The 55576-nt window shown below is 34.3% G+C and overlaps 5 protein-coding genes across 6 annotated transcripts; 1 reads left to right on the top strand and 4 right to left on the bottom strand.

The window, feature by feature from the left end:
- Positions 1–18514: 18514 nt before the first annotated feature.
- On the bottom strand, positions 18515–20904 carry LOC11410922 (F-box/kelch-repeat protein At3g06240). The gene is made up of 2 exons (XM_039827952.1): positions 20013–20904; positions 18515–18561 (listed from the first exon to the last, which is right to left on the bottom strand). The coding sequence occupies exons 1-2, from the start codon at positions 20902–20904 to the stop codon at positions 18515–18517; spliced, it is 939 nt and encodes a 312-aa protein (XP_039683886.1).
- Positions 20905–29867: 8963 nt separating this feature from the next.
- LOC11409894 (F-box/kelch-repeat protein At3g06240) lies at positions 29868–31598 on the bottom strand. The gene is made up of 2 exons (XM_024770922.1): positions 30670–31598; positions 29868–29952 (listed from the first exon to the last, which is right to left on the bottom strand). The coding sequence occupies exons 1-2, from the start codon at positions 31596–31598 to the stop codon at positions 29868–29870; spliced, it is 1014 nt and encodes a 337-aa protein (XP_024626690.1).
- A 4240-nt stretch (positions 31599–35838) lies between these two features.
- Positions 35839–38057, bottom strand: LOC11413461 (F-box/kelch-repeat protein At3g23880). Its single transcript, XM_003623042.2, has 3 exons — positions 37263–38057; positions 36465–36478; positions 35839–35911 (listed from the first exon to the last, which is right to left on the bottom strand). Exons 1-3 carry the CDS (start codon positions 38055–38057, stop codon positions 35839–35841), a joined length of 882 nt encoding a protein of 293 aa, XP_003623090.2.
- Positions 38058–45984: 7927 nt separating this feature from the next.
- Positions 45985–51290, top strand: LOC11408577 (kinesin-like protein KIN-10B). 2 transcript variants are annotated; one of them, XM_003623040.4, is made up of 13 exons: positions 45987–46390; positions 46491–46659; positions 47623–48016; positions 48098–48303; positions 48761–49080; positions 49174–49237; positions 49435–49525; positions 49839–50047; positions 50131–50177; positions 50276–50297; positions 50714–50776; positions 50868–50906; positions 51009–51290. In XM_003623040.4, exons 1-13 carry the CDS (start codon positions 46170–46172, stop codon positions 51078–51080), a joined length of 1917 nt encoding a protein of 638 aa, XP_003623088.2. In that variant the 5' UTR covers positions 45987–46169; the 3' UTR covers positions 51081–51290. The 2 variants fall into 2 exon arrangements, with proteins under 2 accessions (XP_024625340.1, XP_003623088.2); XM_024769572.2 differs by having other exon boundaries at positions 45985–46390; positions 47623–48303.
- Positions 51291–53546: 2256 nt separating this feature from the next.
- On the bottom strand, positions 53547–54917 carry LOC25498471 (metallothionein-like protein type 2). The gene is made up of 2 exons (XM_013593392.3): positions 54758–54917; positions 53547–53912 (listed from the first exon to the last, which is right to left on the bottom strand). Exons 1-2 carry the CDS (start codon positions 54820–54822, stop codon positions 53741–53743), a joined length of 237 nt encoding a protein of 78 aa, XP_013448846.1. The 5' UTR covers positions 54823–54917; the 3' UTR covers positions 53547–53740.
- Between the last annotated feature and the right edge of the window lie 659 nt (positions 54918–55576).

Genomic DNA, 55576 nt, shown 5'->3' with positions numbered 1-55576 from the left:
CATATATTAGCACAAAATCAAACAAGTAAATCATTGTAAAGGAACTTACTTTCAACAATAAGAAATCAAGCTTTCAACATAATTCTGACCATTGGACCACCAAGGTATATTGATCATTTGTCCTCTATTATCTCTCAAATTATAGAGAATTGGTCGTCTTTGAAGCAAATCATTTATGGTCAATAATAGTTTATCGTTCTTCTCCAAAAGGCATAATGGCAACAAACAACGGCACAAGTCATCAAAGTGATAATCACTTTGGATATTCTGATAACTAATTTTGAATAACTGAGTCCAAGACTCTTGAACTCCAAATTTCTTCATTTGCCATATAATAAAATGAGTTTTTTTGAAATCATGAGAAAAACAAAGATAATCATTTAAGACACTTAGATTAGGTATAACAATTGGCACTTCATTGAAACCATGAGGAGGCTGTTGGAACAAAATGTGTTTCACAATGAACCTTATTAAGTTTTGATGATAACAAGGTATTAAAAATTGTCAATTGGTTATTACTAATAATTGTTCAAGTGTACAGGACCAAAGGCTACTCAAGTTATTTCAATAGGTCTTGGAAGAACAATGGAAAGGAAAAGAAATTCTGAGCATCTGAAGAAAACTGCTCCTGAAGCTGAAGTGCTTCTGAAGAGATGACGTCATCAGAAGCAGAAGGTCATCAGAAGCAAAAGTTTTCATCAGAAGCAATATCTTCACCAGAAGCTACGTTTGATCCTTTAATCAAACTGAAGATTCAAAGTAGCTGATTCTCAATTCAGTCTTATCAAAGAAGAACGAAGAATTGAAAGGGAGGTATCAACGAATATATGGATAGCACTGAGCACTTGTCTCTCATTAATAGAGTTGACAAAGTACAAGTGTACAACCACTACCTCCACTACTCTGTTTTCTGTCTACGCTACAAGACAAAACGACAACCATGCCTGCAGAATTTGTACACTCAAGATGGGAATGAATTTGAAGCTTATTCTTCAAAGGACTACACCCAAATCAGGCAAAGGATCACTGGTGGATAATCAAAGGATTTCAAACGACTCTTTAGACGTGCTGATTATCTCAACGTCTCTTTCACGCCTCTATATAAAGGAGTGAAGACTTGAAGATTATAGATAGAGATACATAAGTTCAAAAGCGCCAAAACTCTGTCAATTTGATTCTACAAAGCACACTGAATTTCTGCACTGATTTGATACATCTTAGAAATTCAAAGTCTAGAGTCTTTTCTGTATTGTATTGTGAACACCACTGATTGTATATCAAGTGTTCAATTCAAACTCAATTCTCTGTATTTTTGTTTGATTAGAAGTCTCTTGCCTGCGTGCTTGAGCATTAGAAGTCTCTTGCTTAGTGCTTGAGCATTGGAAGACTCTTGCATGCGTGCTTGAGCATTTTTGTGAAGTCTCATACTTAGAAAGTATTGAGCAGTTGTAATCTTTGTGATTATAGTGAAATCTCCTTGGAAGTGCAAGGGGGACTGGACTACTTCCGTGTTGTGGAAGGAACCAGGATAACTGCTTGTGTCTTTGTCTTTCTTTTCTCTGCTCTGTTCTTTTCCGCTGCAATCTGACTCTGATCATTTCATCAGAAGCAATCAAACTGCTTCTGAAGTTTTATCAGAAGAAGTATTTTTTAAGAGAAAAAGAAAACACAATTCAACCCCCCCTTCTTGTGTTTTTCACCTTCAATTGGTATCAGAGCCTGCTCTGTTATCACAGCACTTAACCGTGTTACAGTTCAAGATCTATTAGAAAAACATGTCTGGAGATGAGGAATCAGTTACTACAAAATACACAAGTGTCAAGCATGACTATGATACTGCTGACAAGAAAACAGACTCTGGAAAAACTCCAAAGTTTAATGGAGATCCAGAAGAGTTTTCATGGTGGAAAACTAATATGTACAGCTTTATCATGGGATTGGATGAAGAGTTATGGGACATACTGGAAGATGGAGTTGATGATCTGGATTTGGATGAAGAAGGAGCTGCTATAGACAGAAGAATACATACTCCTGCTCAGAAGAAGCTTTATAAGAAACACCACAAGATAAGAGGAATCATTGTGGCTTCTATACCTCGCACCGAATACATGAAAATGAGTGACAAATCTACTGCGAAGGCTATGTTTGCTTCTCTATGTGCAAACTTTGAAGGCAGCAAGAAAGTAAAAGAGGCTAAAGCTTTGATGCTAGTTCATCAGTATGAACTTTTCAGAATGAAGGATGATGAGAGTATAGAAGAAATGTACTCAAGATTTCAAACTTTAGTTTCTGGATTGCAAATACTGAAGAAAAGCTATGTTGCTTCTGATCATGTTAGTAAGATTTTGAGAAGCTTACCTTCAAGATGGAGACCCAAAGTAACTGCTATTGAGGAAGCTAAGGATCTAAATACTTTAAGTGTTGAAGATCTTGTTAGCTCACTCAAAGTGCATGAAATGAGTTTAAATGAGCATGAAACCTCTAAGAAGAGTAAATCCATTGCTTTACCATCTAAAGGAAAGACCTCAAAATCTTCCAAAGCCTACAAAGCCAGTGAATCTGAAGAAGAATCACCTGATGGAGATTCTGATGAAGATCAATCTGTAAAAATGGCTATGCTGTCCAACAAGCTTGAGTATCTGGCAAGGAAGCAGAAGAAATTTTTGAGCAAGAGAGGTAGCTACAAGAACTCCAAGAAAGAAGATCAGAAGGGATGCTTCAATTGTAAGAAGCCTGGTCATTTCATTGCTGATTGCCCTGATCTTCAGAAGGAGAAGTTTAAAGGCAAATCCAAGAAATCAAGCTTCAACTCCAGTAAATTCAGAAAGCAAATCAAAAAGAGCTTGATGGCGACCTGGGAAGATTTGGATAGTGAATCTGGTTCTGATAAAGAAGAAGCTGATGATGATGCTAAGGCAGCCGTGGGGTTAGTGGCAACAGTATCATCAGAAGCAGTATCAGAAGCTGAATCAGATTCAGAAGATGAAAATGAGGTATATTCCAAAATCCCTAGACAAGAACTTGTTGATTCTCTAAAAGAACTTTTATCACTGTTTGAACACAGAACCAATGAGTTGACAGATTTAAAAGAAAAATATGTTGATTTGATGAAACAACAAAAGTCAACTCTATTGGAACTGAAAGCTTCTGAAGAAGAACCCAAAGGGTTTAACCTCATATCAACAACATATGAAGATAGACTCAAGAGTCTTTGTCAGAAGCTACAAGAAAAATGTGATAAAGGTTCAGGCAATAAACATGAGATTGCCTTGGATGATTTTATTATGACTGGAATAGACAGAAGCAAAGTTGCTTCTATGATCTACAGCACATACAAGAACAAAGGCAAAGGGATTGGATATTCTGAGGAGAAATCCAAAGAATACAGTCTCAAGAGCTACTGTGATTGTATCAAGGATGGATTGAAATCCACCTTTGTGCCTGAAGGTACAAATGCTATAACTGCTGTTCAGTCAAAACCTGAAGCTTCTGGTTCACAGGCTAAGATCACATCAAAGTCAGAAAACCTTAAGATCAAGGTAATGACAAAATCTGATCCTAAGAGTCAAAAGATTAAAATTCTGAAAAGATCAGAACCTGTTCATAAGAATCTGATCAAACCAGAATCTAAAATCCCAAAACAAAAGGATCAGAAGAACAAAGCAGCTACTGCTTCTGAGAAAACAATACCAAAAGGTGTCAAACCTAAAGTATTGAATGATCAGAAGCCACTCAGCATTCACCCTAAGGTACAAGGGAGGAAAAGTAAAACCTCCAAAACTAACCCAAAAGGACCCATGAAGATATGGGTACCTAAATCTGAATTGGCCAAAAATGCAGGTGTGCTTAAGGGCAAGAGAGAAACAAAGGTCATGGTACCTAGACAGCGGATGTTCAAGGCACATGACTGGAGAGAAAGCTTTGTTCCTTACCCTTACAATGAAAGATGGAGGAGAAGTGAAGTTTGGTGGCAACCAAACTGGAAAGATCATTGGTACAGGTACTATTGGTAATTCCTCCATCTCAATTAATAATGTGTGGCTAGTAGATGGTCTGAAGCATAACCTATTGAGCATTAGTCAATTTTGTGACAATGGGTATGATGTAACGTTCAGTAAGACCAACTGCACACTAGTCAACAAGGATGACAAATCCATTACATTCAAGGGAAAGAGAGTTGAGAATGTCTATAAAATAAATTTCTCTGATCTGGCTGATCAGAAGGTAGTTTGCCTTCTGTCAATGAATGATAAAAAATGGGCATGGCATAAAAGGTTGGGACATGCTAATTGGAGATTAATTTCTAAAATTAGTAAGTTACAACTGGTCAAAGGATTGCCTAACATTGATTATCATTCAGATGCACTTTGTGGTGCATGTCAGAAAGGGAAAATTATGAAAAGTTCTTTCAAATCTAAAGACATTGTATCAACCTCCAGACCCTTAGAATTACTCCATATTGATCTTTTTGGTCCAGTTAACACTGCATCTTTATATGGAAGTAAATATGGATTAGTCATTGTTGATGATTACAGCAGATGGACTTGGGTAAAATTCATTAAAAGTAAAGACTATGCATGTGAAGTGTTTAGCAGCTTCTGCACTCAAATACAATCTGAAAAAGAATTGAAAATTTTGAAAGTCAGAAGTGATCATGGTGGAGAATTTGAAAATGAGCCATTTGAACTTTTTTGTGAAAAACATGGGATTCTCCATGAGTTTTCCTCTCCTAGAACTCCACAACAAAATGGGGTTGTAGAAAGAAAGAACAGAACCTTACAAGAAATGGCCAGAACCATGATCCATGAAAACAACTTAGCTAAACATTTTTGGGCAGAAGCAGTCAATACTTCATGTTATATTCAAAATAGGATCTATATCAGACCTATGTTGGAGAAAACAGCATATGAACTCTTTAAAGGAAGAAGACCCAATATCTCTTACTTTCATCAGTTTGGATGTACTTGTTACATCTTAAACACTAAAGACTATCTGAAGAAATTTGATGCCAAGGCTCAAAGAGGAATCTTTTTAGGTTACTCTGAAAGGTCAAAGGCATACAGAGTGTATAATTCAGAAACACAATGTGTTGAAGAATCTATGCATGTAAAATTTGATGATAGAGAGCCTGGAAGTAAAACTTCAGAGCAAAGTGAAAGTAATGCAGGTACAACTGATTCTGAAGATGCATCAGAATCTGATCAACCTTCTGATTCTGAAAAGTATACAGAAGTTGAATCTAGTCCAGAAGCTGAAATCACTCCAGAAGCTGAGTCTAATTCAGAAGCAGAACCTAGCCCAAAAGTACAGAATGAAAGTGCTTCTGAGGACTTTCAAGATAACACTCAGCAGGTTATTCAACCTAAATTCAAGCACAAATCTTTACATCCTGAGGAGCTAATCATTGGAAGCAAAGATAGTCCTAGAAGAACAAGATCACATTTTAGACAAGAAGAGTCATTAATAGGACTGCTTTCAATAATTGAGCCTAAAACTGTTGAAGAAGCTCTCTCAGATGATGGATGGATATTAGCTATGCAAGAAGAGCTAAATCAATTTCAAAGGAATGATGTGTGGGATCTGGTACCCAAACCCTTTCAGAAGAACATTATTGGAACAAAATGGGTATTCAGAAACAAGCTGAATGAACAAGGAGAAGTAACCAGAAACAAAGCCAGACTTGTTGCTCAAGGCTACAGTCAACAAGAAGGCATTGATTACACTGAAACATTTGCTATAGTTGCAAGATTGGAAGCAATCAGGTTACTTCTATCCTACGCAATTAATCATGGCATAATATTATATCAAATGGATGTCAAAAGTGCCTTTCTTAATGGTGTCATTGAAGAAGAAGTGTATGTTAAACAACCTCCTGGGTTTGAGGATCTTAAGCATCCTAACCATGTTTATAAACTTAAGAAATCACTATATGGCTTGAAACAAGCTCCCAGAGCTTGGTATGATAGACTAAGTAATTTCTTAATTAAAAATGATTTTGAAAGAGGACAAGTTGACACAACACTCTTCAGAAGGACTCTTAAGAAAGATATTTTGATTGTGCAAATATATGTTGATGATATAATATTTGGTTCTACTAATGCATCTCTTTGCAAAGAATTTTCTAAGTTAATGCAGGATGAATTTGAAATGAGTATGATGGGAGAATTGAAATTCTTTCTTGGAATTCAAATCAACCAAAGTAAAGAAGGAGTATATGTTCATCAAACAAAATATACAAAGGAGCTTCTGAAGAAGTTCAAGCTAGAAGATTGTAAAGTGATGAACACTCCAATGCATCCAACCTGCACCTTAAGCAAAGAAGATACTGGAACAGTAGTAGACCAGAAGCTATACAGAGGTATGATTGGTTCTCTGTTATACCTCACTGCATCTAGACCTGATATTTTATTCAGTGTATGCTTGTGTGCAAGATTTCAATCAGATCCTAGAGAATCTCATTTAACTGCAGTTAAGAGAATCTTCAGGTATCTGAAAGGAACAACTAATCTTGGACTCCTGTATAGGAAATCCCTAGATTATAAGTTGATTGGATTCTGTGATGCTGATTATGCTGGTGATAGGATTGAAAGAAAATCAACCAGTGGAAATTGTCAATTCCTGGGAGAGAATCTGATATCCTGGGCAAGCAAAAGACAAGCAACTATTGCTATGTCTACAGCAGAAGCAGAATACATTTCAGCTGCAAGTTGTTGCACACAACTACTTTGGATGAAACATCAGTTGGAAGACTATCAGATTAATGCTAACAGTATTCCCATTTATTGTGATAATACTGCTGCTATTTGTTTGTCAAAGAATCCAATTCTACATTCAAGAGCCAAGCATATTGAAATCAAACACCATTTTATCAGAGACTATGTTCAAAAAGGGATTTTAGATATACAATTCATTGATACTGAACATCAATGGGCTGATATATTTACAAAACCTTTATCTGTTGAAAGATTTGATTTTATTAAGAAAAATTTGAACATGCATTTTGTGTCTGATTGAAAAATTGCTTGCCTCTGAATAAGAAGTTTGGTTCTGAAGTTTATTCAGAAGCATTTGGTTCATCAGAAGCTCTTAACTGAGGTTCTGAGGAAAATGTGCTTCTGAAGATGACGTCAGCACTAAAACTTCAGAAGTGTTATTCTTTGCTTCTGAATAGCATGGTTAGTGGGAACGTTGGTAGTTACTTTATGTAACAGCTGTCCCATTACCCAAAAGGTAGTTTTCTGAAGAGTCTCTGACGTGGTCTATTTGTATTGGAGTATAACAAAAAGGGCAATGATGTTTCATTCGCTTTTTAACATACTTACACGCGCCCCCAATTTGTCATTAATGTTGTGTTTGTTTGTCCCTTCTGAATTGCAAACGTTTTATTAAAAACACTAAGTCAATTCACACACTACTCACTTCACAACAAACACTTTCTATTTTCTTCTCAACCCTCTGCGAAAGTAAGCGCATTCACTCATCCTCTCAAAACACCTTAGAACCCTAAAACTACTTCAAATCTATGGCATCTTCAAGTTCTGCTGGTGGTTCTTCATCAAATATGGATATAGATACTCTAGCATATGAGATCAAAGGAAGAACTATGTCTATTGAGGAATGGGAGTTAATCATTCAAGCGGAAAATCCAGTGGATTTCGCTTCTCTAACTCACCATGGGTGCGACTTGGTAAGATTCTACAAGAAGCAGAAGATGATGGGTTACTTCAGTCTTCTCAATGGTCCAACTTATGAAGTTCTGGTCAGACAATTCTGGGTAAGGGCTTCAGTCTTTGACATTGAAGCTGCTAGACAGGAAGAAGCTCAACTGATTCTGGTTGATCCTACTCTAAAGGGAAAAACCAGAGAAGAAATGGGTCTACTCTCCTTCACCGGCACATAGATTAGATCAAATGTCATGGGTATTCCTGTAACCATAAATGAGCAGATTATTGCTCAAGCCATGGGAAGGGATACTTCTGGCAAATACTTTGGAGAAGAAATTCCTAATCCAAGAACCAGCTCTTGGAAGGAAATTGTCAATGAGACTATCTATGGGTCTAAGGTTGCTCAACCTTACAGCACTTTGAGCATTGAGAAGAAAATGCTGCTGAAGATCCAGAATGAAAACATCTTTCCCAAAGGTGGAGGAAGTGATCAACCCTCTCTTGGTCACAAAGTCTTTCTGCATCACACCATCACTCAGGAAACAACGATGAATGTTCCAAAGTACATGTTCAAATACATGATCAAGGAACTAAAGAAGAGTCAAATGGAAAACAGAAAGTTTGTTCCTTATGGAAGACTACTCTCTGTAATCTTTCAAGAAGGAGGACTTCTAAGTGCCTTGAAGGATGTGGGCATCTATGATAACCAGAAGCTGGGAGCAGTAACTGGGAAGATAATCAATGCATCAACACTTGTGAAGATGAAATTGATTCCAGCAAATGCTCACAAGAAACTAGATTCTGATATGCATGAATCTGATGCAATATCTGATCTAGTCACTCATCACATCCCCATCTGCAAGAAGGATCCCCTGGATGTGCAGAGAGCCTACATCTTGGACTTCTACAAAACCTACAATCTGAAGATCAGCTTGAAAGATGTCCCTGAAGAAATGTATGGTGGTGATCTGCCTGTGGCCAAAGGCAGAAAATCTAAGAAGAAGCAGATCACCAAGGAAGAATACCTTGCTGAAGATGCTACTGAGAAGGGTGCTCAGAAGCATCAGAAAGCCAAGAAGGAAAAATCAACTCTATCCACCATTCTTGAGGAAGTGGAGGATTTGGATAATGTCCCTCTTATCACAAAAAGGACAAGGAATGCTCAAGAAACAGCAGAACAGCCTGCTTCTGAACAAACAGGTTCTGAGCAAGCTGCTTCTGAAGAGCCTCTAAGTCCCAAAAAGAAAAGAGAAGCTGCTCTTAAGACCATCAAAAGGAAGAGATCTTCAAGGAATCTGAAGACAGCTGAAGGACGAAGGGCAGAAATGTTGGAAGAATTGGAAGAAAACTGGGATGAAGACTCAAGCCCCAAGAAGGCAAAAAGGACAATAACTTCTGAGCCTATAGTCATGCCCAGTTTTGAAATGACTGAAGAATTAAAGCAATATGCTAGGGAGTATTCTGCATCCAAGATAGCAGAAAAGAAAAGGATGAAGGAACTGTATGAGAAGCAAAGGGATGAGCGTCTCAAGGCTGCAGGGTATGTGCCTACTCCTGACATTGCTGCTTTAGCGTCTGAGTTAGAGCAAGAAACTGTTCAGTATGGAGCAGCTCTGCTTTCTCAAGCCTTGAAGAATAAGCAAGCTTCAGGAGCAACTTCATCAGAACCAGTTTCAAAAGCTCCAGAAGCTCAATCTTCAGGTAATTCATCCAAACCTGACATCTATACTCAGATTCCATCTCTACCCTCTTCACCCTCTTCATCATCAACAGAATCAGATGACCAACCCCTTAGCCAACACATAGACAAGCTTCTAAAAACCAAACCTACCAAACTAACAGAATTTGGAACACTTGACTATGAGAGAACTCAAATAGAATTTTCCAAAAATAGGATTAAACTGTGTGAGAAATTCAATTTGCCTACTACTCATCCACTATATCCAGATATTCCAGAACCTGTTAGTGTACAACAACCTGAACCCAACCAAGAACCTAACCAAACTCCACAAAGAGCCTCTGAAGTAGTTTCAGAAGCAACTACTTCAGAAATCCCCCAACAACAAGAATCCTCAACCATTCACAATTTAGAAAAACACTTAGGTGGTGAAATGCAACCTACACCTACAAAGGCCTCTAAGACAGTCCCTGGAAAGACTGTGTTAGAAAACCAACAAACTGTTCCTGAACAAACTGTTCCTGAACAAGATGCTTCTGAACAAGTTGCTTCTGACCATCAATCAACAGAACCAGAACATCAACCAAAACCACCAATAATTGACCTAACTTCTTCTGACCAACAAACAGCCTCTGACCAATCCTCCACATCTCATACAACTCAATCTGAACCTTCAACCATCCCTGACTCTATCCTTGAATCTGAGTATATAGATGAACAGTTAATCAAGCTTAGTGATGAGATTCAGACACTGATTCTTCGCAGAACAGTTCCTGTACCTCCTATTCACTATCTTGATCAATGGATGGATCTGAAAAAGAGTTTTGATGACCTGCTGGATAAGCTAAGTTCTAAGTGTGTCTCATCTCACTCTGCCATGCTGCAAAAGATGTTGGATGATATGCATGAAGCAGCTAGAGTGAAAGAGCTGAATTACGTGCCTCTGCTGGACATCACTCCTTTCTATCCAGAAGAAGAGTACATCACAAGGGCAACCAGAATTCATGCTGGGTATAAAAGAAGAATGAGGGAAAAGGATGAGCTACTCAAAAAGAAGGATGAGCAAATCAAGTATCTATTGGAACAGATGTACAAGCAAACCCAACCTTAGTTGCACACCTTTTTTTTGCTTGTTTTAATTCTTGTTCTACGTACTTTAGTTGCACTGCATTTGTATCTCAACTTTTCTATATATATATTATCATTGTTTCTGGATCTTGTGCTTTTTCACCTTCAATATGTTTTACAAGCTATAACTCTGATGATATTTACTGTTTTTAATGCTGCTTGCTCTGAAATACTATTTTTTAAAGGTTATATGTTTATTCTTTTGTTTTGTTTTGCTCTGATACTCTTTCTTTTGTTTCTATTCTTTTTGTTGACGACAAAAGGGGGAGTAAATGTATAGTATTTTTAAGGCACTGAGCCCCACTATAACCACTTCTAAATTTCTTTTAAATACTTCTGATTTGATTTTTATGAGTATTTTATTGAAATTTAATTAATAAGAATAGAACTTAGGGGGAGCTTACAAACCTCACCTTAAAGATCTATTAGACTCAGGGGGAGCTTACAAACCTCACCTTAAAGATCTATTAGACTCAGGGGGAGCTTACAAACCTCTATCCCAGTGGTCAACTTATTAATTAGATCAACAACAATTGAACATTTTAAATACTATTGTTTGTCATCATCAAAAAGGGGGAGATTGTTGGAACAAAATGTGTTTCACAATGAACCTTATTAAGTTTTGATGATAACAAGGTATTAAAAATTGTCAATTGGTTATTACTAATAATTGTTCAAGTGTACAGGACCAAAGGCTACTCAAGTTATTTCAATAGGTCTTGGAAGAACAATGGAAAGGAAAAGAAATTCTGAGCATCTGAAGAAAACTGCTCCTGAAGCTGAAGTGCTTCTGAAGAGATGACGTCATCAGAAGCAGAAGGTCATCAGAAGCAAAAGTTTTCATCAGAAGCAATATCTTCACCAGAAGCTACGTTTGATCCTTTAATCAAACTGAAGATTCAAAGTAGCTGATTCTCAATTCAGTCTTATCAAAGAAGAACGAAGAATTGAAAGGGAGGTATCAACGAATATATGGATAGCACTGAGCACTTGTCTCTCATTAATAGAGTTGACAAAGTACAAGTGTACAACCACTACCTCCACTACTCTGTTTTCTGTCTACGCTACAAGACAAAACGACAGTCATGCCTGCAGAATTTGTACACTCAAGATGGGAATGAATTTGAAGCTTATTCTTCAAAGGACTACACCCAAATCAGGCAAAGGATCACTGGTGGATAATCAAAGGATTTCAAACGACTCTTTAGACGTGCTGATTATCTCAACGTCTCTTTCACGCCTCTATATAAAGGAGTGAAGACTTGAAGATTATAGATAGAGATACATAAGTTCAAAAGCGCCAAAACTCTGTCAATTTGATTCTACAAAGCACACTGAATTTCTGCACTGATTTGATACATCTTAGAAATTCAAAGTCTAGAGTCTTTTCTGTATTGTATTGTGAACACCACTGATTGTATATCAAGTGTTCAATTCAAACTCAATTCTCTGTATTTTTGTTTGATTAGAAGTCTCTTGCCTGCGTGCTTGAGCATTAGAAGTCTCTTGCTTAGTGCTTGAGCATTGGAAGACTCTTGCATGCATGCTTGAGCATTTTTGTGAAGTCTCATACTTAGAAAGTATTGAGCAGTTGTAATCTTTGTGATTATAGTGAAATCTCCTTGGAAGTGCAAGGGGGACTGGACTACTTCCGTGTTGTGGAAGGAACCAGGATAACTGCTTGTGTCTTTGTCTTTCTTTTCTCTGCTCTGTTCTTTTCCGCTGCAATCTGACTCTGATCATTTCATCAGAAGCAATCAAACTGCTTCTGAAGTTTTATCAGAAGAAGTATTTTTTAAGAGAAAAAGAAAACACAATTCAACCCCCCCCCCCCCCCCCCTCTTGTGTTTTTCACCTTCAGAGGCAACAACTTAGTATGTGCCTCAGTGCCCAAATCAAGTGAAATAATCACAAATTGCTCAATAGTAATACCCTTGCAATTATAATCATCACCAATGTAATTGTGAATTGCCAACCAATTAACACTACCTCTCACATACACAACCTTCCACCGGCGAAGATGATGAGTCATAGGGGAATCTTGGATATTTCTCCAAACATTAACGCCCAAACTAAAAACTCTTACATTTGTTGTCTCTGGAGTGAAATACACCACCTTATAAGTTTCTGTTGAATTATCATAACCAAACTTGAAATGCGAAGGGAAATCTAGGCCATCATCCAAATCTAATTTTTCTGATATTGTCCTTGTGGCCGGGTTCCAAACACGAATTCATTTCTCTCTATACCCTCCTTCGTCCGCTCTATACTCACTTCCGCCGAATAAGCAAAGCAATCCATTGCAGGAACCAATGATGTAGCGGCAATCCTTGTCCGTCAGTTGATAGTAAGGATCTCTTGCAGGGTTTTTGAGCAAAGGAAAGACTGTGAAGAACATGGCCTTGTAAGACGTGAAATGCGCATCTTATGATACAAATCTGCGGACTGCATTTTGTGTAGTTCTGTTAAGGTGCAATTTGGCGAAGTAGGGTTCGGACATGAGGTACTTCCATGACTTACTCAAACACTTCAGCCGCATGAGAGATTTGACAGAAAGGAAGGAAAGCACTTCTGTGATAAGTTCGTCGGGGAGGAATGCCTGCAACTGAGATGGAGGGAGGAGATTCATATTGGAGTTTTCTTATTACCAATACAGCGCCGTTTGGAGAATTGGAGCTGAAACGCTGAACCCTAATACTTTTGTTTTGTTTTATTTTTTTGACAAACGTTGTAATGCTTTTGTAGTTTGACGAAAATAAAAAAAGATTTTTATTCTATTTAATCCACCAATAAATTCTTACTTTTTTGGAACATAGTTTTTTTCCATTCCATTACAGAGTACATCAAATATAATAACATGTTGAACATTGCTAAAAATGTAAAAGGTGAATCGGTGAATAAACTCACAACATTCAAATTAATAGCATACACAACAACGTTGACACCCAAGTCATTGATTGAATTTGTAATTGACTGAAGTTGATCTTTCAATAGGTATCAAACAAACACAGCAACAAGACACGAAATCAAACATCGTACAAGACAACGGACAACACAACGTCGCACCCAGACGATGAAATCACAAACAAAAAAAACACAAAATGTAGAATTTGATATGTGTGAACACCACTTATTTAAATTGAAAGAAAGGGGAAAAAGATGCACGTGATTCTAGGTCAAAAAATGACCAAAAACCATCCCTCTTCGATAAATGAAGGAGAAAGAAAACTTAGAGAGAAGGTGAAGAAAACTAGGGTCGGCTTACGTATTACTGGAACATATTTTCTCTTTTCAATAAATTTGATCCCATATTTTTGTCCACTAACAAACAATTGATATACTTTCTCTCCAACAAACACCTTTATAAAAATCGTTTATTTTTGACACAAATGTTATTAAAAATATATGCTACCTTTAAGAAAAGTCATTTTTATTTTTTCATAATCATTTTATTCCCATTATATTTCCGCCTAAAGAGAAAAACAATTCCAATAAAGAATTTTCCAATTATTTTGTGCCTTAAAAATGGATCACTTATATTTATTAGTACAATACAATTTAAATAAATATTTTTTTAATAATTCCACAAGCCAGCCAGCCCTACCACGGCCTGCTCTTTTCAGCGGGTTAAATGAGGTGGGCCAAATATTGTGGGTGGGCTTAAAACCTCACCCTAATCCGCTTAAAATGGCGGGTTAAACACAGCGATTCGACGGATCAGACTTGTTTTGCCACCCCTTATCTCAGTTACCTCGAGAGGATTAATCTCTGCAATTCCGCACTGATGATATCGTTGGTTTACCAATAAAATATACAATAAATTAAAAATTAAAGTAGATTAATAAATTTAAAACAACAAATTTATAAAAAGGCTAATATATTACAAAAAATATATTGCATATTTACATAAAAAATAGTAATAAAAATATATTATTCATATTTACTTAAGTATGTCTGATAAGCCTAATTTCTTTATGGCTTCTGCCTTAGTCTTTTTAGCTAACTATGCTTATATAAAAAGGCAATTACTTTTCCCATTCAATTGCATTCTCACATGCCCTACTTTTTTCTTCCAAAAACACCCTTTGTTCGGATTATATAATTCGAAAGAGGGTTAGATTATATAATCTGAACAATTCCGGAACTGTTGGAAGACAACGCCTTAGAGATATTTGTGACGTCTCAGTAATAACTACGTTTCAGATTATATAGTCTGAAAAGCCTTAAATCAGTTAGGATTTTAGAATCTGAAAAGTGTTTTAACAACCCAGAAATGACAAATTTTGGAGTAATAAAAGACACGTTTCAGACTATATAATCCGAACTGTGTCAGCATAGAGACAAAAACATTGTTTTTTGGCTGATACATACATATGGTATGAAATTGATATAAACATGCACTCATGATCGTATATAATAAATACTTTAATAGAAACGAACAACACAATTTTTAAACATAAAATTTAAAGTAGAAATTATTCAATCGTTACAAACCAAATGTTATGTAACCAAAAAATACTTGTGTGATGCCTAACTACAAAATAAAAGCTTATATTTTATATCTTTATTTATATTTTCCTCTCAAGATTTATCCAACCAGATATTGTGTATTCCCCATTGTCGCGTCATTTTTCGGAGATCAAGGCTATTTGATTAGCTTTTGACTCACTAATTATTTTACGGCTGAACATTTAATTTTATTAAGAAAAGGGGGAAAAAAGTTCAAACTACCCCATTTTGAAAAGATTTAGGGTTCGGGGTTAGTTACATAAAGGGAAGGTGTTAGCGGGATCTTGGGTCAAAAATTGGGGTATGACAGATGCCCCTATTTAAGTTTCTTCGTCCAGAGATTTGAAGATGAAATCTTTGATTCGATGGGCCGAAGAGACTTAAATACAAAAGTGCACAAATTTTGACCTAAGATGTTGTGAATGCTCATTATGTAATTATGAATGCAGGATGACAAAGATGATTTGACTGTGATGAGAACTGACAAGTGACAACTGGATATCCAAATTCGTTGAAGAAAAAGGTTCCGACTCTGCTAGGGGAATGTAGTTTCACCGGGGAAAATGACTGTCTACTATCGTATTGATAGCTTAACAGAGATGATTGATACTTTTACCTAACTATCGATGAGATAACTTTAATAAAGGTAAGAATTAGAGAAAATATCGTATAACTACCGATGAACTGATAGCTTAACAAAGACGGTTAATAACTTTTACCTAACTATCGATGAGATAGTTTAACAATGTTAAGAATGAGAGAAAAACATCGTCTAACTACCGACGAAATGATAGCTTAACAAAGACAAATGATACTTTTACCTAACTATCGATGAGATAGCTTAACAAAGGTAAGAATGAGAGAAAAACATCGTCTAACTACCGATGAAATGATAGCTTAACAAAGACAAATGATACTTTTACCTAACTATCGATGAGATAGCTTAACAAAGTTAAGAATGAGAGAAAACATCGTCTAACTATCGATGAAATGATAGCTTAACAAAGACGACTGATAACTTTTACCTAACTATCGATGAGATAGCTTAACAAAGGTAAGAATGAGAGAAAAACCATAATCTAACTACCGTTGAAATGATAGCTTAACAAAGACAAATGATACTTTTACCTAAACTATCGATGAGATAGCTTAACAAAGATAAGAATGAGAGAAAAACCATCGTCTAACTACCGTTGAAATGATAGCTTAACAAAGACAAATGATACTTTTACCTAACTATCGATGAGATAGCTTAACAAAGGTAAGAATGAAAGGACAACTTGGTCAGTCACACTAGGGATGACACTATTGAGAGTTGAAATTGACTGGTGACACCACTTGCACAGCTACCGCTGGGGATGACACTTTTGAAATTGAAATTGAAATTGAAGTTGATTAGTGTCATGACTAGCACGGCTTCACGCCGGGGATGATACTTTTGAAATTGAAATTGAAATTGATTAGTGTCATGACTAGCACAGTGATGACAGTCCGGCATATCACATTTTTAAAGTCTTTTTAATTAAGTTTTAATCTATTTTTATTAGTTTAGTATTTAATTTAGAGTCATTTTAAATAAAGTTTCGTTTTTGATTTATTGAGTCAAATAAGGAAGAATTGCTGATTATTACTCACAACAAAACGTGATTTGCTGGCGAGTGCTAATAGAAGAAAATAATGATGGGCCTTTGACCAATTGTGTGTTGACCTAAGAGAATTGGAAAACAGCAAGAAGATATGGAACACGCTGAAGAAGAAAATTGGTTTTTAAGAGGCTATATATGTGGAAGCCACGGACTTTACCATTCATTCACGTTTCGGCAGAAAAGAATCACGGTTTTGGAGGGTAGGAGCCAGGAAACGGAAGCTGCGCATACATAAAGAAATAGAAGGCACAAGGATCGAAGAAAAACAAAACATCTATGTTGTAATTTCTTTTATTCGTGTTGTTTATTCATTTGCTATGTCAAGTTAATTTCTTTGATTAAGTCAAGATGAATCTATTGTATCTCTGAACCCACGTAGCTTTTGACTCTATTGTTATCAATATAATTTAGTCTTTATTCAGAATTATTTATGTTCATTGCTTTTTATATGATTGTTTGCATGACTATTAACCCTAACTTCTTGCAATCACATAAATTGATCTTAGGAATTGAATGACTACTAATCTAGCTTTTAATCCTGAAATAGTAATTCTGTTTAATTCAACATAGGAACCTAGAGATAGGAAATTGAGGGTTATGACATATGAATTAACGTTCTGACATCGCTTCCGCGGTTATTCAATCTGCTTAAGAGATTAAAATGTTATAACTTAGGAAAGGGTTTTGAGTCAAGAGATTGATCAAAGTTAATAAGTTAATCCGTCGTAAAGGCTGAATTTACATTGAGAACTTAGAGAATTTATCTACCACAGAGATCAATAGAGGATTCGAAAGCTTAATCATTTGTTTTCCATATTATCTTTCAACCAGTTTATTTACTTGCAATTTATTATTTTTATGCAATCAACTCAACTGCCTAGGGCACCATTGAATTTAATATATCCTTTATTTTAATGCTTTTGCCGAGTAGAAATTGAAACAGTCCCTGTGGATACGAACTTATAAATTTTATTGCTTCGATATAATTTTAGTACACTTGCTAAAAGTCTATCAAGTTTTTGGCGCCGCTGCCGGGGACTGTTAAATCATTTCAATTTGGCAATTGTGTTTTTATTTAGGATTTCTGTCATTTATATTTTTTTGTATATATATATATATATATATATTGAAAGAAAAATGATTTATGCTCTTCGTTTTCTTCTCATTGTACTGTGCTACTAAAAAGTTTATCCAAATTTTGCAGCTATGATAGACAGGTCACGCCTCTATGACACAGAAAAGATTTGGTCGTTGCAGTATGAAAAATATATGATATCTTTGAAGATCAAATGTTTGGACAGTAAAATCTCGTTATTAAATGAGAGTTGTGGTCGTTGTGAGGCGAATCAACTAGGTAGTGATTGTGAAGGGAAGAAAGAGGTGTCACTATATATATAAACTAATAACTATCATTTTACATGATATATCAAAAATTCGAAGACAACTAAAATTCGAGAGATATTACTTTCTATATAAAATTCTAACTCTAGTCTAGAAAAATAATTAAGTACATAACTTCCATATGAGTTGCAGCTGATGACTTTTTCGTTCAATGTGATTATAATAACATTAACATGCATTGAAACACAATCAAGCTTGCTATAGAGGCAACCTAATTATCATAAACTCATCAAGAGTAAGAACACAATCATAGCCACATTGCCACACATATATGTTCATATCACTGGCTTAGAGGTGTAAATTGAAACTTAAAAAGATATTCTAGACTTAAATTAGCCCGTTTGAATGCTTTCGGAAGCGTACAAACAAAATTATATGCACTGATCGATATGCATTACGGCCATATTTAAGTTGTATTTTCTCCACATATATTAGTATATATGAATCATAGATCAATTAAAAACCAGTACAAAAAATTTGAGTTGAAATCAAAGTCTTAATTGTGCGACAATAGCCTTCAACCGTGAATAGAAACCTGCACCAGAGGAAACATGGGGGTTACTTAAATTTAGGACAGATATTCATGCTTTAACAACGAAATAGGATCATTCATTTATTTGGGCATAATATCTGTAGACTGTACAAAGTTTTGAAGTAAATGAAATTAATTAGAGTTGAAAGGAATAAGATGATTCTGGTTTTGCTTTTCTCATCTAGTGATATATATATATCACTTGTTCATTAAATTATTTCACCTTTCTAATTATTATAGTATTTTTGTAGTGAAGGCTCCTTGTTGCATTTGCAATTTAAATAATGTTGGCTTAATGATTTGTTTCGTCCTTGCAATTATGCGTCATTTAAAAATTAGTTTCTGTAATCGCTAATCCTGGCAATTTACCCTTGCATTGTTTAATCATTTAAAATTTCGTCATTTGACCAACTTAATCATTGCCAAGTCATCAAATTAGCCAAATGGTATGGGAATGGACAAAATACCCTCGTCTTTATTATGAGAAGAAGATGAAGACAGGGGTAAAAATGTCATTTCACGAATGGATGACGAGGGTATTTTTGTCCATTCTCATGCCATTTCGCTAATTTGATGACTTGGCAGTGATTAAGTTGATCAAAGGACGAAATTTTAAATGATTAAACAATGCAAGGGTAAATTGCCAGCATTAGCGATTAGAGGACTAATTTTTAAATGACGCATAATTGCAAGGACGAAACACATCATTAAGCCAATAATGTTTTATGCGCTCATGTTGTGTACTAAACCATGCTTCAGTTTAGTTTAAGAGAAGAATTCATTAAACCAATAAAGAATATTCAAGATATAATAAGTTTGTTTTTGGAAGAATCATCAACAGAAGAATTTGCAAACCAGATTCAGTAGATTCAAAGATTGCCAAACCATTAACAATAACCAAATACATAATCACTAAAAAATATAATCAAAGCCACCGTGAGAACATGATCATACAAGTAAAGTAAAATTGTCTTTTAACTTTTGATAAATATAAGATGAAATACATAATAATTCAATAATACAATCAAAGTCATCATAATAAAATGATCACACAACTTATTATATAAAATACATATATTAGCACAAATTCAAACAAGTAAATCGTTGTAAAGGAACTTACTTTCAAACATAAGAAATCAAACTTTCAACATAATCATGAACATTGGCCGACCAAGGTATATTGATCTTTTTTGCTCTCTTATCTCTCAAATTATAGAGAATTGGTCGTCTTTCAACAAAATCATTTCTCATCAATAACAGTGTATCCTTCTTCTCCAAAAGGCATAATGGCAACAAGCACAAGTAATTAAAGGGATGATCTATTTGGAGATTCTGATAACTAATTTTGAATAACCGAGTCCAAGACTCTTGAACTCCAAATTGCTTCATTTGCCATATAATAAAATGAGTTTGTTTGAAATCATGAGAAAAACAAAGACAATCCTTTAACATACTTAGATTTGGTATAACAAAGGGAACTTCAACGAAACTGTGAGGAGGCCGAAACTTAGCATGTGTCTCGGTGCCCAAATCAAGTGAAATAATCATAAATTGTTCAATAGCGATATCCTTGCAATAATAATCATCACGGATATAATTGTGAATTGCCAACCAATTAACACTACTACTCAAATGCACAACACTCATTTTGCGATATTGATGATGATGATGATGGACCACGGGGGAATTTTGAATATCTCTCCAAACATTGTTGCCTAAACTGAAAACTCTTACGTTTGTTGTTTTTGGAGTGAAATACACCACCTTATAAGTTTCTGTTGAATTATCATAACCAAACGTGAAGTTAAAAGGGAAACCTAGGCCATCATCACCATCTAATTTTTCTGATATTGTCCTTGTGGCTGGGTTCCAAAAACGAAGCCAATTCTCTCTATACCCCCCAGTGTCCTCTCTATTGCCAGTTCCGCCAAATAAGCAAAGCAATCCATTGCAGGAACCAACAATGTGGAAGCAGTCCTTTTCCTTGAGTCGATAGTAAGGATATTTTGAAAGATTGATAATGATGGGAGGGTTCTCGAGCAAACGGAAAACTGTGAAGGTCACGACCATGCAATTCGTGGAAGACATATTGCGTGATACAATTGACCACATATTGTATGATACAAATTTGCGGACTGCATCTTGTTTAGTTCTCTTAAGGTGCAATTTGACGAAGGAGGGTTCGGATATGAGGTACTTCCATGATTTACTCACACACTTCAGCCGTATGAGAGATTGGACAGGAAGGAAGGAAAGCACTTCGACAATAAGTTCGTCAGGGAGGAATACCAGCGATGGTGAGGCGTTCGGATGACGCCGTGGCTGAGATGGAGGGTTGAGGCTCATGTTGGAGTTTTCCTCGTTGCTAGGGAAATTTGAGGTGAAATGTAGAACCCTAATAAACACATGAAAAGCGGAAAACCAACTGAACACCCCCTTTTTTTTTTTTTTTTTTTTTTTTTAATAATGAACTAATATTTGTTTCATACGTCTTTTTTTTTTAGAGGTTGTTTCGTACGTTTGTTGTTGGTTTTATAAAATATAGCAATTTTTATTTTATGGTGGGGTGCGCAAAGCCTATGCAATAGTGCAACGCATAAGCGACAAACGAGAAGTCCAATAGCAAGCTCTTGAAGTGGCGTTTCCCTTAAAATTAATATTGTGTGACTCATTGAGCAACATATCAAATACAACAATTTTTTGGACAAACTTAGCCTTATTTATTCAATTTTTTGTTGGTTCGTACAATTCAGAGATAAATCCCTCTAATTAATTAAGTTAGAAGATTTATATTCAATTTTTTAAGCAAGAATCTTTCATTCGATGGTCGTCTGATCCTGCTGAAGTCTGTCATGTCTTCTCTCCCGGTTTACTTTATTTCATTCTTCAAGGCCCCCACATGTAATCTCTTCTATCAAATCTATTTTTATAAGATTTATTTTGGGGAGATGTGGGGATTTTAGGAAAATATTTTAGGTGAATTGGGACTCTTTTTCGAAGTAAGGAGGATGAAGGGTTAGGTGTCATGAGGCTAAGGGAGTTCAACTTGTCGTTACTAGGTAAATGGTGTTGGAGGATGTTGGTTGATAAAGAAGGGTTGTGTTATAGTTATGTTGAATGCTCGTTATGAGGAAGAAGGGTGGCGGATTAAGGAGGGTGGTAGGTTAGGTTCTGCTTGGTAGGAGACTATGGCGGGTATTCGTGATGGTATAGGCATAAGGGTGGGGGGCTGATTTGATGATAATATTTTTAGGGAGGTCGGAGATGGTAATAGTACTTATTTCTAGACCGATAAGTGGTTAGGTGACATCCTCTTGTGTGATAGGTTCAGTCGTTTGTATGCTTTGATTGAAAACCCAACATGCACGGTGGCAGAGATGCACACTTAGGGTGGGATGAGGGAGGAGAGGCGTGGAAGTGGAGACAAAGGTTATTTGCGTGGGAGGAAGATCTTCTCAATAACTGTTGCTTTTTGTTTCATAACATTGTTTTGCAGGATGGTGTTAATGACTGTTGGAAATGGTTACTTGACCCAATCAAAGCTTTCTAAGTCAGCGACGTTTATCACATGTTCACAGTAACATATCCCGGATTTCGATCCAAGACATTGCGCCTAATCCATTCTCATTTTCGAAAATGACCACTATTTCCTTTTTATCATTAATAATAAATTCTTAGCAAAATCTATACAAAAATCTTAACATAATTTAATGAAAATTACTAAAATAATATCCTTTAAAATTTACAATTCGATTAAAAACCCAATATGTCCCCCGTACGCACTTCAAGCAAAAACTTCAAAGCATAGACCATCTCTTCTTTGGTACCTAAAATATTAGTGTAAGGGTCAATTTCCTTATCCAAATTGGTTCATAACTCAAAGTACAAGAACAATGCCACAAAATAGATAGTATCAAAACTTCTCAATCAGAAAGAAATAAGAAAAATACATTTAAGTCTTTAAGGTAAAGTTCATACACATTTCTTTTGTATATATAAATGTTTAATCACTTATCAACACATAGATGTATAACAGACCTAATGCAATGCAATGATGTGTAAAATACATGCTCTTAAATACTATATGATCCGGATATATCCCGCCACACAGGCACCACACATAAATAACACGCCACACAGGCACCACACAGATGCATATGCTAATGCATGATCATGAAAATGAAGACTAAATCCCGCCACTTAGGCACAACAATGCAATATGATGTTATCCCGCCACTAAGGCACCACAAAGAGATATATTATTAACCCGCCACTAAGGCAAATGCATAGTCAAATATTAACGCATCATCAAACACACAACCAAAAGTCCATCATTTCACAAACTCACATTTTCATCTTTCTCTTTTCTTTAATTCATAAAAAAAATGTAACACTTCTTTTCCAACACCACAAAAAAACATATATGCATAGGAAAATAAAGCAAATGTCATTCTACATAACATTATCATACACACATCATATAAAATATAATTAAACTAATAACTTTTTGAAATGGTTAAATTTTACCATATAAATTTATATTTTAGTTGTTTTTCTTCTTAACAGACAAGAATCTCTACCTCTAATTCATAACATCATCCTAGTACTTAGTATGAACATATGGGAAAAAAGCCCTTACCTCATAAGCTTTCCTCCCAATCAAACGACTACAAGGTCCTCTAAATTTGCAGGTTCAAAGCATGCACGATTTCTCTCGCTCTAGACTCCGTTGAAAACGAATAACCACATGTTGGGAAATGTTTTCTAAAATTTAACCCGATCGAACGGTGAATGAATGCTCGGTCACAATTCCACAACAACATGTTCAGGGGAAACAAAAGTAAGTTCCACGAAACAATAATTTCATGATTAGAGATTGGAGAATAAAATTAAACTAGAAAATAGGACATGGAGTACCTTAGGACATACACGAATTTTGTGAGGAATAAACTCTAGGAATTGATTGATGAGCTTGGAAAATATTTGTATACAAAATGATTTGTGTAGTCAAAGAATAGGAAGTAATAAGAGAATATTGTGAGAGGGAACAATTTGCGTATGGTCATTTGGAGGGGGATGGAGTTTGCCTTCTAGGTTTGGCTAATTATATTGGTGGAAGAAACTGATTTCAATGTGTAACTCACCCAACTAATTAATCCAACGTGTGAGAGAAAGGGAAATACATGGTATGGCTTTAGCTTGGACAATGAAATAGAAATATTTTCACCATGAACTCGTATGCTCATATGTATAGGCTGAGTTAGAACTGGCTGGTAACTCTCCTACACTCACGTCCTATACTTTTTATACGCAAAAGGATATATAACTGCTATTATTTCTCCCACTCAAAGCCACTAGAACCGATTAATTAGGATGCAAAAAGCAAGGTATTTGACTCAGCAGTTAGGCAACCAAAGAACTATACTATATAGATCCTTTAAAAAAAACGTGTACTTATCCTTTAACTAAACGTGTACTTATATATCAGTGTCTAACTCAAAAACTAATTAAATTAACTAATTTAATAATTAGTATAATACCAAATTAACTTTAAAATAAATCACAAAATAAATGCAGCAAATAAGGATTAGAATAAAAACATCTAAGAAGTTATTATCTTTTCTTTTTCACACCAAAATGATTTGTAAAAAGAGAAATGGTTTGAATCATGGAGGGAATCAAATACTAAATAATTAACCAAGTAGAAAATGTCAAGTTTTGTCTTAAATTTTTCACGCATAAAATAAATTGTCAAATAAATTATAAATCAAGAAAAATACTATGGATGACATATATATAATGGATAGAAATTTCGGGATGTTACATTCACAGCATCATCAGAGCATACTGAGCAGGTTATTACAACTATTGTTTGGCTCAAACACGTCCCTCTCAAAATATATTTATTTATGTGGCGCCTCTTCCGCAACCGTCTTTCAACAAAAGATAATCTCACTTCGAGGGGCATTATTCAAGATGAAGCAAATATTTGCGTAGGTGGTTGTGGTTTTCAAGAGTCGGCGGATCATTTTTTCCATTACTTGCCGTCATTTCAGCCAACTATGGACACTTATTCATAGTTGGCTCGACATCTCTTCGGTCGACACTGCTGACGCTCGTGACCACTACTACCAATTCGGTCAGCTAGGTGGTTTCCCTACCATTAACTCTTTTACTTGGCTGAAGGCTAAATCGATAAACATTGCCTACACTTACCATAAGTGGTGGCGACACCCACTAATATGTATGGGCATTTCATTGTAATTACCTTGTTACTTTTGGCAGCTAGCCTTGGCTTCTAACTTTGTCGCCTTTGTACTAACTCTTGCTGGTGATAGGTCCGCAAGTGCACGGAAATATCAGTTTTAGTATAAAAGATGTTGAATCCCACTCAGAGCAATGTCATGTACCGTTATCTATCGCCACATTGTTTATCTAATGCGATCCTAATTAGTTTTGTTGCAAAATTGAGAAAATAACTTTGTTTTTAATTAATTTTAACGTTGAGAGACCGGGATATAATTCGCGTCGATTTTTGATGCTTGCTAAATTGTATCTTAATATTGTAACAGGAAAATACTTTCGCGCGTAAAAATGATTAAATTAAAGAGGCCGCCAGTTTTCACGTGTACGACACTGAATTTTTGACATTGTAATCTATTCGACCGCTTTCGCGCGTACAACTCACAACTTCAAAACCCCGTTTGAAAAATAATCAATTTACGTGCAAAAAGTTATTTTTAGTAGAAATTTAATTTAAAGGTTCTGTTTGCTTTCGCACAGCCGAAACCGTATTTTAAACTCACAGACGCCAACTTTCGCATGCACGGTTACGAGTTTAAAATAGCGTTTTTAAAAATTAGTAATTTCTAAATTATTTAAAAAGAAAGCTATCGCTGAATTTTAAAATTAATTCCTGAATTATATAAAGAGAGATACAAGTTTCACTCTTTCGATATCAAATCAGTATCGCGTTATTTCAGTTTTCACTGTAAATATTCATCGTTAAAAATTAGGATTTTCACGCTTAAAAATAATCCCTGTTACAACTAATAATCATACAAATAGGGCTGGCAATGAACCGAACCAACTCGATAATAGTTTAGAACTCGATTCGACAATTAACTCGTTGAACGTGGTTCACGAACCAAATGAGCTGAACTTGAGCTGAAAATTAAGTTCGTTAAATAAATGAGCTGAACTTGATCTGTATATAGTTCGACTCGATTGGTTCATTAGTTGGCTCGATTGGTTCATTAGAAGTGGGTTATTATTTTGAATGAATGCTAAAATGTTGTAACATAGTACTCCCTTAGTTTAAGCTTATAAACCAACATCTTAGTCCCACATCGGTTATTTCAAAACAATAGAGAGGATAGTTAGCTATAAAACGGTTCCTGTGTATGGTTAGCAAAAGCAGTTACGATATTGAGGCACAGTTACGATATTAATATTTAATATTTGCCTTTTAAAAAGTTATAAAGGTCAAATATATATATATATATATATTATAAAATGGCTTTTTAAAGAAGTTATTCGAACTAATAAACCTAACGAGTCGAACCGAGTTGTTCGTGAATTTTAAACGAGCCGAATTTGAGCCATAAAAAAAGTTCATATCGAACTCGAGTCGAGTTTCGAGCCGAACCAATTCTTATCGAGTCTAGCTCAGATAGGTTCGACTCAACTCGACCCATTTCTAGACCTACATACAAATTAAAAGAGTACCATTGGTACGACAATCATCATATTCCCGACTCTGTAAAATCTACTTAGACATTATAATAAATAGACGTTTCTTCATGCCACTTAGAGCATTCACAATGGAGAACCTCTATTTTGAGGTCTTAAACGGGTCTCACATGGACACATTTTTTTTTTTTTTTTAAGTTTTTAATAATAGTACATAATAGATACTCAACCACTCCAATGGAAACCCTATAACAAAAGGTCTATATGGGTCCCACCAATAACATTAAAAAGCCAAGGTAAATTGCAATTAAAAAGCAATAGTACAATGACAATGATTATTTTAAGCAAAAGTAATGTGGGGTCTGTAACGTCTGTTTTGAGTTATTTAATTATTTAATTGAGTCTAAAATTTATTAAGAAGAGTTTAAAATATATTTATATGATATGTGTGATTTAAGGTGATTTATATGATTTTTATGATTGATGTGATTTTATGAGGTGTTGTTACTTATTTTATTGTTTAATAAAATAAGATTTGAAAATAAAATAAATATTGAGTAGAAGGTTTGTTTTGAGATTTTAGAGAGTTTTGGGGGAGAAAGAGAAATAAGATAAAATAGATGGAGGAGATATAAATAGGGGAAGACCTAGTTCAGAAAAACAGTACGTACGATCAGTTTTTGGAGAAAAGGGAGAAAAAACCAAGAGAAGAGAAAGTGACATAGGGAGCTGCGATTTTCATTGTTAAGGTAAGGGTGAGACTAACTCTGCAATTCTATTAATCGGTATGACTCTGATAGTTATAATTAACAAGTGTAGGATTGAATTAGAGAAGTTGGAAAATTAGGGTTAATGAGAGAAATTGAGGATTAATGGATGAAAAGTTGTTAGATTGATGTAGAAACTGTTTACAGACCTTAGATAAGTCATAAGATGATTACAGGAATCAATGTTAGGCTTAAAACCATGTGAATAGGTGATTTTTCGTGAAAACTGCACTTCTGCCCGAGCCTACATTCATCACTCGCCTCCCGAGTGATGATCCTCGCCATAGCGAGTGATGAACTTCATCGCTCGCCTCGCGAGCAACCCCTTCTCGCCTCGCGAGTCATGCCTTGCAGCTCACCATAGCGAGCAGATTCACTCGCCCAGCGAGTGTGACCAGAGAGTCGACATGGTTTCGTAGTTTTGCCCCTTAAGTTGGACCTTAGAGGTTTTTGAGTGCCTGAACATGTGTAATAATGATTAGAAAAGATTCTAGAATGAGATTGAACCTAGAATAGTTTAAGAATGGATTTTTGGGAGTTACACCTGAACTCGCCATGGCGAGTAGAGGCCCTCGCCTCGCGAGTTACCCAGTTACAGAATGCTTTGTTAGGTTAAATGCGATCCTTGTCGCACGAGTTGATGTGAGTTGATCTTACAGGTAAGGAACTAAGTTGTTTGTCTTGATGTTGTTGTTTCAGTAAGCCTGAATTATATAATCTAATGTTGTTGTTAATGTTATATAATTGCATATACATTACATGAGTTTATGTTTGATGTTTGAGATGTTGTTGACTTACATTTGATATTGTTATATCATGCTGGTTTTGCATAGTGCCTATGTTGTTGTTTGTTATTTAACTAAGCTGCATGGGTCAGTCTAAGTTGATTAAGATGATGATGTTCCAAACTATTGGATATATATAAGAGGTTGTTGGGGGCTTGATGCCCTGGAGCTTTAACTCAACTAAGTTGAGGGCTTGATGCCCTGGAAGTATATTAATACTTATTACGTTGAGGGCTTGATTCCCTGGATTGGTACCACATGCATATAAGAGGTCTAAGTTGCATAGTCGAGTTGGAGTCGCATTTGTCGAGTCGAAGTTGTTAATTTGCTAAGATGTTGAAGTTGTGATTCTTTATATGAACCGTTAATGAAGTGATATATGATATGTTATTATCTATGATGATGGTTTCATGTTGTTAATTATAATTGTTGAATTATACGTTTAATATTATTGTTTTGTGAAATCTCACCCCTTCTGCTTGGAAATGTTGCTCTTCGTATGAGTAACTTGCAGGTGATCGAGAGTAGTTGCTGTTACTTTGCTGTCGTGAGTGGTTATCCTTCACTGAGTCTTTTAGGTGCTCTGATACGTAACGAGATGAGATCTTTTGTGGCTATTTTCCATTCCTTACGTATTTGATTTATGATTAAGTTGTTTAACTGAATATTTATGAGATGTTTGATGAGGTCTGCGTGCCAAGACTTATTTATGTTGATGAATTTAATCCGCTGCAAAGTTTGAATTGATATGTTGTTGGTTTTTGGAAAGATAATTAGTTAATTATCTCATTTATGATTTTAAGAAGTGTAGCATTCCGTTTATGTGTTGATTACTCTAATAATTGTTTATGAAATTTTTAAGTTGGGAAAAACAGGGTGTTAGAGGATCCACTTAAGCATTAATGTCTTAAGTGAGACCCTGGATCCTATAGAAATGGTGACTCAAGAAGTTCCAAAATAAAATTTCGCCATGAATTTTCAAAGCTAACAGAAACTTTACGTGTGAGCTGACCAAGTTAATTTCCATCATAATAAGCTCAATTTGTTAATAAAATATTCATTTTATTTGTGAATTATTTTATAGGTTTCCTTCCCCATGTTTAGAAAACTTCTGAGTCATAACAAACACAAGGTTTTAATATGGCCAAGCCAACATCATAAACAATTTTAACACCCCAGAAGAACAAGAATGCAATCACCATAGAGTAGTGCTTTCAAATTGCAACCATATAGTGTTTCTAAGAGCTTGAAAGTGAATGGAACTAAAAGATGGTATACTGTCAAGAACACAACCTTTTTAAAAGAAGCCGAAACCACATCATTTTCGACTGATGAAAATAAACATTAACATGTTGTTGATTTGGAAGCCCTCCTTCTAACCCATTACCATCAAGAATCTCTCTTTTAATGGAAAATCATTTCCAAACCTCCATTTCATCAGTGTTTGTTTTTGCACCAAAGCATAGCTTCAGCTCGACTTGGCAACAAACTTAAATATCATAATCATATTTAGTAATAATTTTATACTCGGAGTAAGAAAGAATAATCTAATAACTATCATTTACATCATATATCAAAAACAACAAAAGAAAATAAAAGCAAAAACTGACAGAACTTTACATAAGTTTGAAGACAACTAAAATTAGAGAGATACAAGTACAAGACTTCTATAATGATAAAACATACATTGAAGCATGGGAATTTTCGGAAAAAAAATGCCTTGTTAGGTTATTGGCATGTATAGCCACATCAAGCTGGCCATAGAGTCAACCTAATTAACCAAAATTGATTAAGATTAGAAAACCAATTTTAGCCACATTGCCACACATGTATGTTGATATTACTGACATAAAACGATGTTGTAGACTCATTTTGGAAGCCTAACAAACAAATATATGCACTGATGTGCATGCATTAGGGCCATATTTAAGTTGTATTTTCTCCACATATATTAGCATGAATCCAAGATCAATTAAAAACCAGTACAGAAAATTTGAGTTGAAATCAAATAACTTCCTATCAAGGGTTTAATAATACAAAATGCAAGAAAGAGAAAAATGTTCATTCATCTAAGTAGAGATGGTTGTTGAGGAGCTGGCCTTCGCTGAATTGCGGCAACCGCCTTTAACCGTGCAGCCGTGAATACAAACCTGCACCAAAGGCAACATGGGGGTTATTTTGTTGAAATCAAATTCTATATCCCAAAAATATATTCATACTTAAATTTAGGACAGATAATCAAGCTCTAATTAAAAACTGAAATAGGATCATTCAATTATTTGGGCATAATATCTGTATATTTTGATATACTATACCTGTATACCATGCTTCAGTTTTGTTAAAAATGTTGTCAAGACCAAATACATAATCACTCAAGTATAATCAAATTCAAATCAAAGCCACCATGTGAACATGATCATACAAGTAACGTAAAATCCTCTTTTTAACTTTTGAAAACTATATGATGAAATACATAATTGGTTCAAAAATTTCTAAACCCTTAACAATAGCCCATACATAATCATTCAATAAAATAATCAAAGTCATCATAAGAAAATGATCACACAACTTATTATATAGCATACATATACTAGCACAAATTCAAACAAGTAAATAGTTCTAAAGGAACTTACTTTCAACAATAAGAAATCAAACTTTCAACATAATCCTGAACATTGGACGACCAAGGTATATGGATCCTTTTTGCTATCTTATCTCGCAAATTATAGAGAATTGGTCGTCTTTCAAAAAAATCATTTCTTGTCAATAATAGTGTATCCTTCTTCTCCAAAAGGCATAATGGCAACAAGCAAAAGTCATTAAAGGGACAATCTATTTGGAGATTCTTATAACTAATTTTGAATAACCGAGTCCAAGACTCTTGAACTCCAAATTGCTTCATTTGCCATATAATAAAATGAGTTCGTTTGAAATCATGAGAAAAACAAAGACAATCCTTTAAAACACTTAGATTTGGTATAACAAATGGCACTTCATCGAAACCGTGAGGAGGCAACAACTTAGTATGTGTCTCGGTACCCAAATCAAGTGAAATAATCACAAATTCCTCAATAGTAATATCCTTGAAATTATAATAGTAACTGATGTAATTGTGAATTGCCAACCAATTAACACTACCTCTCACATGCATAACCTTCATCTGGCGATGATGATGAATCATATGGGAATCTTGGATATTTCTCCAAACATTAACGCCCAAACTAAAAACTCTTACATTTGTTGTCTTTCGAGTGAAATACACCACCTTATAAGTTTCTGTTGAATTATCATAACCAAACGTGTAATTACAAGGGAAACCTAGGCCATCATCACCATGAAATTTTTCTGATATTATCCTTGTGGCTGGGTTCCAAAAACGAAGCCAATTCTCTCTATACCCCCCATTGTCCTCTCTATAGCCAGTTCCGCCAAATAAGCAAAGCAATCCATTGCAGGAACCAACTATGTAGCGGAAAGCCTTGTCGTTCAGTGGATAGTAAGGATCTCTTGGAAGATTGATAATGATTGGAGGGTTCTCGAGCAAACGGAAAACTGTGAAGGACATTTCCGTGCCAGTCCTGGAATAGATATTGTTTGATACAATTGTGCTGACTGCATCTTGTGTAGTTCTATTAAGGTGCAATTTGGCGAAGGAGGGTTCAGATATGAGGTACTTCCATGACTTGCTCACACACTTCAGCCGCATGAGAGATTTGACAGGAAGGAAGGAAAGCACTTCGACAATAAGTTCACCGGGGAGGAATACCTGCAACTGAGATGGAGGGAGGAGATTCATGTTGGAGTTTTGTTGTTACCAAGGCGGTGCCGTTTTTGGAGAATTGGAGCTGTAACGCTGAACCCTAATACTTGTGTTTTTTATTTTTGACAAACCCTAGTACTTTTGTTGTTTGACGAAAACAAATAAAGATGTGTATTTGTGGAGTTTTACTTTCTTCAATTTTTACTTTTTTGGAAGACATTTTCTCTTTTGGATAAGTTTCATTCCATATTTTTTTTCTATAACAAACAATTGATATACTTTCTCTCCAACAAACATTTTTTTCTTCAAAAAAAAAAAAAAAACTCCTTTTTTGTGTACACTCTATCTTTTCCATAGCAAAATAAAAAATTTCAACTTCACATTAATCGAAGTATGATTACGTCCTTCTAATTTGCACTTAAATTTTTTAACAATGTTACAACCTTATTTATAGAATTTATACTCTTCATTGATTCATTGTTATAGGTAACAAAAGTTTGTTAAAAAACAAAAAATTTGTTGAAAAGAAAACAAATAACAAACTTGAATTTTCTAAATACATATGATGGATCCATAGTTATAGGTAACAAAAGTTTTAAAAAAAAGTACTCTCTTTTAAAAGGAGTATGAGTAATTGAGACAGGGTATAATTGAAAAAATGTACCTTAAAAGATCAAAATGATGGTTAAATAGAAACAAAAATTCGACGACTAAGTAATTGATGATACTTAAGGCGGTGGAGCACGTTGGGGCCTAATGAATTTGTGACGTGGGAACAAGGTAGTTTCTGAGATAATGCAAAATGTATAGTCTTATGCTGCATAACACTTCAACATGAGATGGGAACTCATAGTATAAATCATAGTATAACTATATTTGCAAGTTTAGTTTGTTACAACCTTAAAAGCTTCTTTTAAACAAACTATTTTAATGCTAATCTTTGAAGTAAAACTTAGCTACTTTATATTCATTTCCAAATTCCTTGAGACTGACAGGAAATGAGAATGAAACTATTTGTTTGATATAAAGAGTTATGTCCCTAAGTACCTAAAGGATAATAGGATATTGGGACAAGAAATACTGCTTGAACTTAAACAGGATCTTGGAAGAGCCTAGAGATGCGCCGAGATCTATCTAGGATTCTGTGACAAGCCACGACTCAGCCTCTTTTCATATGGAGAGCTAATGATGACCAACCAAGCAATGTTGCATCTTAAGCACTGTGAGTGTTCCCTAGTAAAGGTGTTTCTTCACATGCTTAACATGACGGTTAAGTCGTGATATGATAAAGCATCATATGACATTTTGGCTATGTTTTTAGTAATTTTTATTTGCATTTGAAGACAAATAAGATGAGAGTTAAAGGAGTTGTCAATGGTTTGAGGAACATAATGTATTGTTTTCACTCGAGTCATTGTAATTCAATTTTATCCTAGATCATGCAACTCCATAGGTATTTTTTGAGTGTTTTGTAGTGAGGAATCATATGTAAATCATCAAATCAAGACATCATGTGAAGGATCAAGGATGAACAATTGAAAATCAAGGGTTCTTAGAAGGTTGTTGAAGACAATACAAAGTGAAAAGAATTCATTTCAAGTTCCTAGGAGTTTTTAGACGAAAAATGATCGGAAATGGGAAGAAAACGTAAGAAATCGCACTTGAGGGGCTGCCTCATGCGCCCTGCGCCTGGGGCGAACATTCCTTGCCGACCCAGAAGCCATGCGCCTTGCGCCTGGTACCGGGTAAAACCCCATTTTTTGCTGGTTTTCCAAGCTAGATCGAAGGATAAAGCTCAATTTTCTTCTCTTAATCCCTAAGTAACCTAATGTTATAAATAAAGACCCTCACACACTATTTATTCATTCAGAAATATTGACGGTTTCCCACAAGTGATGCACACTTTAATTCGTGTTTATTTCGATTAGCGTAGTTGCGCAATGGCAAGTGTACCAGTCGTTTTCATAAAGTAATAAAGTTAGTAAGTAGAGTATCATATCCATAGGGATTGTCCTTTCGTCCGATCAATTCTAGTTAGTTTTTTTTGGTAAGTTTAACGATATAAAAGTTAGCAATTTTTATATGTCTGCAACAAAGAGAATTTACCTGTTTTGGTTGCAGAAAAGTAAGCAACGGTTAGGAAATCCTCTCTGTATATTCATTGTTGGATAATACATAATTTAAATGTAGCGTTTATTCATCTTTTGGTGACTGTAAAAGTGGTAAGACCGTTGGGAGTTTCCTAAATAGGTAAGACATTACTTGACCCAATGGGTTTTAGCCACCAGGTAACTAATTAGGCCTTTCCCTCCGATGGCTAACTGCACAAACTGATTGCACGGTGATCCTTACGTGTGGCGTCTTGCTAATTCAAAGGTAATTGAGACATAGACTTTATATTGGCTTTCCAGTGTTTCCCAAGGCAATGAAGGCCAAGGTTCCCTTAGGTCTGCCCATCTATGAATCTTAGGACACTCATAGCACACTCTTTATAAGCTTACTGAGTAGTTCTACAAACGGGCAGCCTTAATCTACGTCTACCTTACTAAGGGTTTCAAAAGAATGGTCTTACTAGGTTATAGCTCTAAGTCAGACAACTAGGTGCTTATTTCCCTAATTGCTAAACCAAAATCGTGCCACGATTTTTCCAATCCATGCTACGATTTTGCTTAAACACAAACATCAAATTTTGAGTCAAAACTCAACAATTTCCGATTCCCATACAACATTTATTACATTTCTTAATTTGTATAAAATGACAAAAACGAGTTATAATTTGAGACGGGGGAATATGAAATATAATAGAAATATAAAATGGAATAGATATTAAATCCTAGTTATTTCCTGAAAATGAAGGCTATAGTCTTTTACAATTGTGCAGGTCAACTATGCAGTAGCTTGCAGCATGGAAATATGTTGTATTGAGTGTCATTTTTCGGAAATTATTGTATTAATATGATATGATCAATCTTGTAATGGAAGCAAAAGAGGTTAAATTTGGAATGATTTATATCAATTGTTTACCACGAAGAAACTTTGATATGCTTTGCATAAAGTTTATAATAAATTAGTTGTAACTCTGCATAAGGTCATGACATCCAATGCAATGTGAATTCATGAATTTCTAAAATAAATGAAGCCTAAATTTGATTTTTCTGGAAGAAGTGATTCTTCGTCAAAAGATCATTCTCAACACTATTCTTGAGATCCTAGCTTTCTATTAATGGAGGCCCTCATGCTAATTCATTATGTCATGGAAAACCATTTCTAAATATGCATTTGATCACAATGTCTGTTTTTGCACCAAACCAAAGAAAGCATAGCTTAAGCTTGACTTGGAAACAAACTAAATATCATAATGATATCTAGTGGAAATTTTACACGTTGATCAGTTAGAGGATATTATCTAATAACTATCATTTTACATGATATATCAAAAATAGAAATGAAAGAAAAGGCAAAAAACTGACAAAACATAGACTGTAACGTAAGTTCGATGACAACTAAAATCAGAGAGATGTTACTTTCTACGTAAAATCCTAACTTTATAGGGCAGCCCGGTACACTAAAACTCCTGCATACACATAGTTCGGGAAGGGGTCTCACTATTTGCTTTATTGTATGCAGCTTTACCCTATTTTTACACAAGAGGTTGTTTCCAAAACTTGAACTCATGACTTTTCAATCACGTGACAACAACTTTACCATTGCCCCAAGGCTCCCCCAATATAAAATCATAACTCTAGTCTAGTAAAACAAATTAAGAAGATCAGTGCAGGGACCAAGTACAAGACTTTCTATATGGATTATAGATGACTTTTTCGTTCATGTCATGATAAAACATACACTGAAACACAAGAATTTGCAGACAAAAATGCCTTGTTAGGTTATTCATATGTATAGCCTCATCAAGCTTGCCAAAGAGGCAACATTATTAGCAAAAACTCATAAAGAGTAGGAATGCAATCATAGAGCCACATTGCCACATATATATGTTGATATCACAAACATAAATTTGTATATTGCAACTTACTTAAAAAGATATTCTAGATTCAAAGTAACCCATTTTGAAGTTTCTGAAAGCCTGCAAACAAATAGATGCACTGATGTGCATTAAGGACATATTTAAGTTGTATTTTCTCCACATATGTAAACATGAATCCAAGATCAACTAAAAACTAGTTCAAGAAATTTGAGTTGAAATCGAATAATTTCCTTACTATGCTTAAATATTACAAAATGCAAGAAAGAGCAAAAAGAATGTTCATTAATCTAATTAGAGCTTTCTGTCTTGGCAAACGCTGAATTGTGCAGCAACATCCATTAACCGTACCGCCGAGAATACAAACCTGCACCACAGGTAACATATATGGGGGTTGTGTTATTTAAAATATAGATTCAGTATAGATATAAGCAAAATTTTCCTTTTCTGGTTTTCCTTTTCTCACTATATTATTTCTTTAAGTGTAGTCTCCTTATTTAAATAATGTCTTATGCTGTCATGTTGTGGATTATATCATACTTAAGTTGTGTTTAGGAAGTGTCAAGAAAAAATCAATAAAGAACATTCAAGGTATAATGGATTTGTTTTTGGGAGAATTATCAAGAGAAGATTGAACTTAGATATAAGAGAAAACCAGATTCAATAGATTCAAAGATTGTCAAACTATTAACAATAACCAATGCATAATCTCTCAACCATATAATCAAATCAAAGCCACATAACAAGAACATACAGGAAACTTAAAATCATCTTCTAACTTGTGATAAATAATAGGAAAACAAATTCATTTGACTCAAGATTGCCATAAAACAAATATTATTTAAGAAGACATGTATCAACACAAATTCAAACAAGTAAATCGTCGTAAAGAAACTTACTTTCAACAATACGAAACCAACCTTTCATCATAATCCTGACCATTGTACCACCAATAAAGAATATACAAGATATAATAAATTTGTTTTTAGGAGAATTATCAACAGAAGAATTCATCTTATAATATATATAAGAGCAAACCAGATTAAATTCAGAGATTGTCAAACCGTTAACAACAACCAAGTACATAATCACTCAAAAATATAATCAAATTCAAATCAAAGCCACCATGTGAACATTATCATACAAGTAACGTAAAATCATCTTTAACTTTTGAAAAATATAAGATGAAATACATAATTGGTTCAAAGATTTCCAAATCGTTAACAATAGCCGATACATAATCATTCAATAATACAATCAAAGTCATCATAAGAAAATCATAACACAACTTATTATATAGCATACATATATTAGCACAAATTCAAACAAGTAAATCATTGTAGAGGAACTTACTTTCAACAATAAGAAATCAAGCTTTCAACATAATTCTGACAATTGTGCCACCAAGGTATATTGATCCTTTTTGCTCTGTTATCTCTCAAATTATAGAGAATTGGTTCTCTTGAAAAAATATAATTTCTGGTCAATAATAGTGTATCGTTCTTCTCCAAAAGGTATAATGGCAACAAACATCGGCACAAGTCATTAACATTATAATCACTTTGGATATTCTGATAACTAATTTTGAATAACTGAGTCCAAGACTCTTGAAATCCAAATTCCTTCATTTGCCATATAACAAAATGAGTTTGTTTGAAATCATGAAAAAAACAAAGATAATCATTTAAGACACTTAGTTTTGGTATAACAAATGGTACTTCACTGAAACCATGAGGAGGAAACAATTTAGTATATGCCTCAGTGCCCAAATCAAGTGAAATAATCACAAATTGCCCAATAGTAATACCCTCGCAATTATAATCATCACTAATGTAATTGTGAATTGCCAACCAATTAACACTATCTTTCACATGCACAACCTTCATCTGCCAATGATGATGAATCATAGGGGAATCTTGGATATTTCTCCAAACATTAACGCCCAAACTAAAAACTCTTACATTTGTTGTCTTTCGAGTGAAATACACCACCTTATAAGTTTCTGTTGAATTATCATAACCAAACGTGTAATTACAAGGGAAACCTAGGCCATCATCACCATGAAATTTTTCTGATATTATCCTTGTGGCTGGGTTCCAAAAACGAAGCCAATTCTCTCTATACCCCCCATTGTCCTCTCTATAGCCAGTTCCGCCAAATAAGCAAAGCAATCCATTGCAGGAACCAACGATGTAGTGGCAATCCTTGTCATTCAGTTGATGGTAAGGATTTTTTGGAAGATTGATAATGATTGGAGGGTTCTCGAGCAAACGGAAAACTGTGAAGGACACGTCCCTGGAATGCATATGGTATGATACAATTGTGCGGACTGCATCTTGTGTAGTTCTGTTAAGGTGCAGTTTGGCGAAGGAGGGTTCAGATATGAGGTACTTCCATGACTTGCTCACACACTTCAGCCGCATGAGAGATTTGACAGGAAGGAAGGAAAGCACTTCGACAATAAGTTCACCGGGGAGGAATACCTGCAACTGAGATGGAGGGAGGAGATTCATGATGGAGTTTTGTTGTTACAAAGGCTGTGCCGTTTGGTGAATTGGAGCTGAAACGCTGAACCCTAATACTTTTGTTTTATTTTTTGTTTTTGACGAACCCTAATACTTTTGTTTTATTTTTTGTTTTTGACAAACCCTAATACCTTCTAAACCCTATTTAATCCACCGATAAATTTTTACTTTTTCGGAAGACATGTTCTCTTTTCAATAAGTTTGATTCCACTTTTTTTTTTTTTTTTAAGGAAGTTTGATTCCAATTTTTATCTTCCGTAACAAACAATTGATATAATTTGTCCTCGTGAGCTTAACTCAATTGGTAAGGACAATACATAATATATAATATATGCAAGGTTCGGTTCAAATCCGGTCACCACCAAAAAAACAATTGATATACTTTCACTCCAACAAACTTTTATTCTGGTAAAAAAAAAAAACTCCTCTACCTCTTCCATAACAAACAATTTTTTTTTTTAATTTAAATAATTGTAAAGCAATGTAAAAAATTTCAACTTCACATTAATTGAACCATAACTGTGTCCTTCTAATATGCCCTTAAATTTTTTAACAATGTTACAACCTTATTTATAGAATTTCTACTCTTCATTGATCCATTGTTATAGGTAACAAAAGTTTGTTAAAAAACAAAAAACTTTGTTTAAAAGGAAAAAAAAAATAACAAACTTGAATTTTCTAAATACATATGATGGATTCATTATTATAGGTAACAAAAGTTAAAAAGAAAAAAAGCAAAAAAAGACTTTGATTGAAAAGGAGTATGAGTAAATGAGACATGGTATAATTGAAAAATTGTACCTTAAAAATCAAAATGATGGTTAATTAGAAATAAAAAAATTAAGGCTTAATACATCATTTTGTCCCTTAACTTATTTTGTGTTTTCAATTTGGTCCCCTAACTATAAAACGTCTCAATTTGGTCCCATAAATCTTATGCCGTTTACTATTTTAGTCTTCTCCGTTAGTATTTTGCAAAACCTGTTAACTCCTTGCCACGTGTCATTTAAGATTGGGGATCAACGGTTGGATTTAAAAAGCACACATGACATATCGTGGACTCGCAACATATGATAACTCCTATTGTCATCTTCTTCCCTCTTCATCTTCATGTAACCTTTATCAACCTTCATAAAAATAAAAATAAAATCCAATTTTTTTCCTTTAAAAAATTCATCTTTTCAACTTCATCAAAAACCATATAATCAAATCCTTAAATTAAATTCTTAAACCTAATCAACTTCTAATCAAATCCATAAAATCGTTCTAATTCATTTCTTTCTGAGTGAAATTGTTGAATGTTCCTTGGAGATATATGCTTCTGTTGAGAAAAGGGTTCGTGAGATTCAGTTGAATTTTCAGATTTTTTGTGAAGTTTGATTCATGAGGTTGGTGAGGTTAGGTTCAATTCAATGTCAATAGGCAAATAGGCAAAATATGTACAAAACGGTAGGAACAAGATAATCAACATTCTGATTTCACTAACGGAGGAAGAATTACTTCCCACACCACCACAGACTTAAACGCAACTGACCGCATAAAACGTTGGCGATAAGCTCTTCGAAACAACCCCTTTCGACAATCCTGTCCGGTGATCCAGATTCTCTCTTCTTCGCACTCTCAAGCCGTTTTTTCAACGACCCAAATTTGATTTTCATAGACCGCAACCCATAAATCTTCTCCGTCTTCCTCTCTCTCCTCCGCACCAACCACCTTCCCTCCACTAGCCGCCGCTTTGAGGGATGTTCTTGGCATTTTTTGTGTCTATTTTATTGTTGTTTGGTCTTGGAGTTTTAGATGGCCGCTTGTGTTTGTCCTCGTATGGTCATCTGACGTTCGTGGGCATTACCAAGTATTGGAGTTTGGAATATTGGTGATTCAATTTGAGTTTATGTTGCTGCATCGGTGGTTATTAAAAGGATGCAATTTTTCCTTCATCTTTGATTACATGGTTTTGATGTAGTTTAAATGATAAATTTTTTAAAGGAAAATAATTGGATTTTAAAAGAAATTGTATTTTTTTATGAAGGTTATATGAAGATGAAGAAGGAAGAAGATGACAATAGAAGTTATCATATGTTGTAAGTCATACGGTATGTCATGTGTGCTTTTTAAATCCAACCGTTGATCACCAATCTTAAATGACTCGTGGAAATGAGTTAACAGATTTTGTAAAATACTAACGGAGATGACCAAAATAGTAAACGGCATAAGACTTGTGGAACCAAATTGAGACACTTTATAGTTAGAGGACCAAATTAAAAACACAAAATAAGTTAAGTGACCAAATGATATATTAAGCCAAAAGTCAACAACCAAGTAATTATATAATAGTTTTTGTTGATGCTTAAGGCGGTGGCACGTTGGGGCCTAGTGAATTAGTGACGTGGGAACAAGGTAGTTTCCGAAATGATGCAAAATGTATAGTACTACTAGTTTTTCCACCAATGCAACGCATGGGCTAGAAAAGATTTATTGTGGCTCAAATCAAATACTTATAGCCTCCCATGTTTTTTGAGGAATTTGAAACCGTAAACTTAATTAAATAGTAACTTAATTGAAACACATGTAACTCGATGTTTAAAAGGAACATGAAACTTTAGACATTTAATAAAAATTTAAATCATATACTTTATAGCTTCCTGTGATGCATAAATTGATAAGTAAAATGTAGCAAAATATTTAGTTAGTTAACCGTATACAATAACGTAAGATATGACGGTAGACTCATGTTAGTAGAGGAATTAGAAAGTTGTAGCAGTAAAGAATTAATTAACTAATAGAGATCATTATTATTCATATATTATTTTTCATTGATGAAAGAAAGCTATATAATTCCCTAACTTCCAGTTTCTTGGCTCAGTCATCTAAAACCAAATTGCATGATTTTAAAGGAGTACTCAGCCTATGCTGTATATAATGATGGATAAAAACAAATAGGATTTCTCATGCTACTAAAGACTCGTGGCTAATTGGAAATAGCCAAGAGAGAACCTTGATAATGCACCAAACTTAGAAACATTTTTAAAGTTTTGTAGTAATTTTTCTCATCCTTTTCAATTCTTCCCTTTTATTTTCTTTTGTTAACTTTCGTTCATCTTCTGGATTTGAAACATGTTTGTGTACAATAGGTCCATATAAAATTCATAAATGGTCTAAAATAATTAAGTACATAAAAATGATAATTTACCTAAAAGAAGAGGAACGAAAGTAACATCTTCCAAATTTTATAGTCCTTATTGATACATAGAGACATTGATTACATGTTGAGTATAGAGACATTGCATATGTAAATCTAAACTTAAATAACAACATATTCTCAAGCAATGGTGCACTTTGAACTTGGCCCTCCATAGATAAACTCCCTCCATGCACATAACTCCACATGTACATTAATTAACTAATATATACAATGCCTTCCTAGAATATCTTATTCCTGTCAAACACTTCAAAACAAAAGATCTTTAACTCTCAGGAAAATAACATACTTAAAGAAAAGCAATAAGAGCGATCATTTGCAATATCAAAACGTTATTTCATAATCATGGGCAATGAAGAGGTTTGAACAGATGTGGCTCAGCAATGAAGAGCACAATCATGGGCAGATCATCATATCCCTATTGTTCAACGTCTCAACACAACTCTGACCAATCTATCTCACTGGGGAACTAATATTTTTGGCAACATTGGTAAAAAGATTACTATTACTCAAGCTTCCCTCCATGACCTGACTACTAATGGTGACAAACAGGGTGTTATGGCCCAGATCAGAGACAAGGAAAATGAGTTAGATACTTTACTGGCCCAAGAAGAAACTTGGTGGCACCAGAGATCTAGGGCTTTATGGCTCCAAAGTGGTGATAGAAACACAAGATTTTTTCATATGAAGGGTAATCAACGCAGAAGAAGGAATAAGATTGATAAAATACAAGACAACTCAGGATTCACTCATTTTGAAACCAAAAACATTGAAGGGACCTTTTTGGATTATTTCAAAACCCTGTTTACTAGCCAAAACCCCTCCAATGTGATGACTATAGTTCAGGTGGTTAATAATAAGCTCACTGAAGATATGAAAACCCTCCTCAATACTCCTTTTACCCCTGCAGAGGTTTACCATTTCATCAATAGTATGAAAAGTCTTGCTAGCCCTAACCCTGATGGACTCTCTGTCCTTTTTTATCAACAATATTGGCCTATTATTGGCCAGGCTACTTTAACCATATCAATATCTGCCTCATTCCTAAAAACAAGTCTCCTAACACTCCTAAAGATTACAAACCTATAGCTCTATGTAATGTGACTCTTAAGATCATTACTAAAACTATAGCCAATAGAATTAAGCCCCTTGTAACCCACATTATTTTTGAAAACCAAAGTGTCTTCATCCCTGGAAGACTCATCACTGACAACACCCTTATGACCTTTGATATCTTTCATTATTTTAAACACACAAAAAGGAAAAATGGCTATGTGGCTATTAAGACAGACATGGCAAAAGCATATGATAGACTGGAATGATAGTTCATTCAAGCCACTTTCTCTACCACGGGTTTCCCTGCTCACTTGACCTCTGTATGATGAAATGCATCTCTATTGTATCTTATAGTATTCTCCTAAATGGCAGGAAATGGACAACAGGAAAATGAGGACAACAGGAAATGGACTAATCTATGGAAACTCAATGTTCCACTCAATGATTATGATTTTATAGATTGGCTTTCTACTCTTCCTACTACTGTGGACAAAGACACTTTGGCGACTATAACTGCCATTATTTACCAGATTTGGAACACAAGAAATACCTTAGTTTTTCAGAACAAGACCATACCTGTGATTGAGGCACTACCCAGATCTCTCGACATGCTCCAAGAGTTCAAAGACCAGAACGTGAATTCTTCTACTAATGCTTCGATGAATAATCCTTGCATGCAGAGCTGCAACATTAGCTGGAGTCCTCCTTCAAAGGGTTTCCTCAAGCTCAACGTGGATGCTCACTTATTAAGAGTGAGAGAATATCAAGAAAGAGAAAAACTCAAAATGGTGAAGTAGAGAAGAATGAGAGAATGAAAGAAGGGGAGGATCTGAGTCATGTGAGAAAGGATCCAAACCCATATGAAACTATCAACTATCAACTATATGTCACTTTCAAAGTTCAATGCAATATTAAATGTTGTTTTAGCAATATTACCCTTAGTTATTTATTACAGAGAGAGAGAGAGAAATATATGAAACAAGATATTAAATGAATGAGGCTATTATTGAAAAATGACAAATTATTGTATCAAAAGTAATAACATTTATTGATTGTCTTAATTTGTTTAAGGCTAAATTGCTCTTTTGATCCCTTAATTATTTTTCTGTATCCTTTAATTTTATTTTTGTTACACATTTTTAGTCCCTTCCGTCAAGGAGTTAACCCCAAATGTCTTAGGTGAGCCAATATTATGGGTAATACACCATAAACTTCATTAATATTTTAATCTTAATTGTTTGATCTATTTGTCAAATAATAAACCATTGGATATAGAAGGTCTATTGTAAGTAATAATGTACTATCACCACCTAATTTTTTTCTTTCATTCTTCATCTTCTTCCTTCCAATTCTTCATCATCTCCAACATCGTCTTCATAAAAAACCTAGCAAAACCCCTTCCAAATTCCTTGATTTTCTTTTTTTGAATTTTCACAGGAATTAAAAATGAAGCGTCATTCAATAATGTAATTCCTATAGTCAAAGAGCATAATTTAATTTTTTGGGCCAAAATCATGGATCTTAGGGTTTCAAAATCATAGCCCAAAACACACTATTCATCTCAACACACAGAACAAACCCTTCTTCTCACACACTTAGCAGTAGCACTCTCGCAAAAAAAATAAAAATAAAAATTCAACCTTTAAGAAAATCTAAGGCTTGTAAAGAGTGGGGATTTTATTGAATTGCTAGGCATGGTGTTATTCATGCTTTGAAGTGAAACAGCCGTATTCAATTAAATTCACCAAAGCCTTCAGTGCATAAATTGGAAAATGAAGGTGTGGGTTGGTTGAGGGTTAGAAAAAGAAGGGGAAAAGAACTAGCTTTTTAATTGGCTTAACTAGAGAGCTTGATAGGAGGAAAATGCGTTTTGAGAGAAAGAGTTTGAGGGTTTGCCCAGTTACAGTGAAAGAGTAGGAAAATTTCTTAACTCACCTTAATTTTTCATTGATTGGTTGATGAATATGAGGAAGAGAAAGTCATGCAAGCTTGATTAAAGCTTTAATGGAGATTTTGGGTGAAGGGTGTAGTTCTTGACTCACCGTTTTCTTGCTGCAGCAAATATTTCTTTTTTATCTCTCTTTTAAATATTTTATTTTTTTGGTTAGAATATGAATAAAGGTGTTGAAGATGATTTGATTTTGTTTGGAGATTTGATTTTTTTTCTTTGTTGTTGTTGTTTATTGAGTTGTTGTGGTTGTTGTTATTGTCGTTGCTGATGTTTGAAGATGAATTTGTTTATTGAGTTAGTTCTTGTTGTTTTTTCAGAAATGGATGAAGAAGATGAAGAAAATAAATTAAGTTTTCAGTCAATGTTATGATGACACGTGTACAACAATTGACATATTTTTTATTAAACTTAACGGAAGGGACTAAAATGTTTAACAGAGATATAATTATTGAACTGGAACAAACTTTTTTTTATTACTTAGAGGCCAAAACAATACTAAAAAAAACTTAAGGAATAAAATAGCAATTAAGTCTTTGTTTAAAATGTCTAAAAGTAATAATTAAAAAAGAACAAAGGAAAATATAAAGGAAAACAAAAAATAGTTGACCAAATTTATATGTAAAGATAGCAATGTATATTCTCTTTTATACAAATTCACCAATGTATACTTTATACTCTTTCTTCTCATCCTATTTACAAAAAACAATTGACTTTTTACGTATATTGAATAATTTATTTATTTGGTTTAAATTCTTTACTGAATACATAAATTATTCAATATATCTAAAAAGTCAATTTTTACCATGGTAGTAAAAATCGGACCGGACCGGCCGGTTCAACCGGAAGCTGGACCCCTTTCCGGTCCGGATGGGCATTAAAACCGCTGGTTCACAAAACCGGGTCAACAACCGGAAACCGCCGGTTCAGACGGTTTTACAGGTCTGACCGTTTGGAGTTATTTTTTTTCAGAAAAAAAAGTTGAAACTAGTATTTCTATTTCTTTTCAATCTGTTCCATTTCATACAATCTTTTTCCCTTTTAGTCTCGTTTTGTTTCAATTGCTGCAAGATTCAATACGAAAAATAGATTGGTTGAATCAGAAACAAATTAAAGTATATCAGTAAGAAACAAGGTTTTAGAAGAAAGAACAGTAAGAATGTAAACAATCCATGCAATTCAATACGTTGAAGTTTCCATGTGAAGATGTAAGAGAAGAAAAGGGAAAATGGGAGCTGAGGAATAATGAACCATAACAAGGAGGCGGCTGCTTATATTCACATTTTTAGATTGACTGTGTTGTAATTTAGGGTTAGTGATGGATGGGTTGGACTTAGAAAACAAGCCCATCAAGAATGTCTTTATTTTTTTAAAAAAAAAAAAAGTCTTTTGAGTTAATTATAATCGACTTGGGAACGTGAGGAAGGTAAGCTTTGTTAAATTTTTTATAACTTTTTTTTTTAATTATTTATCAAATTGTAATAAAAAACATATATTTTTACTAAAATATTATAATAAAATAATAATATAATATTATTTAGTTGAATCTGGTTGAACCCCGGTCCAACCTCAAAACCTTAAACCCATGTCTACATCGGTTTAATGTCCGGTCCGGTTTTGATTACCTTGATTTTTACATGTATATAAGATTGGATGGAGTATATTGCAAAATATTTTACTTTTATAAATTCTTAGGTTCCCTTAAAGTACCATTCACCAATATCATAGTCCATCATATTCCACATAGACAAATTCAAACCAAAAGTGCGTCAAAATCCAAACCAAAACAAACGGTCACTACTTTCAAAAACCTCTCCCACTCTCACTCCTCAATTTCAACAACAATCTTTAACAATTCTCATCAACCTGTCTCAAAAATCAAATCTTTCTCACATCAATGGCTACTACTCTTAATTACTCATGCACCCCTCCAAAAGCCCCCATCAACAACAACCCCATTTCAGTTTCCAAGGTAAGGGTCATAGTTAGGGTTAGACCCTTCCTCCCTCACGAAACCTCAAGAAATTGTGATGACCCAGTTTCTTGTATCTCACTTTTAGATCAAGATTTTCAATCCCAAAATGATGTAGCAGTTTATCTCAAAGACCCATTTACCAGGTTTCAAAAAAATTCAATTTTTTTAGAAAAAGTTTTCTTTTTTATTAGTAGAGTGTTTGAATTTTGGTTTTTGATTTTGTTTGGTTGTTTGATTTTTTAGTCGGAAAGAGTGTTACAAGTTGGATTCATTCTTTGATCAAGAGGATAATAATGTGGGTCAGATATTTGAGAGAGAAGTTAGTCCGATGATACCGGCTATATTCGGTGGATGTAATGCTACTGTGTTTGCTTATGGTGCTACTGGTAGTGGAAAGACATATACTATGCAGGTGAGAGTGTGATCTGTATGTGTGAATTAGTTTAATTTTGTGGTAAAAATTCAATTTTGTTAATTTGTTTTTGGTATATGCAGGGGAGAGAGTGTGATCTATGTATGTTAATTAGTTTAATTTTGTTGTGAAATGTCAATTTTTTTATGTTTTTGGTAATGTTTTTATGAATTAGCTCGTAGAAAGTAACAATGATGTGATTATGTGAGGGATCAGAAAAGTGAATGAACCCACCTTTGGTTAGATTTATTGAATTTTTAGTATTTGGTTGTAAATGTAAGTTTGAGTTCAGAGGGTAGTGAGGAGCAGTACTCTTTTTCATGTTTAACAATGACATAGGTTATGGTTATACTTTTCTGAATAATGTACCTTAAGAGAGATTTAGCGGTAAAACGGCCCATTTTTGTAGTTAGTATATGTTATATGTTAGTGATTTATGTCATCATTCGTAAATTGAACCTTATCTAGTGCAATAATGTATGGATCCATTGGTTACGCACAATTTGGCTCAGCTCAGATGGTTATAGGTTGTACAAACTCTAATGGTATTAATGCTGATGCTAAATGAAGAGAGCATTTCTAGCAATTTTGGTGGAAGGAGGAGTAATTTATCTAGTATATTTCTTATTTTCTATTGCAATGATTTTATCTCAAGGTGCTGGAACAGCTTCATTAGATGTAGCTTTTGGAGTTTTGACTGAACCCTAATCTTGTGTATATTAGGGATGTAGTAGCTATGGTGAAATTGGTGTTTTGTCTTCTCCCTAGAGTTTTTCTCGCTTCTACTGAGACTTAGTATTATTTATCGTATACTAGCATAAATGAGGACTCAAAATAACTGATCCAGTCTTGAATTCTTGAAATTGGTAGTGCCAGGTTGATTTTATGTACCTGTTTAATTTTTTAGCATTTTCTTACTTTTTTGTGTTGTGTAGTTGAAATAACCGATGCTTGGTGTTGCAGGGAACTGAAGAACAACCTGGCTTGATGCCGTTGGCAATGTCCACTATCCTGTCTATTTGTCAAAACACTAGTAGCACAGCTCAAATTTCATACTATGAGGTCTACATGGACCGATGTTACGACCTCTTAGAGTTAAAAGCGAGCGAGATTTCAGTTTTGGATGGCAAAGATGGCCATATTCACCTCAGGGGACTATCTCAAGTTCCTGTAAATACAATGTCCGAATTTCAAGAGGTCTTTTCCAGCGGTATTCAGAGGCGCAAAACTGCACACACAGGCCTCAATGACGTATCCAGCAGGAGTCATGGAGTGCTTGTGATATCTATACTATCAACTCCTCCCGATGGGAATGGAAGTTTTGTATGTGGAAAACTGAACCTCATAGACTTGGCAGGTTACCGTCCACTCAATTGGGGTAATGGGTTTGATGTATTGCAAGCAACGGAAGGACATAATGCGTTTAAGGTTGATGCAGGTAATGAAGACAATAGAAGGAGCTGCAATGAAGGGATTCGTCTTCAAGAGAGTGCTAAGATAAATCAGTCCTTGTTTGCACTGTCAAATGTGATATATGCATTGAACAACAACAAACCAAGAACACCCTATAGAGACAGCAAATTGACCCGTATATTGCAGGACTCTCTCGGGGGATCTAGCCGTGCACTCATGGTTGCTTGCCTGGTAAAGCTATAAGTTTTATAGTTTTTTTTCTCTCATTTAATATTGGTTCATTAGATTTGATATGCATAACAAGAGCTTGAGGGGGTGATATATAAGTTGTAGGTTACTTGTTCAACCATTAGAATGACCAAGAGAATTGCATCTTAACTTAATTCCCCTATTAATTCTGATTAGTGTTGAGATTTCTGTTATTCCACCCGCAATAGACTAGACATCAGAAACGTCAACAAGTGTGGATAGAATAACAAATATCTCGGTTTGATACCAGATCTAATATATACTCTGATTTCTTATATTAGATTATCGAATTGGGGCCTAATTCAATTTCTTAAAACCAGCTAATAAGGCGAGAACTGCTTAAACTATATAACCATTACTCATGTCATAACTCTAGTCGATATGCAACTCTGAAAATGAGATTCAGTATTTAATTATATCCCTTCATGTGTGATTTCAGAATCCAGGAGAATATCAGGAATCTGTTCATACTGTTAGTTTGGCTGCTCGATCAAGGCACGTCTCTAATTTTGTACCTTCAGCCCATAAACTAGAGACATCAAAAGTTAACGTTGACATGGAAACCAAATTGAAAGCTTGGCTAGAATCAAGAGGTAAGACAAAGAGCTCACAACAAAGACTTGGAGCATTTAATTCTCCACTTGTGCAAAAAACTCCCGGTTCCACCATTACCTCTGCTAAGAGATCAGTTAATTTCAATAACTCAGTGAAGGGTGGAAGAACTTTCATCAACCAAAAAGCTCAACATACTACTGAGAGGTAACTATGGTCTGATCATTGAAAATTAAATTATGTAGTATGATTTTCTCATTGATTTTCTGTTAGTGATATTTTCTCTTACTGTGTAAGCAGGGCCTTTGGTGTATCTTTTAGAAATTTACTAGATGGTGAAGTTGCTTTTGATTCTTGCAAAAAGGTGAGTGAGTGTCAAAAGTGAAGGACACGTACTAAAAAGTTCACTAATTACAAGTACTATGCCACTAATGCTGAAAAAGACAGGCATTACGAAAAGTACAAGGAACTGTTATTGTCTTGATGAATATTAAATTTTCATGCATTGTAAATATTTGCATTTTTCTTGACTATAATAATATTTATTTTAATGCTATGTAGAACATGCATTCTGGTGTTGAGGACAATGATAAGAGAGAGACTGAGCATGAGGCCAATAAGGCACCACTGGAATCATATAATGATGTACCTGGTATGTCATTTATTCGATATTGTAATGAAAATGGACTCTGTACTTGAAATGTCGTAATTGCATTCGCCGTAGTTGGCCAACCAGAACAGTTGGATAAATATGAAATGGTTCATATTTCTGGTTTCTTTTAAAACTCGATGTACTGAGCTTAAAATATGAATTGTTTGATCTTCATCCAACAGTTTCGATTTACTGATTGCGGTGAATGTGTGGTACTATGATCCAAACTGTGGTCACATACATTGATTAATACTTGGTAGAGTCTAATAGAACTATGCTTTCTAAAGCTTGAAGCACATGCATTTGTATGCAGATGAACCATTAAGCAAAGATGTACCAGCAGTACTACCAAGTCCATTAAGAAAAGCTCTCTCTCCCATCAACATCAATGGTATTCAAAACAGCCTTCAGACTATGTCTTTGACACGGACACCTTTTTCTGCAACCTGCTCCACTAAGAAAGGGTTGCAGGAAAATGGCACTCCACTTGACAAATTCAGTGCAAGAAGTTCTGTTTTGAAGGTACAACTAGTTGTTTTAACTTCACTAACAAAATGAAATTTGTGAATCTCCTTTCTCACATAATCTATTTTTTTAATGTGTAGAACTGTCTAGTTCAAGAATACATTGATTTGTTAAATAATGCAAGCAGGTAAATAACATTCTCCCTTATATTTTGCATAATTACCAAAGCATACTCAGTGAACCTTCTTTCAAGGTGCCTTAACACTGTTTAATTTTTAAATGCAGAGAGGAGCTACAAGAGTTAAAGGTACATGCACGGTTGCTTGCCACATGAATCTCCAGTTTGAATAGTCTCTTTATCTGACAGTTTTTCATTATTGCACTATTCTTTAGGGTCCATTTTGGTCTGAGAAATCATTTTCTGTTTTAAATTTTTTGTTTTTTACTTTTGATTACAAAACAACCATGTGCATGTTTGGATTGACGATGAGATTGGAAGAATCATGGCGATCTACTTTAATTTTAGCAAAAACTACACTTTAAAGCTTCAACGAAATCACAACGTTGCCAAACTCACTGCTCATCCAAACATGCATCACATTATTTTCACTCTGTTTCTCGTTTTCAAATATCTCATGTACAAATATTTCAAAATAAGAAACAAAGTGACATGATTTTTCTTCATTTTCTAATACTTGGGATTCAATCATTGTATTCCTTCAGGGCATAGGAGACAAAATGGCAGATTACATCATAGACCTCAGAGAAGAAAGTCCATTAAAATCGGTTAGTATAAATATAATTCATAACTTGCAACACAGATACAATTAGTTCCTCATAATGCTTTTGGTGATGCATTTTTTCCCGCATGTTACAGTTATGTGACCTGGAGAAGATTGGTCTCTCTTTGAAGCAGGTATTATTACTACATATATAATCATAATGAAATTTTAAGTTGAAAATCTAGTTTAATTCTAAAAATGTGAACAAAATTCTAACTTCTACTACTTTTTGGCAGGCTCATAATCTGTTCACTAAAGCTGCAAAGAAACTCTTCGATGACAAAGCAGAAGATTCAATGCTCAAATGATTTTCATTCTCAAATAACATTGTGTGTAACTTTCTTAGTCTTTTGGTGAAGATGCTAGTGTAGTAGTTCCTTACTCTTTTCAATTAATTTGTAGCATTGTTGCAGCTAGCAGCATATTTCAGTTTGTTGTGTATGTGTATTGTAAATTTGTAGACAAAAACACAGATTATTTTACCTGCATTAACAAAAAGGTGTGATTCTTTCAATGTATGGTGTCAAATTGTCATTATTTCCACTATGCACTTTTGTCTCTTGTTAGCATTATTCATGAATCTTGACAAATTCACAATGACTACTCCAATAAAGATAAATGACCTGAATATTGAATGCTACATCTCTTAGCCTTCTACATGATTGAAATGAAACCATGGAGTGCTGTACTAATAAAATACATTTCCTGGGATAATTGTCTCTTTAAGATAATCAAACAATTGAATTCAGATGGTTAATGAGTTCCACCAAAATAACGATTTGTTTAGAAGAATTTGAGTTTGATCCTCAAGTGGAGCAATTTTTGACCAAACTTTACTTATATTTTGGTTGAACTCTAAATTTTTAGGGTCCTTTTTTTTAAAAACTAGAGGGTTAACATAAAAACATACACAAGTTTTAAGATAGTCTTTGAAAAATTAAGGCTTGGTTTACTTTGTAGAGACATTTTTTATTTTATTTTTTTTTAAAATGTGTTCATTTTAACTTGCTAATATGAAGTAAGATTTTTGAAGTGAAGTGTTATATTGGAGAGGAGATGAAACACTAGTTAGAGATAATATATTTTAAACATAATCAAAACAATTTTTAACATTCTCCATGTTTTCACAAAACAATTTGATTAAACGTTCACTGATATTTCGACCACGTGAATGCTAATAATTTCTTATTGATTGAACCTCTCTTTTTTAATTGGATTACTCATCAATCTTAGGATAAGAACAAGGCTATTATAATCACTATGTATTGATTGTCATTCCCAACCATAACACCATCACCATGATGCCGGTGCATTCAATTCCACCCGTGGAATAAGGGTCAAAGATGTTTGAAGAGGACAATTTTTAAGATTAAAGTGTACTTAGATAGTTCATTATCTATTGACCATTTATGAGGTTTTAACTCTTGCAATCAAAACTGAACTTACATTTTTGTGAAATATGAATCAACTTCTTATCGATTAGATCAACTTACGTTTTTAAAGGTTTATTTCTTTGCTCATATATATTACTTTATAGTTTCCAAATATTTTTAATGATATTAAGAACTTATAAAACATCTCTCTATGCCAATAATTATAAGCCAAGAAATCTCATTCATACAAAGTGGAAGGCAAATGATTCTCCACGTACTTGTTTGTCAACACCTATAGACCATCAAATTGCCATCCGTTTCTTCCTTTTCAAAAGAAGGATGAACCGTTGCGGTTGCACCATTCCAATGAGCATTTATTTTTTCCCTTTTTCTGTTGTAGCTGACAAAGAAGTTTCCACTTTTTCATGAAAAAAGGGTGCAAATAATTTGCAAATTGTCATTGTTAAATGTATTAAATTTCAAAAATAGTAACATTATCCCTTGCTAGTTGCTACCATATAATAATAATGCTCACTTTTTCTACTTGAAAAAAAATACGTAGTACAATAGTTTTTTTTTTTATTATAAAAGCTTATTACTATTGAAGTAATTTTTTCAAGACAAAACCAATGATTCAAGAAGCATCTACATTTTATGTCAAGGAAAAATGGGGATGATGTGTTACATAATAATAACAATATATGATAATGACGTTGAATCAGAAGCCAATATCTTGTTTTCTTTAATGGGAAAAATCCATTATGCATGTGTTTGTACTTCATCTTTATCCATCACAAACTAATATGTCATTGTCAGTTTTATAACACTCACATGGAAGAGTAAGTGTGTGTGCTTTCCCTATGCCAAAAATATCTAAGTTAAATTATTTTTCTTTTGTCATATTGTCTAAGATCATTTTCTGCATGTTTTTACATATTTTAAATAAAATGGATTTATTAAATTAACATAATCACCACAGTTTTTTTAGAAATTAACTTTTAAAAAAGTCACAAAATTACATATTACTGCTCCTCTTTTTTTTTTTTTGTCAGGTAGCTTAGTGGCTAGAATTCATCTTATAAGGTGAATAAGTGGGGTGTCCAGATTCGAACCATAACCCCCTGCATATAATAATGCATTGTCCTACCAACTGAGCTATGCTCACAAGACGATATTACTGCTCCTCTAGTAAAGTTTAAACCCAAACATTATTGTCACATGATCAAATATAAATACAACAAAATAAAACCAAGCATGCCATATACCACTTAATTTTTCCAATACTGCTATTTCATTAATAAGCAGAGATATTGATGGTTCAGATTAGCCAAACATTTTTACAAATTAAAAACCAAACATAAAAAAACAAAGCAACCGTAGTTAAAGCACACTCATCACAAATCCAAAAAAAGTGAAAACTGCTCAAAGGGTTTAAACAAAACACACAGAAACTTTATTATATTACACTCTAAAATAGTGTTTGGATTTAAACCAAACACTAGAGTTCACATAAAACATACATAATCTTAAACTAGTTATTATCATTAAGTTATTATCATCACTAAGGGGTAAGACCCATTTCTGCTTCAAACTCTTCATTTGCAAGTGCATGGGTTGCAGTTGCAGTTTGGACCACACTTGCAGCCATCATTCTCAGCACCCATTTCAGCAGCACCTTCAAATTGAGGCTTGGCAGATGCAACTCCCATCACAAGGGTCTCAGAGGTGGTTGATTCTGTGTAGCTCAAGTCAGGGTACATCTTGCAGCTGCATCACATAAAAAAAAATATCAAATGTTTTAGTAAAATTGTCACAACATAAGAGTTTGTGATTTCATGATTCCTAGAAATATTTTGCTAAAAATTTAGAAATTGAAACATAGCAATCTTTGAATAATTATAGTCAACTGTTGATTAAGAAGGGTAAGCCATAAAAGCAAATGAAAAATACATGCAGAAAGCAACGTATTGTAATTTGTAACCAAAAAAAAAATTCTTCAAATTTAACTAAACTAAAGGGTACCCCTGAAATCAATCAAAATCAGATTTTTTTTCTTCTTCTTGAAATTAAAAAAAAAGGGTGCTAAAAAATTAATCAAAAATTAAAAAATTTCTTCAAATTCTACTAGAGGCTACCTCAAAAATGAATCAAATGCCCATGAAACAATTCACCAAAACAAATAAAAAATACAAAAACCTCACAAAACAGAAATTATTTGATCAGATCACAATTTTACCAACATGAGAGAAAGTGTTAAAACACAATTTGTTTTCCATGCAATTCATAAAAAAAAAAGTACCCAAAGATCAAATCAAAAGGAAATGAAAACATTCTTTGAAAATTAAAAATGAAACTTTCTCTCAAAAGCATAAAAACAGTCAATTTATATAAACTAGGTCAGTTAGAGATTTAAATGAGAGCCCGATAGTGGACGGTAGAATTGATCTCCTCGGTATCTGATTGATCACATACCGAGTTTTAAAAAAAAAATGTGTGATCACAATCTCCCTCACCCACACAATGGAAAATAAAACACATAATTTCTACATAAAATTCAAATCCAAAAAACCAATATAAAAAAAAAATTAAAAAACATGAGTGAAAAATCTCACCCTCCACAGCCATTGCCGCATTTGCAGGCACTTCCACAGCCACAGTTTCCACCACAGCAAGACATTTTCAGATGATGATGATATCAAACACAAACAAACAACAAAAGATGAATGATTTAAGACAACAAAACAATTTACTTCTGAATGATAGAAGCATGGGTTGAACCCGCATTTATAGGAAAAATGAGGAGAGAGAGTGTGAAATATCTAAGGACACGTGTCATGATCTTACGGTGATTTTAATCTATTTGCGGATCTAACACCACGTCCACGTCGTTTTCGTAAACACGTCTCTCACACATTTGTGAATGGGTTTTTGTGTTGTGTTTTATAGGGTGTGCTACGTTTTCATCTTATCTACCGTTGGATTAGAAGTTATATTAATTAGATTAGATAATGATAGAAGTTACCTATTATATTGTCTTTCTTACAAAAATTTGCGTGTCATTGGACTAAAAATCAATGTGAGATGTCTCTCATATCGGTCTTTATATCAAGTGACTCCGTTAAAACTAATGACATTTATGTTTGGCATTGATGTGTCCAGGCTTGTTCGCATATCAATGATGCCACATCATTGAGGGGATAAAAGGATGGAATTAAAAGAGTGAATCTTTGTTATAATTCTTTTTTTCTTCCCAAATTCACTCCTAGTCTCATCTCATTTTTCACAATAAAAACCTTTGTCTTATTGTCTTCTTCCCGTTACCCTTTCGACGTCTACCACCAACAAATTGTTGTCCGTCGTTTATAATTGAAACAAAACTGTCATCATCGTTCTGCAAACGTCATCATCTTCCTCCTTGTTTCAATGTTTAT

This window comes from Medicago truncatula, chromosome 7 (assembly GCF_003473485.1).
Source record: "Medicago truncatula cultivar Jemalong A17 chromosome 7, MtrunA17r5.0-ANR, whole genome shotgun sequence".
NCBI lineage: Eukaryota > Viridiplantae > Streptophyta > Magnoliopsida > Fabales > Fabaceae > Medicago > Medicago truncatula.
The sequence above is the reverse complement of the archived record's forward strand: the minus strand, read 5'-3'. Positions and strand labels throughout refer to the sequence as shown.

What these genes read in the sequence shown, in the direction of transcription:
- LOC11408577 (XM_024769572.2), top strand. Translation starts at nt 46,170, where the DNA reads ATGGCTACTACTCTTAATTACTCATGCACCCCTCCAAAAGCCCCCATC. An exon ending in ATCATATAATGATGTACCTG is followed by an intron (nt 49,526 to 49,838) that starts GTATGTCATTTA and finishes ATTTGTATGCAG; the next exon opens with ATGAACCATTAAGCAAAGAT. An exon ending in CAAGAAGTTCTGTTTTGAAG is followed by an intron (nt 50,048 to 50,130) that starts GTACAACTAGTT and finishes TTTAATGTGTAG; the next exon opens with AACTGTCTAGTTCAAGAATA.
- LOC11413461 (XM_003623042.2), bottom strand. Translation starts at nt 38,057, where the DNA reads ATGAATCTCCTCCCTCCATCTCAGTTGCAGGTATTCCTCCCCGGTGAA.
- LOC25498471 (XM_013593392.3), bottom strand. Translation starts at nt 54,822, where the DNA reads ATGTCTTGCTGTGGTGGAAACTGTGGCTGTGGAAGTGCCTGCAAATGC. An exon ending in TGCGGCAATGGCTGTGGAGG is followed by an intron (nt 53,913 to 54,757) that starts GTGAGATTTTTC and finishes TATGTGATGCAG; the next exon opens with CTGCAAGATGTACCCTGACT.
- LOC11410922 (XM_039827952.1), bottom strand. Translation starts at nt 20,904, where the DNA reads ATGAGCCTCAACCCTCCATCTCAGCCACGGCGTCATCCGAACGCCTCA. An exon ending in CTTTGTTATACCAAATCTAA is followed by an intron (nt 18,562 to 20,012) that starts GTATGTTAAAGG and finishes CCTCTGGTGCAG; the next exon opens with GTTTCTATTCACGGTTGAAG.
- LOC11409894 (XM_024770922.1), bottom strand. Translation starts at nt 31,598, where the DNA reads ATGAATCTCCTCCCTCCATCTCAGTTGCAGGTATTCCTCCCCGGTGAA. An exon ending in GTTCAAGAGTCTTGGACTCG is followed by an intron (nt 29,953 to 30,669) that starts GTTATTCAAAAT and finishes CCTTTGGTGCAG; the next exon opens with GTTTGTATTCACGGCTGCAC.